A 72,089-nucleotide genomic window follows, 5' to 3' on the forward strand; every position below is an offset into this window, starting at 1 on the left:
TCAACCCTTGATACAGTTTGGATATCAACTTTGGCAGTTTGTCAGACTGCCTTAAAATAGCATCTGGCTTGTCCAGTGTTTGCTGGACAGAGAGAATAAAAATGTTGTATCTGCAAAAATTCACATCACTTCTGTCACAGACTGGTCTTCCCTGGCTGCCTGATTCTGCTGAGACCCCTGTCACCATGGCAAAGAATTACCTTGGTGTACATTTATACATTATATTATCCAATAATAGAATCAATGGTTCAATAAATGAAATTACCATTATTCCCAGATCCCAGACTGTAGCTTTAAGCTTAAACTGCTGTCCTGTAGCTACTGTAGGTCTACCCATCAATTAAAGATAGAACTTTGTATCATTCACTGAATATACTGCAAAATTCACCTGAGCTCCGTAGACTGGTATTCCCGGGCCGTCTGACCCTGCTGGGACCCCTGTCACCATCTGATCCTGCTAAGACATGATGAGCATAGTGTTGTGCACTAGAGGGCTGCATTCCCGCGGGATGCCTGCGTGACCCGAGATCATTGCAGCGCGGTCAGCATTTTCCATGCTGCAGGCGGGAGCGGGCGGTCAGACAGACGACTTTGGGATGAAAATATTTTGTTGTCCCACAGATTATTTTGAAATGGTCCTCTTTCTGCTTTGTATGCGTTAGCCTACCTATTGTATTAAAAGCACATTTTCCGTCTTATTCACACACACAGAATTCGCTGCTTCAACTTCAGTAGCTTACCTCTACTAGTTAGGCGTGAGAGTTCAAGTGCGCGTAATATGTGGGGTCTCATTGAAATAGAGCAGGCTGCCTAAATGGGCGGAGAATCACGTGGCAGTTAACTTGAATATGAAATTAAATATGATTAGACTGTAGTTTACTACAGTGTCTGTAAATAAATATTGATAATGAAAAGAAGTGGAGGGCGCTCAACCAACGTGAGTCGAAGTTCAATCAAAAAATGTAATCATGATTGAAAAGTATGGATTACCCATTTATTTGTCTCTGCCTGCAAATTGTCCTCCTAAAAAGGTAGGCTATATCCTATAGGACTATGCAAAACGTAGCAAGTGTCGCTGTTGTCATGACTCTCTCCTTGGTAAGGATCAAAGATGCTAAAGATGTCACGGTTTCGGCTGAGGCGGCTCCTCCTCCTTGTTCGGGCAGGTTTCGCAGGTCGTCGTCTCCTGAGTTCTAGCTGCCACCGCTCTATGTTTCGTGTTTGTTTGGTTTTGTCTGTTAGTCACACCTGTTTTGTGTTAGGTCTCATTTAGCACCCTATTTAGTTTCCTTGTTGTTAGGTTAGTGTTGTGTGTAATTGTTCGTGTCGTGGTTGCGCTACCCGTGTCGGTACGCTATTTTTCCTTAGCTTACTCCTTGTTGTGTTAGGAGAGTTTTACGCACCTGTGTGTGCGCTTGCATTTACGCCTGTGTGCGTCTTTTTGCCTCCGGGCTGTTTTGGATTATTTTGTGCTTTAGTAAAGTCTTGGTGGACTTACCCTCTGCTGCCTGCGCCTGATTCTACACCACACCTATACACAGCACCGTGACAGAATTACACACCATTTAATGGAATCAGCAGGAGCACCCGTCGACCCCATGGAGGAGCGTCTCCTTGGTCAAGAGCACCGGATCAACCGAATCGGGCACGCCTTGGAGGGCGTCATGGACACCCTTCGACGATGGGAGACCAGCGGGGTTCCCACAGCCCCACCTATCGCACCATCACCACCGGACAGCCAGCCCGTCCATCGACCGGAACCCAGTGGGATTCGGCTCTCGCTCCCGAGGGCGTACGACGGCACCGCTGCCGGGTGTCAGGGGTTCCTCTTACAAGTGGAGCTCTACATTGCCACCATACACCCGGCGCCCTCGGGATACGAGAGCGTTTCCGCCCTCATCTCCTGTCTCACCGGCAAGGCGTTGGAGTGGGCCAACGCCGAATGGAGGGGAATAGACGCCGCCACAGTCACCTATGCGGAGTTCTCCCGTCGCTTCCGTGCGGTCTTCGACCATCCACCAGAGGGGAGAGCGGCGGGGGAACGTCTATTCCACCTCCGACAGGGGATGAGGAGCGCTCAGGCGTTTGCGCTGGAGTTCCGGACTCTAGCGGCTGATGCGGGGTGGAATGAGAGGGCCCTCATAGACCACTTCAGATGTAGCCTTCGGGAGGACGTCCGCAGGGAGTTAGCCTGCAGGGACACTACACTAACATTTGACCAGCTGGTGGACATGGCCATTCGACTGGACAACCTGCTGGCGACCCGCGGACGTCCTAGGTGGGGGCCCCCCCATTCCACCCTCCAGCGCCTCCGAGCAGTGTCCGATGGAGCTTGGAGGTGCTGGCGCTAGAGGGAGAAGAGGTAGGAGCCCGAGGGGGGCAGTCTCCTGCACCAAGTGTGGGCGCGGAGGGCACACCGCTGCTAGGTGCTGGGGAGGGTCCCCTGGTGAGGGAGAGAGCAGGTCATACAGTGGGGAGTCCACCCAGGTGAGTAGGCGCCCTACTTACCCAGAGCTTTCTGTCGGACACATTACCTTACCTGTTTGTTTCCCACAGGTTGCACCTCGGTCCCAGCATAAGGCGCTAGTCGATTCAGGCGCAGCTGGGAATTTTGTAGACCGGAGATTCTGTGTTAAGTTAGGGATTCCCCTCCTTCCAGTCGAAAACCCCTTTCCCGTACATGCCCTAGATAGTCGTCCGTTAGGATCTGGGTTAATTGGGGAGGTCACAGCGCCACTTAGGATGTTGACGCAGGGGGGTCATGAGGAGACGATTCAACTCTATCTGATCGACTCTCCTGCGTATCCGGTGGTACTGGGGCTTCCCTGGTTGATGACCCATGATCCTACTATTTCGTGGCGAGAGAAGGCTCTTAAAGGGTGGTCTGCTCAGTGTGAGGGGTTATGTCTGGGTGTTTCCGTAAAGGCGACCTCGGTGGAGAGTCCGAACCAGATGCCAGCTCTGCACATTCCTCCTGAGTATGAGGATTTGGCGCTCGTGTTCAGTAAGACCAGAGCGGCACAGTTGCCACCTCATAGACAAGGGGATTGTGCGATAGACCTCCAGACAGGAGCAGCGCTTCCGCGGAGCCATGTGTATCCTTTGTCACAGGAGGAGAAAAAGGCAATGGAGACTTACATTGCCGAGTCTCTGAGACAGGGATACATACGGGCCTCCACTTCTCCCGCGTCCTCAAGCTTCTTTTTCGTGAAGAAAAAGGATGGAGGTTTGCGTCCGTGTATTGATTACCGCGGTCTCAATCAGGTGACAGTGAAGTACAGCTATCCACTTCCTCTGATTGGGACCATGACGGAGTCCTTACACGGGGCAAGGTTCTTCACAAAATTGGATCTCAGGAGCGCATATAACTTGGTGCGCATTAGGGAGGGCGATGAGTGGAAGACAGCATTTAGTACTACCTCCGGCCATTACGAGTATCTCGTCATGCCATATGGGTTAATGAATGCTCCATCAGTCTTCCAATCGTTTGTAGACGAACTTTTCCGGGACATGCAGGCGCAGGGAGTAGTGGTGTACATAGATGATATTCTTGTGTACAGTGCTACTCGGGCCGAGCATGTAGCCCTGGTGCGCAGGGTATTGAGGAGACTGTTGGAGCATGACCTGTATGTCAAAGCTGAGAAATGTCTGTTCTTCCAGGAGTCAGTTTCCTTTTTGGGTTACCAGTTGTCTGCGTCAGGGGTGAGAATGGAGGTGGACCGAGTGTCCGCCGTGCGCAATTGGCAAACCCCAACTACGGTTAAAGAGGTGCAGCGATTCTTGGGTTTTGCGAATTACTACCGGAGGTTTATCCGGGGTTTTGGACAGGTGGCAGCTCCCATAACGTCTCTTCTGAAGGGGGGTCCGGTGCGCTTGCAGTGGTCAGCTGAGGCGGACAGGGCCTTTGGGAGACTGAAGGACCTGTTTACCTCGGCTCCGGTGTTGGCGCACCCGGATCCCACTTTGCCCTTCCAAGTTGAGGTGGACGCGTCTGAGGCCGGTATCGGGGCAGTTCTTTCTCAACGATCCGGTACACCACCTAAGCTCCGCCCCTGTGCTTTTTATTCTAAGAAGCTCAGTCCGGCGGAGCGGAATTATGACGTAGGGGACAGGGAGCTGTTAGCCGTAGTACAGGCCCTAAAGGTGTGGAGGCATTGGCTTGAGGGGGCTCCGCACCCTTTCCTCATTCTGACCGACCATCGTAACCTGGAATACATTCGGGCAGCTAGGAGACTGAATCCTCGCCAGGCTCGATGGACTATGTTTCTCGCCCGGTTTGTGTTCAAGATCACTTACATCCCTGGGTCCCAGAACGGGAAGGCAGATGCTCTGTCCCGTCGGTATGACACGGAGGAGAGGTGCGTGGAGTCCATTCCCATACTACCGGAGTCTTGTCTGGTGGCACCGGTGGTGTGGGAGGTCGATGCGGAGATCGAGCGGGCGTTACGCACCGAGCCTAGTCCTCCACAGTGTCCGGTGGGTCGGGTGTACGTCCCGCTCGAGGTCCGGGATCGGCTGATTTATTGGGCTCACACGTCCCCCTCCTCTGGACATCCGGGTATTGGCCGGACAGTGCACTGCCTTAGTACGAAGTACTGGTGGCCAACGTTAGCCAGGGATGTGAGGGTTTATGTCTCCTCCTGCTCAGTGTGTGCCCAGTGTAAGGCGCCCAGACACTTGCCCAGGGGTAAATTACAGCCCCTGCCCGTTCCACAACGACCCTGGTCTCACCTCTCGGTGGATTTTGTTACCGATCTTCCCTCCTCACAGGGGAATACCACCATCCTGGTCGTTGTGGATCGGTTCTCGAAGGCCTGTCGTCTCCTTCCCATGCCGGGTCTTCCTACGGCCCTACAGACCGCTGAGGCTCTATTTACTCACGTCTTCCGGCATTACGGGGTGCCCGAGGATATAGTGTCCGATCGAGGCCCCCAGTTTACCTCCAGAGTCTGGAGAGCATTTATGGAACGTTTGGGGGTCTCGGTGAGCCTTACCTCGGGTTACCACCCGGAGAGTAATGGGCAGGTTGAACGAGTCAACCAGGATGTGGGTAGGTTTCTGAGGTCATATTGTCAGGGCCGGCCGGAGGAGTGGGCGAGATATGTGCCCTGGGCCGAGATGGCACAGAACTCTCTCCGCCACTCCTCCACCCAACTAACCCCTTTTCAGTGTGTATTAGGGTACCAGCCGGTTCTGGCACCATGGCATGAGAGCCAGATCGAGGCCCCCTGCTGTGGATGAGTGGGTGCGGCGCTCGGAGGAGACGTGGGACGCTGCACACGTCCATCTGCAGCGTGCCATACGTCGACAGAAGACGAGCGCCGACCTACACCGCAGTGAGGGGCCAGTGTACGCACCTGGAGATCGAGTCTGGCTCTCAACCAGAAACCTGCCCCTCCGCCTGCCCTGCCGGAAGCTGGGTCGGCGGTTTGTGGGGCCTTTTAAAGTCCTGAGGAGATTGAACGAGGTGAGTTACAGGTTAGAACTACCTATTGATTACAAGAATATTAACCCCTCGTTCCATGTGTCTCTCCTCAGGCCGGTGGTAGCTGGTCCACTCCAGGACTTTGAGATTGAGGAGACTCCTCCGCCCCCGTTGGACATCGAGGGGGCTCCGGCGTACACGGTTCGGACCATCCTGGATTCGAGACGCCGGATGGGGGGTCTCCAATATCTCGTGGAGTGGGAGGGGTACGGTCCGGAGGAGCGGTGCTGGGTGCCAAGGAGGGACATTCTGGATCCGTCCCTGATGACCGAATTCCATCGTGGTCATCCTACGCGCCCTGCTCCGCGTCCCCCTGGTCGTCCCCGAGGCCGGAGGCGGCGTGCGTCAAAGGGGGGTACTGTCACGGTTTCGGCCGAGGCGGCTCCTCCTCCTTGTTCGGGCAGGTTTCGCCGGTCGTCGTCTCCGGAGTTCTAGCTGCCACCGCTCTATGTTTCGTGTTTGTTTGGTTTTGTCTGTTAGTCACACCTGTTTTGTGTTAGGTCTCATTTAGCACCCTATTTAGTTTCCTTGTTGTTAGGTTAGTGTTGTGTGTAATTGTTCGTGTCGTGGTTGCGCTACCCGTGTCGGTACGCTATTTTTCCTTAGCTTACTCCTTGTTGTGTTAGGAGAGTTTTACGCACCTGTGTGTGCGCTTGCATTTACGCCTGTGTGCGTCTTTTTGCCTCCGGGCTGTTTTGGATTATTTTGTGCTTTAGTAAAGTCTTGGTGGACTTACCCTCTGCTGCCTGCGCCTGATTCTACACCACACCTATACACAGCACCGTGACAAAAGAATAATCATGTCATATTGTTTATTATTTTGTGATGTCATTAAGGATGGTATCAAGTAATAACTGTAGCTCGGAAAGTGTACATATTCTATCTATCAAGTTCACATCTAAATGTTGTATAAAATATATGATTAAGTATGAGAGTATTTTGGTGAAGATAGGAATGTGATATTAGTCTTCTAATGAGAGAATAGTTTTTCATATAAACTATGCACAGTGACATCAGAGATCGTGTCATCATGATGGAACGCCCCTTTTACCCAGAGGGCATAAAAAGCCTTGAAAAACAAATCAACCTTTAGACCAGCAAGCCCCACAGCTTAAAATGGTTGAAACTCTACAGACCAGCAGACGTGAAGCGTGAGCTAAACGTTGCAAATGGTTGAATTTCTACCAGACCAGGAAGCCCAGAAAACGTGAGACGTTAGTCCACATGTTTGAAATGGAGAAACTCTCAACCTTTCCACGTGGTGAAGAAAAAGACAATGCACTAGATCTTATCACTTCAGTCTGCAGCTGGCATGCATAGTCGTCTAGAGAACTTTCACTAAAGACACGAGAGGAGAGGACAATCCCTCTCAGACAACCACTGGTACATCTGAAGTATTCATTCTAACCAGCACTACAACCAGAAACTCTGAAACCAAGGACATTGGGATCTCTGGTGGGATAACCAGAGTCCTACATCATCAACTCAACTATCGAGGACAGCTACACGTAAATACATGTTGCATTTCTAATCCGAATTAGCGTAGTTTCCAAAGTAACCACGATAGTTTGAATCTCTGTCTCTCCCTTCCACTCTGACCCTCCTTCTACCCAAGCATTCATGCTATTGTTAGACCAGTCCACTAGGGACTAAGCCAATTTGTGTATTGCTGATTCATCAATAAGGTTAGGGTTCTTGCAGGTTCAAGGATTATGCAACGTTCAGAATGAGAATGATAAGAGGTAATTATTTGATAAGTGGCTGTTATCGAGATATTATATGTATATATATATATATATATATATATATATATATATATCTAAGAGTTTAATTTTGGAGATGGTAACTCGTAAACAATTTATTCCGTGGTGCCCCAAATTTCTAATGAGTTAATTGTTACATGATTAATTGAATCGAGTGAGAATTATACATAGTTAGGTGATTTGATAAATAACAGTCATACATTAAAATAAGTCACCTCACGACATTCTTGCTGCCTCCAGTTCAGTAGCCATACCTGCGAGATCATGTGCGTGTGTGGTCTCAATTAAATAGAGTAAGCTATAGCTTACGTATACATGGGCGGAGAAGCACGGGACAGTTATCTTTCCAAGGAAATGTACTTCCTAAATAGGCCTATGATTAAGCTATAGTTTACTACATTGCCTAGAAATAGGCCTAAATATTGATCACCCATATTTCTCTGTCTGAAAATCTTCCCACTCCTAAAAAGTTAACCTATAAAAATAGCTAAAGAGAAAGTGCAACTCTCCGACTCTGTTCTCTTCAAACTACATCTAGCATATTGACTGATATAGCCAAGTAATACAATGTAAGGGCCATGTGAGAATCTATGGTCATTTAACCTTTTTCTTCAGTTATTTTTGCGCATTTGATATTGTCTATAGGGCGCAAAATTGCTGGGACCATGGCTGGAAAGTGAGCTGTGTCACATATACCTAAAATAACATTGCGGGACTGCAGTTGGGTTTGGGACCAGTTCTTGCGGTAGCGGTGGGAGTCAGACAGAAAGCCAGCGGGTGTGAGCGGGATGAAGAAATCGGTCCCGCACAGACCTCTACTGTGCACCATGACAGTGAATCCTGTAACGTTAAGAGCTGTTTATTACTGTGTCAGTGTGAAAAGTAGGGAATTACCTAGGGAAACTGACAGATCAATAACATTACATTGACATACTGACTAAAGCAACTCACATTGCACTGAAAAAACGTCAATATTAATATTCAATCGTTTGGCCTATAGTTATCGTTTGAGTCAGGTCTAGTTTGATTGAGGCAAAAAATAAGCTAATGTAAGCCAACTTTTGGCCAGCTCTCTCTCTCTCTAACGGTACATCAACTGGCGAAAGCTTGCCAAGTTCATTTACTTCTGAAACGTGACAAAACATGTACATACAAACAACTGCTGTTAGATAGTAATAATAGCCATATCGTTATCTGGCAGATAACTAGAGGCTAGAGCTAACCTGGCTGTGGCAGCTACTAGCGTAGCTTATTCATTCACCTCAGTCGAGAGGGGATGAAACATTAGCTAACATTACATGTCAGTTACAATACTAACTTAGCACTGCAAATAAAACACTAGTTTAGTTTTTTTTCTGTTAAGTTAAACAGCAGTTACCTTGCCAGCTACATCAGTCAACTAAAGAGTAGCCAGTTTCTATTCCTTTTACAACTCGGTGAAGGAGCGCAACGCGTACATTGAACTATGCTCAACTCTCCCGTGCTGGTGCAGCTAGCCATCCAGAAGCTTTGCCTTCACACAGCCTGTCAGCCCGCTCTGTGGTGTCCGCGTGGTCCTAAACCCCAACGTCGCCTTGTTTTGTATCACATTCCAATGATAAAACTGGTGGGGGACAAAAAGCCAATTCCAGAACGTGGGGGGGACATGTCCCCAGTGAAAGTTGCGCCCCTGCCGAAACTAGTCGAGTAGGATGGAGTGGGAACCTTTGGAGATTAACATATTGATGCTCAACAAACTGCTCAGTAAACTAGGTGTGTTTGGTAGCTGCCGTTTCGTGGACATGTTAGGTCTGGACGAGGAGGACTTGTCGTCGGTACCGTTTCCATGCGGTACAGTCATGCTGCGGTTCCCACTTACGGTACAGCAATATCTAGGATGGAGGGGCCAGTGAACCGTGGAAACACACATGACAACTCCATCATGGATGCAGCGCGTGTCAGGAGTTTGTGGAGAGAGGATGGCTTTTTGTTGCACCTAGACGGCACACACAGTTTGCAGTTTTTTTAAGCACACACACACACACAGTAAAGCTTGTCCAAGCCTGGTGTCTGTGTGTGATGACGATGTCTTTGCTGCATTTTCGGTCTTTCTGTATTCTCAAAATTATTAAACATTTTGTTTCATGAACAAAACTTCAGTTAAAATTATTCAATTGTAATAAGTTATATAATAAATCATGAAATGTCATTAAAATATGTCTCACTCCCTAAACCACGCCGATTCTGTCGCAAAATGTTTAGTCTGTTGCAAAACAGAAACTGTATACTCCAAACGGAAAAGTGTATCGAGTTCCTATTGAACAAATTCAGGTAGGTCCCTCCCCGTTTCGTTCCGTTTGCTCTGTTCTTAAAACTGTAAACTGTTTCCGTTGCAAGACATAATGAATACACCCCTGGAGTACATTTACGTTTTAATAATTTAGCAGACGGTCTTATACCGAGCGACTTACAGTTAGTGCATTCATCTTAAGATAACTAGGTGACACGAGCACATATCCTGGCCGTACTAAGTATATTCTTCCTCAATAGAGAGGTTATCAGCACTGTCAGTGAATGGTAAGAAAGACAATGCAAGGTTGTTGTTTTTTGGGGAGGAAGAGATAAGAGATGTCTTATTTAAGATACTATTTGAAGAGGAAAGGGTTTAGATGTTTTCGGAAGATGGGCAGGGACTCTGCTGTCTTAGCATCAGGGGAAGCTGGTTCCACCATGCCAGGACAAAGAAGAGCTTTAACTGGGCTGAGCGGGAGCTGACCTCTAGTAGGGGTGGGACGGCCAAGAGACCAGAGGTGGCCGAACGGAGTGCTCGGGTTGAGATGTAGGGTTTGAGCATAGCCTGAAGGTAGGGAGGGGCAGTTCACCTTGCTGCTCTGTAGGCAGGCACCATGGTCTTGTAGTGGATGCGAGCTTCGACTGGAAGCCAGTGGTGTGTAGAAGCCAGTGGTGTGTACGGAGGAGCGGGGTGACATGGGAGAACTTGTGAAGGTTGTACACCAGATGGGCTGCAGCATTCTGGATAAATTGCAGGGGGTTGATGGCACAAGCGGGGAGCCCAGCCAACAGAGAGTTGCAGTAGTCCAGACGGGATAAGAAGAGTGCCTGGATTAGGACCTGCACCACTTCCTGAGTGAGGAAAGGTTGTACTCTATGGATGTTGCAGAATGATGAGTCCTCCGTAAGTTTAGTTTTCCTCCATTTTCGCTCAGCTGCTGTAGCTGGCTGGGAGGAAAGGGAATAGTGGGAGTCAAAGGAGGCAGAAAGGGAGGAGAGCGGGGTCGAAGAGGCAGAGACAGAGACAGGAGGGAGAAGGATTTAGCAGAAGGGAGAGATGATAGGATAGAAGAGGAGAGAGTAGTGGGAGAGAGCGAAGATTGCGACGGCGCATGACCATCTGAGTAGGGGCTGGAAGAGAGGGAGAAAAAAGTAAACAAAGTAGTGATTAGATACCTAGAGGGGGTTGCAGTTGAGCAGACACTCAGTTAAGTGGCTTGCTCAAAGGCACAATGACAGATTCTCACCTAGTCAGCCCGGGGATTCGAACCAGCGACCTTTCAGTTACTGGCCCAACGCTGTTAACCGCTAGGCTACCTGCCACCCTTTAGTAGGCTAACAGCCTCTAGTAAAGATGAGGTCAAGCATATTGCCTGCCTTGTGAGTGGGCGGGGACTTGGAAAGGGTGAGGTCAAGAGGCAAAGAGGGGAAAGAAAGAGGTGGAAAGAAATTAGTCGAATTTAAGCGTTGGGAGGTTGAAGTCACCCAGTATGATGAGTGGTGAGCTATTGTAGGGAAATTAGCTTGTTAACGTCTCAAGCTCATTGAGGAATTCTCCAAGGGCACCTGGTGGACGATAGATGACAACAACGTTAAGCTTGAGTGGAAAAGTGACAATATGGAATTCAAATGAGGAGATGGACAGGTGAGAGGGGGAAAAGATAATTACCATTAAGGAGAAATTAGTAGCCCTGTGCCACGACGACCAGATCCTCTCGGACAATGAGAGAACACAGTCAGATGACGAGAGCAGCTGGAGTAGCAGTGTTCTCTGGGGTAATCCATGTCTCCGTCATGGCCAGAAATTCTAGGTACTTTAGGGCAATAAAGGCTGAGATGAACTCAGCCTTGTTGACCGCCAATTGGCAGTTCCAAAGGCTGCTGGAGACTAGGAATTCCACATGGTTGTCCGGACAGGAAACACTAGATTACAAGGGTTGCAGCCACGGGGTGGGGAGCATCTGTAAAACCTACAGGGAGAGGAGCGAACAGGTTTAGAAATCACACACATACTTAACAAAGCTACAAAATAGCAAAATTAGATATGAAAATAACTAGGTAACATAGTGAGAGAGTGGTGTGAAGCCTTCCTCGAACGACTCTGCAGAATATCTTTGTTTTGGCAACAACTACGCTGCTTACAGCTGCCGCTGAAAAACTAGGGGAGACTGAAGTACTAACACTAATTGCTGATTGTCTGGCAGAGGTGAAAGACACACCTTTTAGCACTGATTGAGGATTGCCAAGCAGTGGTGAAGAAAAATACCCCTCCAACAGACATACCCACCAATTATCAGAATGCTATCACAAATTGACCTGAAACTAGTCCATGTCAATGTTTCAACACTTCACAGTCACAAGTACTGAGCATTCAGCAGTTCAAAGCAATGATTAAGTAGGCTACTAGGCAGAGGGGCAGGCGGGCAGCACTAGAATTGCCCTAGCCAGACTATACCAACAACAACACTTATTGAAAGACAAAAATATACTTAGGCTACTCTTGCAGAGAGGAGTAGTCTTCTCAGGCTAATTGATGAGCACTGAGTACATGTATTGGCACATTTTCCATTAAGAATCTCTGTCTAGTTTTTTTTTAAAGGTAGGTTGCTATGATTTATCAAACACACCAAGTTGATGACATTTTCTTAAATTATAATTTTTTATACATCAGAGAATAAATATACAAGAGATGTATAGAGCGCCTTGGATTGACCACTTGAACAAGCACAGACCTGTCATGTCATATGATAGGTGTTCTTCCAATTTGTGTTCAATATGAGTCAATGGACATGCCCATGGCCTGATGCATGCCATTTTTTGAGCATGTTTGACTAGTACCTTGGTTTTCTTGTTTTCTTGCTGAATAAACAGTTTAAGATAATACTTGATCATTGCGTGCTTCTTCCAAAAAATTTTTAACTTAAAATCAAGAGTGTCTTTTAATCAATCCATATACGGGGCGGCAGGTAGTCCAGCAGTAAGAGAGGAGAGCCAGCAACCAGAGGGTTGTCAGTTCGAATCCCGGGTCCAACAGGAAAAATCATTTGGGAAGTGAGCTGGCAGGTTGCTGGTATCAAATTCCAGATGCCTGCTGTTGTGTCCTTGAGCAAGGCACTTAACGGGTGCCTAGCATGGCAGCCCCCTGCACCTCTCCAAAACCTGTATGAGTATCTTTCTGAGGGGTTGGGTTAAAAATGGAAGCAACATTTTGGTTAGACCTTATGTGCAATTGACCAATAAAGTTATTTTAATCTCTCTTAATCTGACAGTACGTTTTAACTAGCACTTGTATTCCACCACGCCCTTGGGTTGGTGCTAACAAGCGTCAACAGCTAATCCAGTAGCTTCGATTGGTCAAGCGTGCCGTCGCAGAGTATTTGCAAAAAGTTTAGCTTTCCCCAACTTGGTCCTGCCCTGTTCACATCCCTCGCCCATGCTCGCGCTGCCCAATGGTCCCCCGCCCACTTCACTTCTCTTCCATTGGAAATTAATGGCCTACATCGCCCACGTCGTCTTCAGTTAAAGTAAATGCTGTCCGGTGAAAATCTCACTTTTAAAAGTTAATATTCTGTTAACACATACCCAAATAATGTTGTTGACTCATCCTATACTCGTATTTGTGGCCAAAGCATAAATTGGAGAAAAAACACTTCAAAAACACCACTTGAAACTTGTATCTCAAACAGACTGTTTCATAAATGCTTGCTATTTCCTCATAGAGGATGATGTCATCCACCTGAGGAGGATGTGCTGGCCAATCAGCAATCTACTCGCATTAATATTTTTAATGACCAGCATACGCCCACACCATTCTGTTGTTGGGGTACGCCTACACCATTCCAACACAGAAAAGCAGATTTTTAACATACTTAAAAGGACCCCCCCACCAGAGGATGTTGCTGCCACTATTTCTACGGAATTTCCTGTCCTAGAGAAGAAATGCACGTTTAGGTTCCACCTCCGAAGAATGACGAAGGCTACTTATACATATTGATGAATTGGGTGTAGGAATTTCCACATGGAGTTGATAAACATCAACAAATAGGACACTGACAGCTGTCAGTGTAGCTAGCTAGCTAGCTATCTTGCTAACCTTATTTAGCTAGCTAATGTTAAATAAATAATTTAGTCATTTAGCAGACACTCTTATCCAGAGCGACTAGGGTTAAGTGCCTTGCTCAAGGGCACAACGACAGTTTTTTCACCTAGTCGGCTCGGGGATTAGAACCAGCGACCTTTCAGTTACTGGCACAACGCTCTTAACCACTAAGCTACCTGCCACCCCATGTTATTTGTTGTTGCAATTTTTTTTTACTACACCGTATGCAAAAGATTAACCAACTTGCTCTATGGCTGGTTCTGGAGCTGGATTTGTCATAAGCATTGATTTAGGGAAAACTTTGCCACAGATGGAAACTACTGGCCTTACTTTGACTTTTCCATATATTATTATGTCCAAGGTTTTGGCATCTTCTATAAATTGCGATAAGACTCCTGAACAGCTAATCATGGCTACCCGGACTATTTGCACTGCCCCCCCACCCCCACCCCCCACCCCATTTTTTTACGCTGCTGCTACTCTGTTAATTATTTATGCATAGTCACTTTAACTCTAGCACATGTACATATTACTTCAACTACCTCAACTAGCCGGTGCCCCCGCACATTGACTCTGCACCGGTACCCCCCTGTATATATAGCCTCCCTACTGTTATTTTATTTTACTTCTGCTCTTTTCTGTTGTTGTTTTATTTTACTTTTTTATTAAAAATAAATGCACTGTTGGTTAAGGGCTGTAAGTTAGCATTTCACTGTAATGTCTGTACCTGTTGTATTCGGCGCATGTGGCCAATAAAATTTGATTTGATTTGATTTGAACATCTATTTTCTGTGATTTACATTCCAATTCTGGAGTTACAGCTGATAACCATGGCTATGAATGCTAGGAAGTCAACCTTGCTGAAGCACAAATTCGCATCACTCTGTATTGGCCAAGGCCTACTACTCATTAGAACTGGGCGATATGGACAAAAATCCATATTGCGATAAATTGCCTCAATTGATGCTATAACGATAAATAGAATCATACGTTTATAACATTAATGTGCACCACAGTTTTTTAAATTATTCTTTAAACTACTACTAGTTTCATGGTTGTAGCCATCAATTGTCCCATTAGAAATCACCCATATTAACAAATGTATTTCATTTAAAACTTCACATTTCTCTAGTATAGACTACTTATCGTAATGAACGATATCAGCAAAATGCCTGCGATAAGTGATCAGTATGATCGGTGTCGATAATTTTCTATTCACCCTTGACCCATCATCCTCTACTCTGTTCACTGCCTCAGCATATGCCACCTTCTGTTCTACTCTGACCCTGGCAACCTCAACCTGTCTCTCTCGCACCGGGCACTTCTGATCCCCAGCAACATGGGCATCCCCACAATTGACACACACAGTTTTGTCCACCGATACTACACATTCCTTTGTCCCATGCCCTCCTGCACACTTCTCACATCTTGGAATCTCCTTCCTACACACTGCTGAAACATGACCATAAGCTTGGCATCTAAAACACCTTAGTGGGTTCGGCACAAACGCTCTCACGGGATAACCGACATATCCTATCATGACTTTGTAAGGTAAAGACTGCTTCAAAAGTCAAAAGGACAGACAGTGTCTTCTCAGTTTCACCACGCTTGCCACCGGGTCTGCGTCGCACCAAATGGCGGGCGTCACAGACACAGGGAATCTTCCATTTCAGTTGCTCCACCTCAACACTTAACGCCACCCCAGTAATCACTCCTTTCAAAGGCGCCCTGCTATGAAGAGCAAAGCAAGTCACAGGTCTTGTCCCGAGGCGCGTGACAGCGGAAGAAACATAGAAAATCATCACAAGTTCACTTTGAACTACCTTTGGTATTTGGTATTTTATTAGGATCCTCATTAGCTGTTGCGAAAGCTGCAGTTACTCTTCCTGGGGTCCACACAGATCATGAAACATTACATAATACAGAACATTAATAGACAAGATCAGCTCAAGGACAGAACTACGTACATTTAAAAATGGCACACTTAGCCTACATATCAATACATACAAAGAAAATATATTGATTTAATAACATTCCCCAATTTATTTTCTACCCAGCCTGAGACTACATATGGGTCAGCCAAAAGGCAGGGATCCACTTTCTCCAAAAATGTCACTGCCACTGGGCCAGAATCATCCTTTGCATGACCATCGGGGTGAGGCTCGGACTTGGAGGTCTTCAATACACTTGCCACCACAGGTAATTCATCCTCATTCTCGTCAGGTTCAATTTCTGAGCCATCAGAGACAGCAAAGTACAGTTTGTAGCACTTGGCGCCATTCTTCCTCAACACGTATCTTCCCTCTGCACTCGAATCTTGTAGTTCCTCGTTGTCCATAACCACTTCTATCCGTTCACCACACTCATGCCGCGCCTTCATCCACTGTATTGTTTGCAGAACACACACACTGATGGCCTTTCTCCAATACCCAGCTTCTGTTCCTTAGCCCAATTTACTAGTCTGGCTATCTTTGGCCTCTCCATGCTCCCCGGGTTAAGCATTGCTGGCCTTCCGACGTCTTGAGGGAAAGATCGAAATGAACATCACTAGTCAGCATATACTAGCTAGCTGGGAAGGGCTCATCAGGACGACTGACTGAACCGAATCCATTCATCTCCTTCAAGCGAGGGGTGAAAATGTATTGATCGCGGGTTGCGGGTTATTAGGCTACTTCTAAATTGCACCATGGCCGCCATGGCATTTCTCTGAATGATCCGTGCCTCAAGTATTTCAACAGAATCAAGCCTTTAGATGTTAATGATCCTATATTATAATTGTCAAACATGACTGGCGTTAAGCCTATACAGTGCTATGAAAAAGTATTTGCCCTACCACCACCATGCTTGACCTTTGGTATGATGTTCTTACTGTGGAATGCAGTGTTTGGTTTTCGGCAGGCATAATGGGACCCATCTCGTCCAAAAAGTTGACTCAAGTTTGCCAAAAAGCACCTGGATGATCATCAAGACTCTTGGAAGAACGTTCTATGGACAGATTATTCAAAAGTATAACTTTTTGGACGACAAGGTTCCAGTAATGCCTGGCGAAAACCAAACTCTGCATTCCACAGTAAGAACATCATACCAAAGTTCAAGCATGGTGGTGGTGGTGTGATGGTTTGGGGATGCTTTGCTGCCTCAGGACCTGGATGACTTGCCTTAATAGAAGGAACCATGAATTCTGCTCTGTATCAGAGAATTCTACAGGAGAATGTCAGACCATCCGTCTGTGAGCTGAAGCTGAAGCGCAGCTGAGTCATGCAGCAAGACAATGATCCAAAACACACAATCAAGTCTACATGAAAATTGCTAAAAAGCAACGAATTGGAAGTTTTGGAATGGCCTAGTCAAAGTCCAGACCTAATCCCAATTGAGATGTTGTGGCAGGACTTGAAACGAGCAGTTCATGCTTGATAACCCACACGTCACTGAGTTAAAGCAGTTCTGCATGGAAGAGTGGGCCAAAATTCCTCCACGGCGACGTGAGAGACTGATCAACAACTACAGGAAGCATTTGGTTGGAGTCATTGCAGCTAAAGGTGGCACAACCAGTTATTGAGTGTAAGGGGGCAATTACTTTTTCACACAGGGGAATTGGGTGTTGCATAACTTTGTTTATGAAATAAATGAAATAAATATGTAATTATTGTGATATTTGTTCACTTATGTTCCCTTTATCTAATATTAGGTTTTGGTTGAAGATCTGATAACATTCAGTCTCACAAATATGCAAAAGTAAAGAAAATTAAAAAGGGGGCAAATACTTTTTCATAGCACTGTATTTATGCAATTAAAAGTCTAAAGTTTGGCTCAATTTTCTGGTGCCTTCCTCATGTCAGCATTGGTGTGGACATGAGAAGCTGTATCCAATATGCATATAACCTAAGCTAAGCTACACTTTTACATGTAGGCTAATTATTTATGTAGGCTACATTTATGCAAAATAGATATACATTTTTTCCAATGTCTGCTTTTTTTAGAGGCAATTGGAGCCAAGTGGAGTCGCAATAGCTCAGACACAAGACGTATGTGGCAGGGACTCCAGACAATCACAGGATTTACGATGGAGTTGAGTGGCGACTAGTATGGGCGGACTGGAGCTCCGGCGTTACATACTTGCGGGCTATTCTTTGGGTGCTGAAAACAGTAGTTTTTTATAAAAAACTTTATTTTATGTGACGTCGGCGCTCCAGTCCGCCCACACTAGTTGCCGCTCAACTCCATCGTAAATCGTGGAGTTGAGTTTAATTGGCTATCTCGAGCCCTATACATCACAGGAGGTTGGTGGCACCTCAATTGGGGAGAACAAGCTCGTGGTAATGGCTGGAGGGGATTAAGTGGAAAGGTATCAAATACATCATGATGCCATTCCATTCATGAAGTTAGAGGAGAGAGAGAGTAGTGGACAGCGGCGCAGAGGTGAGGACAGACAGGAACCGATTAACTCCATTACTGACCATCAAATTATAATAATAGTGATTTATTTATTGATTAATAGTAGAATAAAACTCCCTTGATGTACTGGACTCATGATGGATCTCCTCTCTATCTTTCCTTTCCATCTTGCTCCAGAGGGATGGATGAGTAGGACATCAGGCTGCAGTCACACATGAAATAAAAGACAGCAAACTGTTGGGGCTTTATACTTGAGTTGAAAATACAATTATTTTAGAGCAATATGACTTGTATTAACACTATTTCACAATGTTTAACATTGTGTTAACACCATTTTAATGGACGGCTACAAGGCCCTCCCCCGTCCTCCCTTTGGCAAATCAGATCACGCCTCCATTCTGCTCCTCCCTTCCTATAGGCAGAAATTTAAACAGAAAATACCCATGGTAAGGGCTGTTCAATGTTTGTCACGGTTTCGGCCGAGGCTGCTCCTCCTCCTTGTTCGGGCAGGTTTCGGCGGTCGTCGTCCCCGGAGTACTAGCTGCCACCGATCTATGTTTCATGTTCGTTTGGTTTTGTCTGGATGTCGTACACCTGTGTCTAGTTAGTCCTCATTAGTGTCCTATTTAGTTCTCGTTGTGTGTGTATGGTGTTGTGTGTGATTGCTCCTCTGTTTGGTGTTCTGAGCTACGTATTCTTCCCTCCGTGTTTGGAGAGGTTTTCGCACATGTTAGTGCGCCTTTTGTTTGACGCCTGTGTGCGCCTTTATTTCGCCTCCGGGCTTATTGTTCTCGTGTACTACGTGAATAACTCACTAAAGTCTTTTGGACTTAGCCTCTGCGTCCTGCGCTTGATTCCTGCACCACACCCACCTTCAGCACCCCTGACAATGTTGGTCTGACCAGTCGGAATCTATGCTTCAAGATTATTTTAATCACGCGGACTGCGATATGTTCCGGGTTGCCTCTGTAAATAACATTGACATATACACTGACTCGGTGACTGAGTTCATCAGGAAGTGCATAAAGGATGTTGTTCTCACTGTGACAATTAGAACTTATCCAAAGCAAAAAAGCTGTTCATCGACTACAGCTCAGCCTTCAACACTATAGTGCCCTTCAAGCTCATCACTAAGCTCGGGGCCCTGGGTCTGAACCCTGCCCTGTGAAACTGGGTCCTGGACTTCCTGACTGGTTGACCCTATGTAGTGAAGGTAGGGAACAACACCTGCGCTACTCTGATCCTCAACACGGGGGCCCAACAAGGGTGCGTGCTCAGCCCCCGCCTGTACTCCCTGTTCACACATGACTGTGTGACCACGCACGTCTCCAACTCAGTCATCAAGTTTGCAGACGACACAACAGTGGTAGGCCTGATTAACAACAATGACGAGACAGCCTACAGGGAGGAGGTGAAGGCCCTGGCAGAGTAGTGGCAAGAAAATAATCTCTTCCTCGAGTCAACAAAATGAAAGAGCTGATCGTGGACTTCAGGAGACAGCAGAGGGAGCATGCCGCCATCCACATCAACGGGGCCAGAGTGGAGAGGGTGAAAAGCTTCAAGTTCCTTGGCATGCACATCACTGACAACCTGAAATGCTCCGTCCACACAGACAGTGTGGTGAAGAAGGCACAACAGCGCCTCCTCAACCTCAGGAGGATGAAGAAATTCAACTAAGACCCTTACAAACTTCTACAATTGAGAGCATCCTGTCGGGCTATATCACCGCCTGGTACGGCAACTGCACCGTCTGCAACTGCACGGCTCTCCAGAGGGTAGTGCGGTCAGCTCAACGCATCACCGGTGTCAAAGGAAGACCAAGAAGATCCTCAATGACTTCAGCCACCCGAGCCATGGCCTGTTCACCCCGATACCATCTAGAAGGCATTGACAGTACAGGTGCATCAAAGCTGGGACCGAGAGACTGAAAAAATGCTTCTATCTCCATGCCATCAGATGGTTAAATAGTCAACATTAGCCAGCCTCCGCCCAGTACCCTGCCCTGAACGTTAGTCACTGACTGTTACTAGCAGGCTACCACCCGGTACTCAACCCTGCACCTTAGAGACTGCTGCTCTATGTACAGTGCAGCAAAATGTCTGCAGCATTGAAGGTCCCCAATAACACAGTGGCCTCCATCATTCTTAAATGGAAGAAGTTTGGAACCACCAAGACTCTTCCTAGAGCTGGCCACCCGGCCAATCTGAGCAATCGGGGAGAAGGGTCTTGGTCAGGGAGGTGACCAAGAACCCAATGGTCACTCTGACAGAGCTCCAGAGTTCCTCTGTGGAGATGGGAAAACCTTCCAGAAGGACAACCATCTCTGCAGCACTCCACCAATCAGGCCTTTATGGTAGAGTGACCAGACGGAAGCCACTCCTCAGTAAAAGGCACATGACAGCCCACTTGGAGCTTGCCAAAAGGCACCTAAAGGACTCTCAGACCATGAGAAACAAGATTCTCTGGTCTGATGAAACCAAGATTGAAGTCTTTGGCCTGAATGCGAAGCGTCACGTCTGTCACCTGGCCAATACCATCCTTACGGTGAAGCATTGTGGTGGCAGCATCATGCTGTGGGGATGTTTTTCAGCGGCAGGGACTGGGAGACTAGTCAGGATCAAGGGAAAGATGAAGGGAGCAAAGTACAAAGAGATCCTTGATGAAAACCTGCTTCAGAGCGCTCAGGACCTCAGACTGGCACGAAGGTTCAGCTTCCAACACGACAACGACCCTAAGCACACAGCCAAGACAACGCAGCAGTGGCTTCGGGACAAGTCTCTGAATGTCCGTGTCAAACGTGGTATTTCAGTTTTTTAAATAGAATTGCAAAAATGTCTAAAAACCTGTTTTTGCTTTGTCATTATGGGGCATTATGTGTAGATTGATGAGGGAAAAAACAAACAATTTAATAAATGTTGGAATAAGGCTGTAACGTAACAAAATGTGGAAAAAGTCAAGGGGTCTGAATACTTTCCGAATGCACTGTACATATACACTGAGTGTACAAAACATTAGGAACACCTGCTCTATCCATGACATAGACTGACCAAGTGAATCCAGAATATATGATCCCTTATTGATGTCACTTGTTAAATCCACCTCAATCAGTGTAGATGAAGGGGTGGAGACATTTTAAAGAAGGATTTTTAAGCCTTGAGAAAATTGTATGTGTGTCATTCAGAGGGTGAATGGGCAAGACAAAATATTTACATGTATTTGAACGGGGTATGGTAGTAGGTGCCAGGTGCAGGGGGCACCGGTTGTGTCAAGAACTTTGATTTTGATTTGATTTCACAATAATGTTTCCTGGAAACAGACGCAGACGCTCTTATCCAGAGCGACTTACAGTTAGTGAGTGCATACATTTTTCATACTTAATCATTCACTATCAATCACTTCTATAGTTCAGATTAAATCATTTGATATGATGAACCAATAACAAAGAGAGAAATGCAGAAAACAAGGTAAAAACAATTTTACCAGTTGTATTTACATTGTCATTATGAAGACACATATTGGGTAACTGCGAAAAAAAAAATTTTGGGCTAGTTTTCAGGCTTTGTGGGAGGGTTTTGATTGGTCAATGACAAAAAACAAATGGGTAGACCTGGCAACCCTGGGTACGACTCTCTTTTTGGTCTGCGTGGCAATATTACTGTTTTACAAAATTTCTGTGAAGTATAATATTTATAGCTACTGTATTGGAGTTTTTTTTCCAATTAAGTAATTTGCACAATTTAATTTTACTTTAATTTGCTCAGGAGCTAGAACATCGAAATACACTAGGCCATATAGCTAATTTAATTGAGAAATTAATTATAATTTGATGATAACAGGCTGATTATCAAAATGCATGATATTACTATATATATATATATATATATTTTTTTTTTTACATAATATGAACACAACAAGCATATTAACATTTTGTTGTGTACCCTGAGTGTGTTTATGCAATTAATTAATCTGCTAAATAAATGAAAACGCCCTTATACCTCGCCCCATACTGAGGTGCATGTTGTCCTCATGATGTCTACCCAGTTTCTAAATTAGAGACTTGCGGGGCACGCTTTTGTTGGAAAGGACCGAGATAAAAACACACACGACTCATCCTGGTCATCCATAACTGGTTTGCTGCTGCTGGTGTGGGGAACTTTTTTTACGTTTTGCTGCTCAACACGTGCTTTTGTCAGAACTGAATTTGCCTCTGGAAACGGGAAAATCGTGTATCCTAGTCTAAGATAGTGGATCTCTACGGTAATTAACTTTCTCTTCAATTGCAGTTCCATATTGATCTTGAACTGACGCTGCTTTTTTTAGGTTAGTACACTCAGTGTAGGCTAACACTGTATGTAGTGAGTAGTACACTAGCTATAGCTAGCTAAAATAGCTATCTATCATCACGGGTATCATACATTACTCAAATGATGACTTATTACTGTAACAACTCGATGGTTCATGCCCGTTGTGTAAGTGAAAGGGGCTTTCTGTTTAGATAAACTGTCTACTGAAAAGCTATCATATCACTCTTGCAAACAGTTGCCACAGAGTTTTCAGTTGCAGTGCATCATTGCAATCGCACCATGGTATGAAAGATAGTGGTCAGGCTGTGCTATTAGTAAACTGATTTTGAGTTGTTGGTGCCTCAGTCTTTATCTCTGCTGCTGCAGGTGTCATCCCCATACATGCAATCCAAAAAGCAGTCCTGACCATGTGTTTCAGTGACTCATGCCAGGACAAACATTTGCATAATGCTTTATTTGTAGATTTCACACTTTGTTTCTGACCTTACACCCAGAGATGCTCTTACTAGGTACTTTGACTGTAATAACCAGTGTGCTTTTCTTTCTGCTTTCAGGAGTTTGATATTTTTCCACATTTGACTGCATGTGCCTGAGAGTCTGACGCTGAATCTCTTCAATGGCTGCCTCGGGCTCCACCTCTGTGCCTGAGGGTTTCCACTACGAGACTAAGTACATTGTCCTCAACTACCTGGGCCTCCTGCCCCCCTCCCAGCTACAGGCCACTACTGGCGGAGGTAAGGGACAGGCTGCACCCCCTTATCACTCACACTAAATCAGGATGGAGAAGATACTGGGGATAGGAGGGAATGGCTGCTTCCCGTTCCCAATTCTCCACCACTAGCACACTACCCACCAAGGATTTAAAATTGGTGTAAGCATTGGCAGGAGGGAGTTTTGTTAAATCCATGCGAGAGAGTGTATGAATGCACACTTCGGGGGAAGGGTAAAGAATTGGGGTGCAGACACAGTCTATGCAGATTGCCACCCTTCTGCCTGCCAGTGCCTATCCCGCTTTTAATTGGCGCTCATTAGAAATATGTGATTGCTGTCTTAGTCTCTGGCTTGAAAACCTGCCCAGAAACGTTAGTACAGAGGCTGTTTTGTATTCTGCCTGGGTTGAGCTAGTGGACTGCTAGTATTTTCTTGTCCTAATTCTGGGAGTTCACACAAACATGGTGAGCATGCATATGTCAATCAAAGCTTCCTAGAGTCCTACCGTGCCTTTACAGAATGTATGGGCAGCTTGTGCTGGCACCACTTCCAAGCATGTTGGTATCTCTACCCTAGTTATGTGGAGACTGAACAGCATCTAGTAAGGTTGACAGTAGGGTTGGGCGATATTACGATGGTATCATCTATCGACGATGATTGACAGGTTAGCTTATTTGAACTTGACTGGCACCACGCAGTAAAGAATGGAGTCAGTATGAAAAATGTATGCACTCACTAACTGTAAGTCACTCTGGATAAGAGCGTCTGCTAAAATGACAAAAAAATAATGTAAAATGAGTCGGGCAGCAGATGGCAGGGCAGCACACAAGTGACATTCTGAGTAATCTGCCTATTCCTATTTGCTATAGCCTATTTCAATAAATAGCCTGAGTTTTATATAGGCCTACAGAACGCAAGAGAGCAATGTAGGCTAGACATTTTACATTTTAGTCATTTAGCAGACGCTCTTATCCAGAGCGACTTACAGTTAGTGAGTGCATACATTTTCATACTGGCCCCCCGTGGGAATCGAACCCACAACCCTGGCGTTGCAAGCGCCATGCTCTACCAACTGAGCTACACGGAGCGGAGAATTCCACCAAAGCAGTGCAAAAGGTCCAGTCAGAAAATATTATCTCGCTGTCTCTCTCTTGCTCTGTCGGTTGCATGGGCCTTATAGCCTAAACCTATTTATTTTTATAAGGGACACTCCTTAACTATATTCTGTCTAGCTGTTTAAAAAAACGTAGGCAATATTCCCTTCTCTCCATTCGATATGACTTTGGGCTAGGCTACGGTTTCATCGTTTTATGCATGCATGCTTTCTCTCCCAATCAAACAATGAATGCATTGTACAGAGTTCTATCTAAAAAAGTTTGTTTGAATAGCCTAAAAACGTAAGAGGGCCGTGGGACTAATAATGACAAAGAACAAACCATATCAATATAGAAACATCTAATGACCAGTTTAATCAAATTTAAGCTTATTAAGAAAGAAATTATCCGTGAGGGGTGGAAAAATCCCTCCATGCGAGGTTGAAAACCAAATGGCCAATTACCTATCGTCTTACTAGGCCTATCATAAAAACTTTAAGACAAATTAAAGCCTTTTTCCAAAATAGCCTAAGGTACTGTTGTCCTAAAGTTGCCACTTTCAAAAAAGAACAAGAATGAAAGTCGGAGTCTATAGGCCTAGACTAGTCTCAATCACAGCTTTATGAGAGACTATAAACAATAGCCTATTCAGAGAGGAGGATGAGGCAAAGCAATTATTATCCAGTTCTGAAGATGGTAGACTTTGCTTCTATCCAGCCCATGATTCTATAACCTAACGCACTACAGTAAGGCCTGTTCCTCATCAGTTGACTGTCACTTTGCTCCATCATGTGTGCGAGACACACACATACCTGTTCCATGCTGAATCTCCACCAGAAAAGACTATTAGAAAATAATTGCCAGCACTTAGCCTCTGACCAGGCTTTCAACAACATTATCTTTTGTCATGATTCGTCCACTTGTAGCATGCAATTTCACGCTATAGCCCAACAGTGGTTTTTGTATATTATAATTTTTATTCCCAACATGTTTTTAGGGGGTTGGCCAGTAGGGGGTGATACCATGGTATATCACAATGTTTTATGAGTACATAATCATGATAGGACAGAGATTGACATCGTCCAAACCTAGTTGACCGTCACTGGCATTAGGGTGGGAAATTGTTTGATATACTAGCCTGACCTGCTCTCCTAACTACGGAGGGCATGACAGCCCTGTAGGAGCAGTAGTCTGGGGTTCTCTGAGGTCTGACATGTGCCCCATGTGATTGCCATTGAAAAGTAATGAGTCTGACGGTTCCCTATGAAAGGCAAAGACCTCTTGGCTCTGACAGGAAGAGCAGGACTTTCGTATTTCCTGTCGCCTGTTTTGTCAGAGGGGGTGGGCGACGTAGAGACGAGTGCCTGATCCCTGCTTTCCGCTCGACCCACTCCTTGTTCTGACAGCCTGTCGTGGGCAATCACTGTAGGATTACTCACCCGCCACCGGGCAAGAGCAAAAAGAGGCGCAGGCCGGACTGACGGACTGCTGAACCAGCACCTAGCCTGGCTGGGAAAACCAACACGGCGCCTCACTGTGTCTCCCTGAGTGAGTTAATGTGTGAGCAGCCAGGAGAGAGTATAAGGGTTAATGAGATGATTGATGTGTGTGAATGAGGGGTGTGCATCTGGGCCTGTAAGCACGCAATGAGAGCAGAGCGTGTATTGCTAGAGAGTGGAGAAGAAGAAAGGGAGGGAGGAGCGAGCAGCTTGAAAAGAGAGCGTGTGTGGGAGTATGTACAAACTCTGTTGTCAATCCATCCATGACAGCTCTGTTTGGTGAACGGTGCATATTGAAAATCCACACCTGAGAAGGGCCTATACTCAGGCAAGATGGAGTGCATTGCTGCTACTTTGCATTGTAAGGGTGACTGTCAAATAGTGATGAGCATTGAACAATGGCTTAACTTTGCTCTGTGTAGATTGGTGTCCCTAGTCTCCATACAGTTCAGTTTATTTTTTGTTACCTTTTAACCTCCCTGTAAACCATTACATAGGCCTACAGTATGTGTACATTTGTGGCCAGCAGTTATTACATCATACAGTCAGTAACATCAGAGGTTTTGCACAGACATTTACATTACATTTATGTCATTTAGCAGACGCTCTTATCCAGAGCGACTTACAAATTGGTGCATTCACCTTATAGCCAGTGGGATAACCACTTTACAATATATATATATTTTTTTCTTTGGGGTGGGGTAAGGGGGGGTAGAAGGATTACTTTATCCTATCCCAGGTATTCCTTAAAGAGGTGGGGTTTCAAGTGTCTCCGGAAGGTGGTGAGTGACTCCGCTGTCCTGGGGTCGTGAGGGAGCTTGTTCCACCATTGGGGTGCCAGAGCAGCGAACAGTTTTGACTGGGCTGAGCGGGAACTGTGCTTCCGCAGAGGTAGGGGGGCCAGCAGGCCAGAGGTGGATGAACGCAATGCCCTCGTTTGGGTGTAGTGACTGATGAGAGCCTGAAGGTACGGAGGTGCCGTTCCCCTCACAGCTCCGTAGGCAAGCACCATGGTCTTGTAGCAGATGCGAGCTTCAACTGGAAGCCAGTGGAGTGTGCGGAGGAGCGGGGTGACGTGAGAGAACTTGGGAAGGTTGAACACCAGACGGGTTGCGGCATTCTGGATGAGTTGTAGGGGTTTAATGGCACAGGCAGGGAGCCCAGCCAACAGCGAGTTGCAGTAATCCAGACGGGAGATGACAAGTGCCTGGATTAGGACCTGTGCCGCTTCCTGTGTAAGGATGTTGTAGAGCATGAACCTACAGGATCGGGTCACTGCCTTGATGTTAGCGGAGCACTGATAACTAATGTTTGCACAGTGCAACTGTTGTTTTTTATTTTTATTTTATTTTTTATTTTATGTCATTTAGCAGACGCTCTTATCCAGAGCGACTTACAGGAGCAATTAGGGTTAAGTGCCTTGCTCAAGGGCACATCGACAGATTTTTCACCTAGTCGGCTCGGGGATTAGAACCAGCGACCTTTCGGTTACTGGCACTACGCTCTTAACCACTAAGCTACCTGCCGCCTATATATATAGCTTAATAACACAAGATGGATATTGGTCTCCACTAGGCTACGACATACAAGTGTGAAGTGTATCCTAAGGTTGCGAATGTGTCAAAATTTGGTTCAGTTGTGGTCTAGCGGTTAGTGCCGTTGCCTTCAGCGTGCACACACAGGCCTACCGTGTCGACATGGGTTCGATTACGGCCCACGCCCTTCTGGCACAAATAACTCAATCCCCTGATTGACTTGATTTAGTTACACATTACAAATATACAGTTAGTCAAGTTTGGACACACCTTGTTACGGATACTGTGGTGTTTTGTGTACTCACTAAGTTGCTGGTTACTCTGTTTGGTAACTTTGTTAGAGACTTGATAGAAAACGCCAATCTCGTGTGTGCCACGTTAACATGTTGAAGACATACCACACCAGACCCGTCACTCAGATAGACAGTCCAGAGAAACTGGCCGAGTCGGCTGTCCCTATTGCTGCTACGGCTGTAGTGGGAGGTCATGTTAATGATGGGGGTCGGATAATGTGTTGGCAGATGCTTTGTCTCGTGTTTAAAGATCTAGGTTTTTTTTGTTATCCCGTCAGGATGCTGTTGATCTTTGAATTTTGGGTGTTGTGATGGTACGTGTGTCGCAAACCATTGTGGTTTGCTCTTTTAAGGGTGGGAGTGTTACGGATACTGTGGTGTTTTGTGTACTCACTAAGTTGCTGGTTACTCTGTTTGGTAACTTCGTGTGTTTCTGGGAAAAGGGGAATCTAAGCAAGTTGCCCTTGGGCGTACATTACCCGTAGGAAGAAAACTGTCTAAAAACACTAGTTAGACCTGAGCGGACCACCCACTGTACTTTTGTATGATTAGCAGTAGCTTAGCGGTTCTTGAGGCAGGCAAGATCAGTTTAGGGGTGTTTTACACTATTGTTTCATTTCTTGGGTCCTGCTCAGCCCTTTTTCCCAAACCTTTACCGTGTGTTCAAAAATAAACCTTTTATGTTTGACGGTAGTTTATGGTTGTCGTGTAGTTTTTGTTCTCACTGTTCCATGTCACGCTTATAATTTGCATGAATTATGTTACGGGTCTCATGTCCATCCACCCTAGACGTTTAAAGCCACGGGGTTCGTAACACACCTACTCATTCAAGGGTTTTTCTTTATTTTTACTATTATTTACATTGTAGAATAATAGTGAAGACAGCAAACAAGTGCTCAGCATACAGTGAGGGGAAAAAAGTATTTGATCCCCTGCTGATTTTGTACGTTTGCCCACTGACAAAGAAATGATCAGTCTATAATTTTAATGGTAGGTTTATTTGCACAGTGAGAGACAGAATAACAACAAAACAATCCAGAAATACGCATGTTATAAATTGATTTGCATTTTAATGAGGGAAATAAGTATTTGACCCCCCCCCACCCCCCCACACCTCTCAATCAGAAAGATTTCTGGCTCCCAGGTGTCTTTTATACAGGTAACGAGCTGAGATTAGGAGCACACTCTTAAAGGGAGTGCTCCTAATCACAGTTTGTTACCTGTATAAAAGACACCTGTCTACAGAAGCAATCAATCAGATTCCAAACTCTCCACCATGGCCAAGACCAAAGAGCTCTCCAAGGATGTCAGGGACAAGATTGTAGACCTACACAAGGCTGGAATGGGCTACAAGACCATCGCCAAGCAGCTTGGTGAGAAGGTGACAACTGTTTGTGCGATTATTCGCAAATGGAAGAAACACAAAATAACTGTCAATCTGCCTTGGCCTGGGGCTCCATGCAAGATCTCACCTCGTGGAGTTGCAATGATCATGAGAACGGTGAGGAATCAGCCCAGAACTACACGGGAGGATCTTGTCAATGATCTCAAGGCAGCTGGGACCATAGGCACCAAGAAAGCAATTGGTAACACACTACGCCGTGAAGGACATCCTGCAGCACCCGCAAGGTCCCCCTGCTCAAGAAAGCACATGCATGCCCGTCTGAAGTTTGCCAATGAACATCTGAATGATTCAGAGGAGAACTGGGTGAAAGTGTTGTGGTCAGATGAGACCAAAATCGAGCTCTTTGGCATCAACTCAACTCACCGTGTTTGGAGGAAGAGGAAGGCTGCCTATGACCCCAAGAACACCATCCCCACCATCAAATATGGAGGTGGAAACATTATGTTTTGGGGGTGTTTTTCTGCTAAGGGGACAGGACAACTTCACTGCATCAAAGGGACGATGGACGGGGCCATGTACCGTCAAATCTTGGGTGAGAACCTCCTTCCCTCAGCCAGGGCATTGAAAATGGGTCGTGGATGGGTATTCCAGCATGACAATGACCCAAAACACAAGGCCAAGGCAACAAAGGAGTGGCTCAAGAAGAAGCACATTAAGGTCCTGGAGTGGCCTAGCCAGTCTCCAGATTTTTCTATGGGATTAAGGTCTGTGGAGGGAGCTGAAGGTTCGAGTTGCCAAACGTCAGCCTCGAAACCTTAATGACTTGGAGAAGATCTGCAAAGAGGAGTGGGACAAAATCCCTCCTGAGATGTTTGCAAACCCGGTGGCCAACTACAAGAAACGTCTGACCTCGTGATTGCCAACAAAGGTTTTGCCACCAAGTACTAAGTCATGTTTTGCAGAGGTGTCAAATACTTATTTCCCTCATTAAAATGCAAATCAATTTATAACATTTTTGACATGTGTTTTTCTGGATTTCTTTGTTATTCTGTCTCTCACTGTTCAAATAAACCTACCATTAAAATTATAGACTGATCATGTCTTTGTCAGTGGGCAAACGTACAAAATCAGCAGGGGATCAAATACTTTTTTACCTCACTGTATGTGGGAACTCCTTCAAGACTGTTGGAAAAGCATTCCAGGTGAAGCTGGTTGAGAAAATCCCAAGCGTGTGCAAAGCTGTCATCAAGGCAAAGGGTGGCTACTTTGAAGAATCTCAAATATAAAATATGTTTTGATTTATTTAACACTTTTTCTGGTTACTACATGATTCCATGTATGTTATTTCATAGTTTTGATGTCTTCACTATTCTTCTACAATGTAGAAAATAGTAAAAAATAAAGAAAAACCCTTGAATGAGTAGGCATGTCCAAACTTTTGACTGGTACTGTGTGTGTGTATATACACACACACACAATCCAGGGATATTTTACCGCTGATCTTGATAAGGAATGACTAGACACTTTTGGAAAACATAAATAGGAAACAAATAAAATAATAACAGTAGGCTACACCAACATTAGTTTCCATTCATACAAAGTGTTGGGTAAATTGCCACAGTATGTTTGCCGTGGTAAACAAGGAAATACTTTTATATTGTACAGACTGCTTGTCAAATAAATCATGCTTAGTCTGTTAGAAACGGACTGTTCCGATGACAAAACCAACCACAGGGCGAACATATTTTGAAAGACTGGTTGCAAGCAAGACTAAAGCAGAGAGGAAGAGGCGACGCGAGAGGGCTCACTCGCCAAAATCTGTCCAGAATAAACCCAATGCGTTTCTATGTGCTTAATATGCAGACCTGAGCTTGTCGCCTGCCTTCCTTTCTTTGGGACAACGATTCCCATTGTTGGGGCGAAGACATGAGCGTCTCGTCATTATATACAGATCTCTGACTAAGGTAACACTGACATCATCTTTTAGGGAGCGGTAATGAGGTGACCAATAATGGTTGCAATTGAGATGAGCTGTGCGGGTGAATTTAGCTAATTGATGGTTTAATGAGACAGCTGGCAACGATCTAGTGCCTTCAATGGTTGCAATAGGCCCCTTGTTAGTTTGATTATATTCCAATAGGCTACATTTTGAAGGCTACCCGTGTGAAAACCGATAATAGGCTACTGTTTGTTTCCCTGGCTGAGTTAATGAGCTGATTTAGGCCATCAGTTGATTGATAATGGTATTTTTTTATTTAAAAAAATGTTTCATGGTGCACAAGACACCTGTCTGATTCACGCCTGTCTCAGTGGACTAATCCATTGCGGAGGCCACATGGATGGCACAGTCCATCACTCTTAAGACGTGATTCAAAAGCTGGCTGTTTTTAGATGAAATGAGAGAACCTAGTTGATCTCAATATCACCCTCACTTTCAATAACAAACAACTTGAGGATATGCACAAAGAGAATAAAAGCTAAAGGGCACTGTTGACAAACTGTAAATCAAAGTAAACGATGTTGTCCGTGACAAGAGCCCTTAATGAGACAGTGCTGAATCTAATATTCTCTGGCATAGAAGAGGTCAAATCTAGAAACCCTGAGGCATCTGTGAGTGAGTTCATATCTACTAAACTGAATTTCACTAGACCATGTACAAATAATGACATTTTCTAGAGTACAAAGAATGTGAGGTACATCCCATTATTGCCTGCTCCCCATAATAGATTGTTTTGAGCACTTCCAGCAGAAAATCATGGTTCAAAGAAAAAGAAGAGGGCTCGAAGGCACAAACCTATGGCATGAACGACCAGTTCCCGAAAGAAATCTGTGACTGAAGGAAAATACTTTTCCCAACGTAAAAAAAACAACAGAGAAATGAGTAGACGCGTCCTCTATGGTGGTTAATAAACTTTACATCGATGGGCAGCTATATACATTGCATTCAGAAAGTATTCAGACCCCTTGACCTTTTTCCACATTTATCCAACATACAGTGCTTTCGGAATATATATTCAGACCCCTTGACTTTTAAATGTTTTTGTTACGTTACAGCCTTATTCTAAAATTGATTAAATAGTTTTTTCCCCCTCATCAATCTACACACAACCCCATAATGACAAAGCAAAAACAGGTTTTTATACATTTTGGCAAATGTATAAAAAATATCACATTTACATAAGTATTCAGACCCTTTACTCAGTACTTTGTTGAAGCGCCTTTGGGAGAGATTACAGCCTTGAGCCTTCTTGGGTATGACATTACAAGCTTGGCACACCTGTATTTGGAGTGTCTCCCATTTTTCTCTGCAGATCCGCTCTTTCAGGTTGGATGGGGAGCGTCGTTGCACAGCTATTTCCAGGTCTCTCCAGAGATGTTCGATCGGGTTCAAGTCCGTTCTCTGGCTGGGCCACTCAAGGACATTCAGAGACTTGTCCCGAAGCCACGCCTGCTTTGTCTTGACTGTGTGCTTAGGGTCGTTGTCCTGTTGGAAGGTGAACCTTCGCCGCAGTCTGAGGTCTTGAGCACTCTAGAGCAGGTTTTCATCAAGGATCTCTCTGTACTTTGCGCTGTTCATTTTTGTCTCGATCCTGACTAGTCTCCCAGTCCCTGCCGCTGAAAAACATCCCCACAGCATGATGCTGCCTCCACCATGCTTCACTGACATGATGCTTGGCATTCAGGCCAAAGAGTTCAATCTTGGTTTCATCAGACCAGAGAATCTTGTTTCTCATGGTCTGAGTCCTTAAGGTGCCTTTTGGCAAACACCAAGCAGGCTGTCATGTGCCTTTTCCTGAGGAGTGGCTTCCGTCTGGCCACTCTACCATAAAGGTCTGATTGGTGGAGTGCTGCAGAGATGGTTGTCCTTCTGGAAGTTTCTCCCATCTCCATAGAAGAACTCTGGAGCTCTGTCGGTGACCATCGGGTTCTTGGTCACCTCCCTGACCAAGGCCCTTCTCCGATTGCTCAGTTTGGCCGGACGGCCAGCTCTAGGAAGAGTCTTGGTGGTTCCAAACTTCTTCCATTTAAGAATGATGGAGGCCACTGTGTTCTTGGGGACCTTCAATGCTGCAGAAATGTTTTTGCACCCTTCCCCAGATCTGTGCCTCGACCCAATACTGTCTCGGAGCTCTATGGACCATTCCTTCGACCTCATGGCTTGGTTTGTGCTCTGACATGCACTGTCAAGTGTGGGACCTTTTTATATAGACAGGTGTGCCTTTCCAAATCATGTCCAATCAATTGAATTTACCACAGGTGGACTCCAAATCAAGTTGTAGAAACATCTCATTAATGATCAATGGAAACAGGATGCACCTGAGCTCAATTTAGAGTCTCATAGCAAAGGGTCTGAATACTTATGTAATAAGGTATTATTATTTATTTTTTTACTTGTAATACATTTGCAAAAATGTCTAACCCTGTTTTCGCTTTGTCATTATGGGGTATTGTGTGTAGATTGAGGATTTTGTCAAATTAAATCAATTTATGATTAAGGCTGTAACGTAACAAAATGTGGAAAAAGTCAAGGGGTCTGAATACTTCCCGACTGCAGTATACATACATGCATACATACATGGCTGTGTGCTCTATTTTATACACCTGTCAGCAACGGGTGTGGCTGAAATTGCCGAACCACTAATTTGAAGGGGTGTCCACATACTTTTGTGTGTATGTATGTGTATATATTTTTTTATTTCAGATTTACGTGAGTGGAAGTTTCACCATGGCACGGACTGTGGCGATACGTTGGCACACAATAATTATTACAATATGGCAATATACCTGAGACATGAATCGAGTTGAAGGGAAGGCATATACAGGCTGTCACCAATTTATTGTTGTGCAATTTGCCCAAATGTATAATGGAAACCTCTAACCACTCGACAGATATTAGCGTTTTAATTTTATAATTTAAGGTATTTACCCCCTTTTTTTTTTCTCTACCCAATTTCGTGATATCCAATTGCGATCTTGTCTCATCGCTGCAACTCCCCAACGGGTTCGGGAGAGGCGAAGGTCGAGTCATGCGTCCTCCGAAACATGACCCACCAAACCGCGCTCCTTAACAGCCAGCCGCACCAATGTGTCGGAGGAAAGAAGTCAGCCTGCAGGTGCCCGGCCCGCCACAATGAGTCGCTAGAGCGCGATGAGCCAAGTAAACCCAACCCGGACGACGCTGGGCCAATTGTGCGCCGCCCTATGGGTCTCCCGGGATCGAACCCGGGTCTGTAGTGACGCCTCAAGCACTGCGATGCAGTGCCTTAGACCGCTGCGCCACTAGGGAGGCCGAAATTGTTTTTTCTTTTAGGTGTGATGTCCAGCTGTTTTTCTTTACACAAGACCATTCAATGGAAACGCACCGTAGCAGGCAATTGTTGCATCTATTTTCTATTCTAACGTTCTAAATGTCGACAAAAAATCTCTGGAAAAGTTAATGGAAACCTAGATAATGATGTAATTGATTCCAAATATGTCATGTGTGACTGTTAGTGTCATGTGATGTTGTGTTTCCTTCCAGGAGATGACCAGTATGCTGTGGACAGAGAGATGGAGAGAGAGAGGAACAGAGTGATGAAGGGACAGATAGAGGAAGAGCTGAGGCAACTGGAAGATGAGATCTCAGCCTGTAAGAGGAAGCCACACACACCAGATATTGTATGCCCTCACAACACAGACATGTCTGAGCATGCTAATAGTTGGGTATTTCAGCCCTCATCACACTGTTCTTGTACAACTGGGTCTGGGACTGTCAAAGAAATGAATGAGTGTGTGTGTGTTTACAGCCTTCTCCAGTACAGGCTTCGACTGCCACATGTCTCCAGTGTTCAGCCCTGCCAACCCAGAGAGCTCCATCGAAGACTGCCTTGCTGCTATGGGCGACCGGGTGGCCAGAGACCTGGACACACACCTGGCCTCCACTGTACACACACTCCTCAGTGCGTGAGTATCTGTTCTGCAGTGTACACCAATTACTTTATCTATGAATGGACAAAGCCATCGATCACGTGACACCATTCATTCCTATGTGAAGACTTGATAGCGCATTTGAAGCCAAGGAAGTTGGTTCAGATGGCATCTCATGTAGGTGATTTATGTAGACATGCGCAGTTGGAGCTATTCCAGGAAGTGACGCTGCAGGCTAGCTCAGTGCTACTCCTCTCGTTGAGTATCTCAAGCTAGAGGCTGAACAGGGTACTGCAGGCTGCCATTAGCTACTAAATTATCATAACTTATTCTGTGTGAGATTTTAAAATAAGCGGTTCAAGGACATGCATCTGGTGTAATGGAAGCAATTATTGGTACCAGGATTGCCTTCTGTCTTTTTTATTTATGTGAAGATTGCCATTTTCCCATTCACTATAAAGGGGATCCTGTTTTCTGCAAACAATGCCTGCAGTACCATGGTCGGCCTTGAACTTTGTGGCTTCAATGAGAGGGGGCAGTCGTTCTCTCCTGGTGTACACCCAGCCTAACATTCTCTCACTGTGTGTGTGTGTGCGCGCAGCATGTGCAGCAAGTTGTCGTGTTCACTGTTCACCCTTTAAGAGAACAGATTAGTAAACTCTGTGTATTGCTGTTTTCCCTACATTGTTGAAACCTATTGGTTTGGTAGTTTACCATTTTGGTTGGGAAAAGGCATGCGTTTCAGTGCCTTCAAGAGTCCTTGAATACAGTCAGCACAGCAGTGCCTGGGTAGGCTCATCAGCCAGAGCATGTGAGCGGAGTGGAGCGGGAGCAAGTGTGGAGCGCAAGCGGGCAGATTTTGGACAGAACCCAGAGCGGCATTTTTAAAAGGACGGAGCGTCGCCCTATGTCCCGCTCCAATTTCGCTCGCTCACACCACGAGTCTGAAGCATGCTCAAGCCTGACCCAGAATCCATCTGTTTAATTTAATTTGTCGTCCATGAATTTGTATTTTATAGAGCGAGAGGAGCAGCAGCAGCAACAAGAGAAAAGAGTTGAGGAATTCAAAAGTGTATTCACTGCACGCAAAGGCCCAACCATAACAAGGGAGAGAAAAAGAGAGCTGGATGTAGCATTAAAAAAAATGATTTACATGAACCGCTGATTAAAGGAGAACGCGAAGGGATGCAACACTTCGCCGGCGCAGCTCAACCGGGCTAACCTCCTCCCTGGCACTGAAGAGGAGGCGGAGGGTGAAGTGACCGCGGATGCCAGAAGCAGCGCAGAACATGAAGAGGAGGATGAGGGACCACTAATGTAGAAACTATGATAAATCGGTACTTTACTGTGTCAAATTTACATCTGACATGCTCCATTCACATGCTTCAGCTGGTGATCAAAGACACCGTTAACGAGCACGACCACATTAATAGGCTGTTAGTGAAAGCCGGGCACCTGGTGAAATGTGTACGCAAGAGCACCCTGAACACAGAGGAAACCGACCAATTAGGTGTCGGCCCCACAAATGCCTGCGCCACTCGATGGAGCAGCCAGCTGCGGATGATTCAGTCGTTCATCCGGTTGTTCCAAAAAGACCCGTTATGGCAAAACAAACTCAAGTCTGTTGCTAACATCACCCTGACTCAAGTATGGCAGCTGACGCACCTTGTCAGTGTGCTGACACCACTGGCAGACCTCACAGACAAAATGCAGAAGGAGCTGGGGAACCTGGGGATGATCCTCCCTGCTGTCACAGAAATCAAATCCCTGCTCACCGATGACACTCACGCTGCACTTCCAATGGGCATCGCTGCTTTTGCAGAAACATTGGCAAACAACGTGTCAATTCACTATGGAATATACTATACTGATAAACATCTCATTTTAGCATCAGTGTTAGATCCCCGTTTCAAGACAGAATGGTGCTAGCTGTGCCACTAGAGATCCTGGTTCGAATCCAGGCTCTGTCGTTGCCGGCCGCGACCGGGAGACCCATGGGGCGGCGCACAATTTGGCCCAGCGTCGTCCAGGGTAGGGAGGGAATGGCCGGCAGGGATGTAGCTCAGTTGGTAGAGCATGGCGTTTGCAACGCCAGGGTTGTGGGTTCGATTCCCACGGGGGCCAGTATGAAAAATAAAAAAGTAATGTATGCACTCACTAACTGTAAGTAGCTCTGGATAAGAGCGTCTGCTAAATGACTAAAAATGTAAAAAAAATTATCAGAGAAGTCTATGCAACAAACTCGGGGAGATAAGGGTAGGCTGTGGTTTAAGCTAAAAAGTGAAATACATGCAGATTTATTTTTTCCTTTTTTGGAGCGAGCGGGGGGGTGATTTGAGTGGTGCGCGATGCAAACTGCGTTGAGCGATAATGAGCGGACTGGCCTGATGTGGCTTTGAGCGGGGGGAGCGGAGGGGTGAACAGCTCCGTGAGCGAGGAGCTGAGATTCTCACCACACCACTCCGCTCATATGCTCTACTGTAGGCCTGAACTCAAAGTCAAGGTTGAATTGATGGTGCCTTTCATACTGCCTTAGGGAAAGTGTTCCTGTCTAGCAATTTCAGAACAGCACATGGACCTTTTTTATAAAAGGTTGTATTACATGACTACTTCAAAGTATATTTTTAATCTGCGCTTTTAATGATGAAATGGATTCCAAGAAACACTCCTATAGGTTTAATCAATGACACCCAACCAACATATAGGCTACCATTTAATTTTCTAAAGTTACAGAAATGCAAGGACATTACTCATATCACTTAGGCTAGGAATGTGTGTCTAATGTATCTCAACCATATTTATAAACCAGCTCTCTGTGATGCATACATTTCTCAAGTTACTTTCAAGGTCACTGGTGAATGATCACTGTGTGTTCGTTTGGCAGCCCTTTGGACTACGAACGTTTCAGAGAAGCAGCACAAGATGTCTCCTGCCACACGCAGAGTGGCTGGACCAAGGTGAGGGATCTCTCTACTGTTCACCTGCCGTTACTGACTGACAACCTATTAGGACTAGTTAAGAAACAACCCATAAGCTCTTTCCCTAGCTCTTAGGCCTATGGTGTCTGCAGATCCGAAGGAATCTGATTAGGGCTGTGACTGTCATGGAATTTTGGAATGACGGTTATTTGTCAGCCAATTGACTGCGGTCACCATTTTTATAATCGTTTGAATAGCAAACAAGATACACAGAGGCAACCGGAAGACTGGTTTGCTCCAACACCTTGCAGTAACAAGGAGCAACAAAGTTTCATCACTTTGTAAGAGTCCATGTTACCACAGAAATGGACTCAACTGTATGTCCCGCCTTCAGTCAGCTGTTTAGTCCACAACACAAAATTCTAAAACTGGCTAGTTTAGCCTCCTCTCTCCTTATATCGGCTGTTAGCTGTAAGCCAGACTACTTTGCTGCTTTTGGGTATAGTTTGTCGACTTGAATATGAAGTTGATTAAAAACGTTGGATTTTTTTTTAACGGTTATGATGATTATTTCATTTTCATGACTGTCTTCATCCATAATGGTCGGTTACATTATTATACAATTACCGTGCCACCCCTAAATCTGATAAGTGTGGTGGAAGCTCCCCTTAGGCTTTTTGAAAGGCCTGGTGGAACCATCACCATTTTGCTTTTACCCCCATCCTGGTTCCTTTTGGGTAGGGTCTTGAACTGGGCCTAACACACTGCCCTCGCTGTCCCCAGGTGCTGGTGCCTTTGGTGCTGCTGCAGGCACTACAGGGGGAAGGACAGATCCTGGCTACTCTGCTTCCTCTGGGGGTCAATTTCCTGGAGGAGGCTGAGGCAGACTACATCATCCGGCAGGGAGGATGGGTGAGTGGACACTGGACAAGGGGAGAGGTGGTACAGATGGGGTGGATGGGACAGGGGGCTGGCCAATAATGAACCACTTATTAATTTCTCATACAAAATTCAAGCAGATTAATGTTTCAGCCTTGACCTGTTGGCTGCTGTTTCTTTTCACAACACAGTATAGCCAGAGGAGGGCGCCAGAGATCCACTGTACATGGTTGGCTGTAAGGGCATTCAGTCATTGTTGAGAGGCTGGCTATAAGGGCATTTTTAAAGAAGGAACGAGAAAGGGAGAGAGGGAGACACTCTTCTTAGTTTACCTTTCACTTACTTAGGTAATGCAGCTAATTTAGCCTACTCAACAACTTGACTCATACAGAGAGGAATGCTATTTATGTTAGCTAGCAGGCTAAGGCTATCCAACACTGCAACTCTTCCAAGTCAAGGTAAGTGTTCGGCAGTGGTGGAAAAAGTGTCATACTTGAGTAAAAGTAAAGATACCTTAATAGAAAATTACTCAAGTAAAAGTGAAAGTCACCCAGTAAAATACTACTTGAGAAAGTATAAAATTATTTGGTTTTAAATATACTTAAGTATATTTTAGCAATTACATTTACTTTTGATACTTAAGTATCAAAAGTACAGTACCAGTCAAAAGTTTGGACACTCATTCAAGGGTTTTTCTTTATTTTTACTATTTTCTACATTATAGAATAATAGTGAAGACATCGAAACTATGAAATAACACATGGAATGATGTAGTAACCAAAAAAGTGTTAAACAAATCAAAGTATATTTTAGATACTTCATAGTAGCCACCCTTTGCCTTGATGATAGCTTGGCATTCTCTCAACCAGCTTCATGAGGTAGTCACCTTTCTACAATGTAAAAAATAAAGAAACTCTGGAATGAGTAGGTGTGTCCAAACGTTTGACTGGTACTGTAAAAGTGTAAATCATTTCACATTCCTTATATTAAGCAAACCAGACGGCACGATTTTCTTGTTTTAATTTACGGATAGCCAGGGACACACTCCAACACTCAGGCATAATTTATAAACAAAGCATTTGTGTTAAGTGACTCTGCCAGACAAGAGGCAGTAGGGATGACCAGGAATGTTCTCTTGATGTGTGTGAATTGGACCATTTTCCTGTCCTGCTAAGCATTCAAAATGTAACAAGTACTTTTGGGAAAATGTATGGAGTAAAAAGTACACTTATTTTCATTAAGAATGTAGTGAAAGTTGTCAAATATAAATAATAAAGTACAGATACCCCAAAAAATACTTAAGTAAAAATACTTTTAAAGTACTACTTAAGTACTTTACGCCACTGGCTTTCGGTTTTATTAATGTATTGCCACCGAGGCCTGCTGGTGTATCTGTTAAACTGCTTGCTGTGCACTGTACTGCGTGATCGTACACTTGGATTGTGGGTTTACTAACGTGTTAGTTCTACTTTTGTTGACTATAACATTAATATGGTGACAACAATGTAGGCTGTGTAGTGGTTAGCGGTTATGGTAGGAAGGTTTGGCTTGGAGAGGTTTTTCACCTGGTCAGAGACAGCTGTTGTGTTGTGCACTGAAGTCCACCGGCAAAGGGAAAAGGTGAGAGGAGGAGAGCGCGTAGAAGGAATTATACAGCAAGCAAAGTGAAGATGCTGTATGTGGCTGCTATGAAAGTGAACTGTGTGGTCAGGGGTGTATTCATTCCTCTGATTCTGTTGCAAAACGGAAACGAACGAAACGGGGAGGGACCAAAGTGAATTTCTCCAATAGAAACAGAACGGAACATTTTGCAACTGTTGGGACTAATGATTACACCCAATGTCGGCTAGATGCAGGCAGGAGTTTGCAAGTCGGTATTGAAAGTGTCACTGTCTGTCATCTTGATTACTCCAATTTGTCTCAACCTCTGCACCTACGTTATAAACGTTCATTTGTAGGCTAGGTTGTAGCTACCTCATGATGGGTATAGGGAAAATGTGTGTATCATGTAGTGGCCTAAACCTATCGATTGTTACATTGAGCTGGGTGAATGGAATATGAATGAGTCATCCAATGTGCTCTAATGGAAATGATGCCATGCTAATTTAAATAAATCGTCCTCCCTTATCTTAAACGCCACCTACCGCCACTGAACTGGACATGTAGAACAAGTCGTTCTGCTGTCAGTACAGATACTGTGCAGTGTATTCATTACCGTAACAAGCCCTAGGGAAAAGAAAAACACACAGAAATTGCTTGATCAGGCATGACTGTAAAGTGCTAAAAGGGACACATGGGTTGAGTACAACTGAATGAAAAGCAGAGCCAGGCCCATGACCTAACCATGTGAATCTCACCAAGACTGTGCTTGACTTGTGGAGAGAATAATCATTGTTGTGGGGCAGTAAAGGGATAACATACCATGACCATCTCTGATACATCATCCCTGACTCACTTCTGCTCGTATCACATTATGACTGGATCCAATCCATTGTTTATGTGCTCAGTCCCTTGGCCACACTAACAAGGCCACATTCCCACTGTTATGTCAGGGATGGACCATAGGCTAGGGCTGGGACAGCAGGGGGAGGGAGAGAGTGAAATAGAGAGGGCGGGGTGGGTATGACACGCCAGTGAGAACTCCTGTGAAGTTCAAGCTCCATTACTGTGACAGCGGTGTGTGGGTTCACTTCCCCCTTCTTTCTCTCCACTCCTCCCTTTCTCTCTCTCTCTCTTTTTGGACTCTTTCTGGGCTTCTGACCTTGCTCAGGGAAGCACTTACTGTATAGTTGCTGGGTTACAGTCAGGTAGGTCAATTATCTTGTTTTTTGGTGGTGCGTGTGTTGGTGCGCGTTTGTATAGGTGACTGTGTGAGAACATTGATCGTAGTTTAGTAAGAGACTGTCGGTCGCTGTTTGGGGGGATTGAAGAACTCTGGACCGCAGGGAAGGGCTTGCGTCTCTGAATCTGGTTTTAGCCGTGTGGTGAAGTGTATGGATATCTGAGTTGACAGTTTGAACACAGTGGCTAGAACACAATAATCCCCAAGGTCCTCTATGACTGAGCACTTGGAGGGAAGATTCTGTGCATTTTTCTGTTCTATCTATTGTGCACCATTTACAACCAAGTGGAAATCCCGAACTGCCTCATGGGTTTATCGCTTATTGAGCGATTTTGATTGGTTGTAGTTATCACTGTAAATCTGATGGGAGGCAGATTGATTTAGATGACGGGTACGTCGTGCCATCCTCGTGATAGTGGTCCCTCCTGCTGTGTTTGGTGGCTCTGACGATGACCATGCCTTTTTGTTTAATTACATTAGGAAACAAAAAGGATTATGACCCCAATGTCGTGTTCACTTCATTGGACAACAAGACCAGCATCTCTTAAATCCGACCCGGCCATAGGAATGGGGGGAAGATGAGTAAGCAAGGGAAATGCAATACACTAGGGAGACATTTTGAATAAGGACCGCTTCTGACACAAAATAGACTAGCATGGGTATGACTGCATTTGAACCTGTTCACTATGAATGGTTTGGGTCTGTGACATACTGTAACTGTGTGAGAGCCTAATACCCTATGTAGCTAGTCTAAGAGTGAGGGGTGTGTCTGTATTAAACATGGCTGGTGGAAAGGTCATTATCTGAACTTTGTCCTTGAGAACACCCCTACACACCCTCTCCCTCATCTCTCTCTATTTCTAGCCCTGTCCTTCAGACAGCACTGACTGCTGTCCTTCAGCACGACAGTGAAAACTGCTGCGTGTGTTCTGACGGGGCCCTTCAGACATGATGTATTACAGACGTTGTCATGGGTGATACAACTCCTGTCGCTAGGAAGTGACCGGACAAAGGGTGTCTCTGACACCTTGTCTAAGGTTGTCTGGGAGAGGAAGGCTAACATTTTTAGAAAATGAATGCAGTAATATTAGTTTCATTTTGGTGTGTCCCTCAGAAACTGCTCGTGACAAGTGTGCTTATGTTGCTCTCTCAAATTGCGCTTGACACCTCAGTTGCTGCGCACAATAGTAAAGTTACTTGCTAAAAGGCCACAAACTGGGCAGCTTAGTCAGGCAAATGCCCATATACTTTAAAATATAATGAATTTCGGTTGCCTCAAACACAGGCACAAATCATATTTGGGGGGGGGGGGGGTGCTGAGCGTGTTCTGGTCTGTCTGGGACGCGTCAGGCTGCACAGCCCTTGGCCATGTTACGTAAGAGAAATGTCTCTGCTGCTGGGGTGGAATGCTGAGTGCATCTCTTTGTCTTGTGGCGACGGGCTCTGCTGCAGAGCAGAGGAAATAATCCTCAGAAAAATCACCAGAGGCCAGATTGGCCTACTTATAGTTATAGCCTCCCAGAGCAGTGCCACCTTTGTCAACTGCTAACAGCAGAACCCAGGTCAGATCCCCACTGGAGGATGGTCAGTCCTACTCGCTTCACAGCGTTGGTCAGGGCATCACTGCTAATGGCTGAACCCAGGTCAGTGTCTACTGCTGCTGCCTAATGCAACCTGCGTCACAAACACTGACACAGCGAGAGCAACACAACCTTTGGTGCTGGACATCTGGTCTCAAGGTCCTCTGTCGGATGCTCCGAGGCCAAGCACAGTCCCGCCATCTGGCTGTTACCAGGTTCTCTTGTTGAAGCCCTTCTCGGAGATTAGGAAAAACAGGTCATTTTAGTGACGTGTTAATTTGTAGAAGACATTCATCCATGTGGCTGTTCCCATCAGGCCAGCTGCTTCACATTAACCCTCCTGAATGGCTTTGATCCTGGATAAACCTGGGGTTACAGTGCCTTGTGAATAGTTATGCACGCTCAAGTTCTGTTTTTTTGGTCTTGTTTGTTTCACCAAAAATATTTTGCATCTTCAAAGTGGTAGGCATGTAAATCAAATGATACAAACCCCCCCAAAATAATTTTAATTCCAGGTTGTAAGGCAACAAAATAGGAAAAATACCAAGGGGGGTGAATACTTTCGCAAGCCACTGTATAGGCCTACACCCAGCTGCAGCCAATCTAACACAAGAAAGGCCATTCCTCTTGGGGGCAGCTGGATCCTTTTTATAATTTTTTATGAAAGCTACTTCCTAAAAGTGTACATGATGTCTTACTCCTTTGACACGGTAGGTTAGAATAGCTTCATTGCTCTTTAGTGGTAGTGGATTAATTGGATGAGGGAGGAGTGATGGGATTAGGGGCATTAATAAAGGTGGAATCCTGACTGGGGGATGTAATTATGTCAATGACAACTCTCTTGGGCAGCTATATTGAATGATCAGTTGATTAGTGAATGGCCATTTATGTTACTGTGTCCAATGGTCCCTCCTAGCAGTCAATCCACTTTGACGGCACTTCATAGCAGCACACGACACTAATTGAGAGGAATTGTTAGGATGGGTTCCTCGGGCTGAAACAGACTCACTACTATGGCATTATAGGTTAAATGTAAATGTAAGATTCCGTTTCTCAGAAACAACTGAGGAGACAGAGGAAGGTTAGACAGCTCTGGGCTGGCTGGCTGGTTCAGCATGGAGCCTGATGTCAGCATGAATCCCTCAATGTCTGACTACCAGGAACTCTGCATATGTAACATAACATTAACAGAAGTCTTTACAGTATCAGGTTATCTGCAAAACACCCATACCAGTGTCCATGGACTTAATGGCAAATCTGTACATACCATTGTAGGCTAAGCATTAAAGGTCCAATGCAGTTGTTTTTTTAAATCTCTATATCAAATTTCTGGGTAACAATTAAGTACCTTACTAGCTAAGTTTCCATCCAATTGGTGACAGATATTTATGCAAATAGTCTAAAATCTGCATAAAAATGTGCCTTTTCCCACCAGAGATGTTTCCATCAAATTGACTTGTTGCAGATTAAAGGCTGTGCGTGATGAGGTAGTGCACATAAAAATAACTTTTGCGGTTAAATTGTACAGAATAAAAAAAGTACAGATTTAAATGGGTTTCCATCGCATTTTCAGCTCTACTGATGGTTTTCTCACCCAAAATGTTGCGTTACGTAGCGAGTTTGCCCACTCTGGTGCTGTATCCACGCGCTGTTGGCTAGAGCTTGCGTATAGCCTACATGATGAGATTATTATGGACAAAAGAGAGATTTATTTGTCAAACAGAAGCCAATCATCGTTGATCACGTCACCAGAATAAGACCCTCGATATTTATTGGTAAGGAGCATCAACATCACCTTGCACTTTCACCACCCTGTCAAGTTCATCATGACTTATTTAATCTGTAGCCTAATAAACTGCATGCTTTCCCGATGGACGAGTCGTAGTAGGAGGACCACACATGTCAACGCGTGATTCCAAGTTTACGTCGATATAATATTTGTGCATAAGTGTTTCTACCATTTCTCTCGCATAATTCATTTTACTGACACAAAAAGGTCCCACCTTGTCTAGCGTGTTTTGTTGACATTTGGAGAGCTTACCGAAACATTTTCTGTTTCCATCAGGCCTGTCATTACATTTTTATTCAACATGTACTTTACTCGCATAAAAAGGTGGGTGGGGAAACCTGGTTATTGTGATTTTGTTTTCAGTTAAAATGGTCAAAAATTAATAAAAATAGCTTCTTTAATAAAGGGCAATTTCTCAAGCAAGAATTTTGTTAGGACTGTCTGGGATTTGTCGGAGTAGGGAGGGGAAAAACTAGCTGCTATTGGCAGATTTAGAACTATTTTTCTTATTGGTCTATAAACTAATTTACCGCCTAGTGATATCACCAGGCAGGCCAAAACTCCATCACACTGACATTTCAGGCAGTCTTTTCAAACGGGTATTGCACTAAAAGGGCATAACCATTTTCACAGCATTATTCAAACCTGTGTGGGCATGTACAAAACATTAGGAACACCTTCTCTTTCCATGACAGACTGATCAGGTGAATCCAGGTGAAAGCCAGGGGTGCAATTGCATTTTTGTCCCCCACAGTTTTATCATTGGAATGTGATACAAAACGAGGCAACAGTGTGCTTTAGGACCATGCGGATGCCTCCGAGCGGTTGGGTAGGCTGTTTGGAGTGTTTATCTGACTGGATAAAAAATTAATTATGAGTCTGTCAAGAGCTGCAACGCTGCAGGGTTTTTCACACTCAACAGTTTCCCGTGTGTATCAAGAATGGTCCACCACCCAAAGGATATCCAGCCAACTTGACAGAACTGTGGGAAGCATTGGCGTCAACATGGGCCAGCATCCCTGTGGATGCTTTTGACACCTTGTAGAGTCCATGCTCTGGTGATTTGAGGCTGTTCTGAGGGCAAAAGGGGGTGCAAGTCAATATTAGGAAGGTGTTCCTCATGTTTTGTATACTCTGTGTGTGTGTATATAAAACACAGGAAAATCACGTGTTTGACTGCACTGGGCCTTTTTAACATTGGATAAGAGGACAAAAACCAATGATCCTTTCACAATATCTTATGGAGCAAAGAAAAACAAGTGAAACAAAGTCAGCCAGTCTGTAACATGACTTGAGTTCCCAGTTCTAATATTTGTGTTGGCGAAGAGCTGTGGCATGTTTAGGTGGCAGGCAGCAAGTCCCATGTGACTGAGACCCTGCTGGGAGAAGAGGGGGGGATGTGTGTTTACACAAACTACCAGCTCTGATTCAAGTGATGCAGGCTTCCAAGTCTTGACTAGAAGGATCTCATACAGTATATTAGATGAGGCTGTACATGTGATACTAGTGTGGGGATGAAATATTGCCCTTCACTGGTGATCAAAAATAACATCGGAGCCTAGTATAGCTGCAGGTAGTCTAGCGGTTAAGAGTGTTGGGCCAGTAACTGAAAGATCTCTGGTTCGAATCCCCGAGCTGACTAGGTGAAAGATCTCTGTGCCCTTGAGCAAGGCACTTAACCCCAATTGCTCCTGTAAGTCTCTCTGGAGAAGAGCGTCTGTGAAATGACAAAAATGTAAATGTAATGCCTATGTAATCTCTAATCACTCACAACCTCACTGTACCTTGACTGTGTTAAGGCTGTGGTAACTGTTCATAGGTGCAGTGGAGCCTAGTGTCATCCCTGAGATTAGGTTTAACAGTGTGTGTGGCGGTATCACTCCCCTCATTGTTTGTACAGGGGTTTTAACACAGCATTGTTGAGTGGTACATAGTGCCTTCAGAAAGTATTCACACCCCTTGATGTATTGTACACCTATTGGTAGATTGGTAAAAAATAAAACGGCAGACTTTTTGAATATTCCTTTGAACATGGTGAAGTTATTAATTACACTTTGTATGGGTTATCAATACACCCAGTCACTACAAAGATACAGGTGTCCTTCCTAGCTCAGTTGACAGAGAGGAAGGAAACAGCTCAGGGATTTCACCATGAGGCCAATTATGATTTTTATATGGCTGTGATCGAAAACTGAGGATGGCTCAACAACATTGTAGTTACTCCACAATAATAACCTAAACGACGGAGTGAAAAGAAGGAAGCCTGTACAGAATAACAAATATTCCAAAACATGTGTCCTGTTTGCAATAAGGCAGAACTAAAGTAATACTGCAAAAAAATTGGCAAATTAACTTTTTGTCCTGAATACAAAGCATTATGTTGGGGGCAAATCCAGCACAACACGTCACTGAGTACCACGCTTCATATTTTCCAGCATGGTGGTGGCATCATGTTATGGGTATGCTTGTCATCGGCAAGCATACACATAACATATAATAAAAGGAATAGAGCTAAGCACAGTCCTAGAGGAAAACCTGGTTGTATGCTTTCCAACACACTGGGCGACAAATCCACCTTTTCAGCAGGACAATAACCTAAAACGCAAAACCAGTGGAGTTACTTACCAAGACGACATTGAATGTTCCTGAGTGGCCTAGTTACAGTTTTGACTTAAATCGGCTTGAAAAGGATAATGTGCAAATATTGTACAATCCAGGTGTGTAAAGCTATTAGAGACTTACCCAGAAAGACTCACAGCTGTAACCGCTGCCAAAAGTGATTCTAACATGTATTGACTCAGGGGGTTGAATACTTATCTAATCAAAATATATTAGTGTTTGATTTTCCATTTAATAAACACATTTTTAAAAGTATTTTGTGTAGATTGTTGACAAAAAATGACAATTAAATCAATTTTAATCGCACTTTGTAACACAACAAAAATGTGAAATAAGTCAAGGAGTGTGAATACTTTCTGAAGGCACTGTAGTTTGGGAAGAGCTGTTCCTGTGTGGGGCTGCCTGACTTCCTCTCAGAGGAACAGTGTACAGTTTGTCTTTCTGTGTGTGTGTGTCCCGCAGCAAGGGTGGAGAGCTTTGTAACACGCCTGACAACAGCTCACAATACCTCAAAAGTCTGCTGTACAACAGCGACTGTTTTTTTTTCCAACTTGGTGCGTGTGAAGTTATTGGAAGGTGCTGAAGAATATAGGTGTTTTCACACAGGGAGTGAAGCTATAAGGACTACAGGTGAGGATATCTCAGGTTTGGTGTTCATTTTCATATGAAGTAGCCTAAATATCTAGATTTTATTTCACTTTGATTATCTGCTTATGCTCTGTCCTAGTGAGTTAAAGAACCACAGATTTTCGCTTTTAGTAATCTCAAGTTTTCAATGTTTTTAGCTGCTAGCTACTGAATAATTGGTGGTCTACTTAGCCTGCTGATGGAGATGTCTTTTATTAGTGCTTTACCATATGTTCTTTTGAGAACATCATAAAAATAATAAATAGTTATATGGCTTTAGTAACTGGGTGAGGGTCTACTGCTGATTATTTCATTTTGACGTAATTTGCCTAAAGACCCAATGCTTGTTACGCCCAGATGGAGACCTATTAATGTGGCCCTAACACATGGCTGCCCTTCTTTATCCAACCACTGAAACCTCTGCCCAGAGAGGAGGGTTTTTAGAAAAATGATGTAAACCACTCTCCCACACACAAATCTGCTTACACCCAGAGAGTGAATGCTAGGAAGGGTTGGCATTAGTTTTAATCCCCTGCCTGGCCTCCCGGGATGCAGCCTGGCCTCTGAGAGAATGTCCTTGTAAGGAGAATAACCTTCATTCAGGCCATAGGCCCATAGCTCAAACAACTGTATTTTACATAGATACAGTATAGGCCCCATTTTAGTTAGGAAAATGTTCTGTGAGTTCGATGCAAATAAGTAGTCATTTGCAAGCCTGTTTGAATGGAAGATAAGTGTATCAGAGCAGTTATTTAGCCTGCCTGAATGAACCGTAACAGTTTTAACCTTATCTTTTCATGGGGGAGATGTGGATTAGGCTGAGTCAGTTAGTGCTGTCAGATCCATCCTGTCAGGTCCACGGCACCCTGCTACCCCTACTGTGCTCTGGGAATTCAGTCTGAGCTCTGAGGCAGCCATTTTCACACCGTCTGACACGCGATGCAGCCACCTTAAGTGCTTATGTTAAAGCTTCCTACACAAAGATGTCCCTTTTTTATGAAATGTGCCTGAATAGCCTCCTACTAACATACCTACCGAGGCACATATTGACATCTAAAAAAAAAACAGTGCATTCGGAAAGTATTCAGACCCCTTGACGTTTTCCACAATTTGATACGTTACAGCCTTATTCTAAAATGGATGAAATAGTTGTTTTCCCCTCATCTACAATCTATACACTACCCAATAATGAAAAAGCAAAAAAAAGGTTTTTAGAAATCATTGGCAAAAAAAACTGAAATAGCACATTTACATAAGTATTCAGACCCTTTACTCAGCACTTTGACGTACCTTTGGCAGCGATTACAGCCTCAAGTCTTCTTGGGTATAACGCTAAAAGCTTGGCACACCTGTATTTGGGGAGTTTCTCCCATTCTTCTCTGCAGATCCTCTCAAGCTCTGTCAGGTTGGATGGGGAGCGTTGCTGCACAGCTATTTTCAGGTCTCTCCAGAGATGTTCGATCAGGTTTAGGTCCGGGCTCTGGCTGGGCCACTCAAAGACATTCAGAGACTTGTCCCGAAGCCACTCCTGCGTTGTCTTGGCTGTGTGCTTAGGGCCGTTGTCCTGTTGGAAGGTGAACCTTCGCCCCAATCTGAGGTCCTGAGTGCTCTGGAGCAGGTTTTCATCAAGGATCTCTCTGTACTTTGCTCTGTTCATCTTTCCCTTGATCCCGACTAGTCTCCCAGTCCCTGCCGCTGAAAAACCTCCCCAATAATGCTGCCACCACCATGCTTCACTGTTTCCTCCAGAGGTGATGCTTGGCATACAGGCCAAAGAGTTCAATCCTGGTTTCATCAGACCATATAATCTTTTTTTCTCATGGTCTGAGAGTCATTTAGGTGCTTTTTGGCGAACTCCCAAGCGGTCTGTCATGTGCCTTTTTTGCGGAAGAGTGGCTTCTGTCTATCCACTACCATAAAGCCCTGATTGCTGGAGTGCTGCAGAGATGGTTCTCCCATCTCCACAAAGGAACGCTGGAGCTCTGTCAGTGACCATCGGGTTCTTGGTCACCTCCCTGACCAAGGCCCTTCTCCCCGGATTGCTCAGTTTGGCCGGGCGGCCAGCTCTAGGAGTCTTGGTGGTTCCAAACTTCTTCCATTTACGAATGATGGAGGCCACTGTGTTCTTGGGGACCTTCAATGCTACAGAAATGTTTTGGTATGCTTCCTCAGATCTGTGCCTCGACACAATCCTGTCTCGGAGCTCTACGGACAATTCCTTCAACCTCATGGCTTGGTTTTTGCTCTGACGTGCACTGTCAATTGTGGGACCTTATATAGACAGGTGTGTGCCTTTCCAAATCATGTCCGATCAATTGCATTTACCACAGGTGGACTCCAAGTTGTAGAAACATATCAAGGATAATCAATGGAAACAGGTGGACCTGAGCTCAATTTCGAGTCTCATAGCAAAGGGTCTGAATACTTATGTAAATAAGGTATTTCAGTTTTAATTTATAAATTTGCAAACATTTCTAAACACCTGTTCGCTTTGTCATTTATGTACAGATTGATGATAAAAATAAATAATTGTATCCATTTTAGAATAAGGCTGTAACAAAAAGTCAAGGGGTCTGAATACTTTCCGAATGCACTGTATAGGCCTAAATGGAAGTATTGGAGCAGTGGCCCGCGGGTGGTTTTATTTGGCCCCAAGTTTTCTGAGCAAAATAAATACTGTAAAAACACCAGGAAATCAGCTCCAAGTGATTTTAATTTGGGAAATCTGTTCCCAAGTATTTCCACGCATGATAGAAGAGACACGTGATCATTTAGCAGACGCTCTTATCCAGAGCGACTTACAGTTAGTGAGTGCATACATTTTCATACTGCCCCCCCGTGGGAAACGAACCCACAACCCTGGCGTTGCAAGCGCCATGCTCTACCAACTGAGCTACAAGCAAGGTTTGAAATGATATTTGAGTGAAATATTATATCTGTTTGGGCTCCTTGCGGTCAATTTGCAGTTTACAAATGATTTGTAGTTATGTTCCGGCCCCCCGACCATCCGCTCAAGAAGAAATCGGCCCGCGGCTGAATCTAGTTGAGGATCCCTACTCTACAGCCATAAGGACTGATAGATTAGATTCCATCAGGCTTCTGACCCAGTTGTTAGTTCCCATCCACACACCACTAGGTGGGATGAAAGCCATAGCATCACAAGCATTGTAGAGAACAATATACAAATAACAAGAGACCAAAGAAAAGTCAATAAATACCAACATTTATATTACACTATAGACAAGTTACATTTTGACATACTGTAGACACTGCTTTGATCATTTGCTATTTATACCACAAGAAGAGATTATGCATACAAACAAAAACCTGTGTCACAATAGCTTGGTTGGGAGTATATATCATTACCACCTGTGTTTTTGATTGTTTTCAAGCTTGTTCCCATTGCCCTATATTCAGTCACCTAAGAGCAGCTACGGACCTGCAGCTCTCTGAGGAGACCTTTTTAGAAGTCTCTGTCACCTCTATCAGAATTATTTGAAGTCCCAGTGAATAGTAGATGCACCTGTTCTAAAGAGGTTTTACTCTAGGCGATCCCTCCCACGGGCTATGGCCCTTCATCAAGACCAGGGTAGGGGCATACAGGAACTCTACACAAACAAACTACAGAAGTCTGCATTAGATTGTGATATCCTCAGTGGTTTCCTTAGAATGATCAGCAGGAAGTTAAGTCAAGACAAAAGGTCTGTGATAACGCAGATGACGTACTGTACTAGCCTCAGATGGGCTGATGTTGGGCTTTTTCAGGTGGTGACTGCACACTTGACCAAACCACATCAAAGTCTTTGTATTGCAACTCCTGTCGAAAATATAAGTGCAAGATGTGACATTTACTTTGACATTACTGAGGTGTGCGTCACACATTTCTACTGTGATATTGCGTGAAAATTCACAAGAATTGGGAGGATCCACACCTTTCTTAGAAGTGGGCCAGTAGTGCCAGAGGTTTTGCCCATTTTTGAAATGTCAGTCTTGTTTATTTATCCACAATGTCATAAGATTATTATATCCCACCCATCAGCACTTTATTAAATGGGAAAATGCAATGCTTGTTATTTTGTGGTTCCATACTGACCACTGAACTTTCTCTCCCTCTCAGGGTACAGTGTTTAGCCTGGAGGAGGAGCAGGGCTTGACCATAGCCGAGGACAGCAACGACATCTACATCCTGGCTGGAGAGCAGCTTCCCACATCGCAGCTGGGCACCGGAGACAACAGTGGGCCGGACAGCTGGCAGACAGAGAGCTTACGTGTGTCTCTGGCAGGCCACGAGTCCTGGGCACAGGTTGGCATGATGGACCACCCCGAAGACATCAAGAGCCTGGAAAGCAACGAGGGCACCCTTGCAGAGGAGCGCAGCGAGAACAACTCTTCCAACTCTGACATCGTGCACGTAGAGCGAGAGGACGCAGAGGAGGGTGAGGGTGGGGCAGAGGAGCCTGAGCTGCAGGAGATCATGCTGAGCGTGCTGGGCACGGAGAGTGAGCTGGCCGAGCTGAGGGCGATGTTTAGGGATGACACCCCGCCTCCTGTCCCAGCAGCCCCAGAGCCCGTGGTGGTAAATCTGGAGGAGTCGGTCGTCATCGAGACCCCTGCTCCCCTGTCGGCGGTCCCATCAGAGCCAGAACCGCGTGCCCCATCCACTGACCCAGTGTCAGAGCCCGAACCCCCTGCACCAGCCCCTGTGGTTGAGCCTGAGCCTGTCCCTGTTGTGGAGGCAGCACCCCCATCCCCCGCCAAGGTGCCCCCTACTCCCCCACCAGCAGAGCCAGCCCCAGAACCAGAGCCAGCCCCAATGCTAGTCACAGCAGCACTACCCCAGCCAGAGCCCATTCCAGAGGAGCCCCAGCCTGAACCTCAGTCAGAGGCTGTGATGGAGCTGGCAGCAGCGCCCGTCCTGGAGGCACCCCAAGCCCCTGTGGAGGCCCCTGTGGCCCCAGCCGAGGAGGCCCCAGTGCAAACGGAACCAGAGGCCGAGTTGGAGCTTCCAGTGCTGCTTTACAGTGGAGCTGCCCTGGTGGCCCTAGCTGCTGTAGTGGCTTTGGGAGTGCTGACCCACCGGAAGAGGTAGCCTAGCGGTGCTCCTGACCTGGGCCCCAGACCTCACTTCCTCCCTGGTCCCTGCCTGGCTCACTGCTGGTAATCTGGGCTGCTGTGCTGCCACTGCCAGGTGTACACACCATGGCAAAAATAACTTATTTTCTCTCTCTGTTTTGTTTTCCCCCGTTCTCATCTCATCTGACGTTTGATATGTTTGTCTTCAGTTGTACATTGCTGCCTCCAACCCATCACCTCAAACTGGAAAGGACATATTATACATTGTCTTGGTTTCTCTATTGTGCGTGGTTCTGTCCTGTGCCATCTGGATGCACGTCACAGATACAAGCAGGGTGTATGTTACCCTCTGGGCTGGTGCTTGGGGTACTTCTTTGTCCTCAGAGCCTAGTGGGCGTAGCTCAAGTCAGAATTGCCAGGAAAGCGAAAAGGGCACCTATTCCAATAGATTTTTTTATCTAGAATGATTAGGAAAAAAGTATGTTCTGACTACCTTATGTCCTCTGAAAAGCAGGTTGAGGTTTAGAATAGATGAACATGGTTATGTAGAATCCTTTTTTGATGGCAGTTAACAGATTATGATTAGACTGAATTTGTTTTTAGAATTATGTATGTGATATTGGGATATAAGATTCACTACTGGAGACCCTGATGTGTCTGTAAAATAACTATCTGCAGAATTGAGCCCCATAAAGGGACTATATTGTTCATATAGCACTTGATTGAGATTATTAATATCACACTAAAATGTGAAGTAGATATATTTATGATCTACTCCCCCACTATATTAAAGGCTGATTGCCAGTGACTTACTACATCAGCTGATGATAAATTTATTATTTTGTCATTTTGGGGCAGATTTAGGAAAATGAGGGATTCCGCTTTAAGATGTGAATGGGATGCCTTGACGCAAGGGTATATATTTTCACATGAATATAATATATTATCACTGTACCTCATTTCAGTAATTTAGTTAACAGACTCCTGTGACAAAATATATGTTATCTCTTTATATAGTGTTGTAATTTATGGTCATTATAATTGCAATGAAATAGATTTTTAATAGTGTCCTAAAAAGAGGACGAGCTGAGGATAAAGATTACCGCAGCTCACAGCCAGAGTGGGATACACAATTGAATTTTATAACTTGCCATCTCTTAGGTTTTGAGGGGATTGTGATGATGGGTGAATGTTATTCACCATTCCAGGCATGAAGATGCATCCTTGAAAATAGATGTTTAGAATCTCTGGTATAGAACTGTCATTGGTCATTCAATTGTGTGCTAGTGTGAGTGAAAACATCAACCACTCCTAAAGCCAGTTTAACCATGATGGCACCATGGTCAATGCTGTTCCAGGCACTGTGTTCTGTCGACAGGGAATGGAGGGTTGGGAATGACTGCACCAAGACATACTTTCTGTCTCTGTCTGGTGAATTTCATATTCATATGTTCAACTCAAATTGTGTCCAAGAGGGATAAGAAGGTTTAAGATTGACAACATCTTTCATGTTTAATATTTCAGTCTACTTGATTTAATCTGAGACTATATCAGAAAGAGAAATTGAGTTGTCTTGAATCAATTTATGCTCTTATTCCCAACTCCCCCAGTCTGTTAGTAAATAATAACATGCCTTTCTTCTGCTACTTGGTCCGCTGTTTGTCCCATCTGCTGGCCCAAACTGCCCACCCAGCACTGCCTTGCCATTCTGCTGTAACCCCATAGCATGCCTACCTTTCTACAGTAGAGACTTCTAAACAAAGATGAACAGCTGTCTGCTGGCTTCTTCCCACTACTAGCAAACCTTCTTATGCTCTTGAAAAGGTCAGCTCCCTCCATTTCTCAAGTCCGAGTGGAGGTCTATCCAGAACTTGAAGAGTAGGAACAACACACGCCAACCCTGCCACAGACAATCAACAGAGCTAACAAAATTACCACTAAGGGAAACCTCATATCTTCCTCTGTTCGTTGTGTACAATGTGAATCCAAAAATAAAATCTGCACTGTAGGCCTCGAGTCAAGAGTTTAAAAAATAAAAGGTGTATTTTTGTGTTATTTTATTTTTTATAACTTTGCACACTTTGGGAGCATGAAATGTGAACACTTGATCTTAATGATCAAGTAGTGATGGCCCTTGGACTACAGTTAACTGGTTGTCCAGCTTTGTTCTGTTCACTGGTTAGTGAATTCCCACTGCTTGGTTAATATCAGTGCTGTAAAGACTCACATAACTCTCACTACTACACGTCCCGCACTGTTGCTTAGCCAAGTGTAAATACAACCATGTGTGATTTTGGGGTGGTAAACAACAGAAAAATGTGTGGATGAGACAAATGAAAGAATGGTGGTTGATCAGTGAAGGCTCCTCAGGGGAGAACCATCCTCAGTGAATTTCAGAAAAATTGTGAAATGTTAAAGTAATCCTTTTTAGATAAAACTATGCTAAATATATTAATGTCACCAAAGAATTGATTAAAACACTGTTTTGCAATGAAGGCCTACAGTAGCCTTAACAGCACTCTGTAGGGTAGCGCCATGGTGTAACCGGAGGACGGCTAGTTTCCATCCTCTGGGTACATTGACTTCAATACAAAACCTAGGAGGCTCATGGTTTTCACCCCTTTCCATAGACATACACAATAATTATGACAACTTCCGAAGGATGTCCTCCAACCTATCAGAGCTCTTGCAGCATGAACTGACATGTCCACCCAATCAAAGGATCAGAGAATGAATCTAGTACTGAAAGCATAAGCTACAGCTAGCTAGCACTGCAGTGCATAAAATGTGCGTATTTGACTCAAAGAGAGAGACAACAGTTTTGAACAAATTCATTTCTTTAAAAATGAAGGAGAAGCAAGAGGGAGGGAGGGAGAGCTAGCTATAATTTGTTGTATTTTTTTTCACTTAGCTAGCAAACGGAGCTAGTTAGTTTAGCCTACTCAAACACCCGGCTCAAACAGAGAGGGATGCTATGTTAGCTAGCTGGCTATGGCTATCCAACACTGGAACTCTTCCAAGTCAAGGTAAGCTTTTGGTTTTATTAATTTATTGCCACCGGGGCCCGCGGGTGTAACTGCTTGCTGACTACACTGTACTGCATGATTTTAGCGGGTTTACTAACGCGTCAGTGTAGCTATGTTGACTATGACGTTAGCTAATATGGTGACAACTATGTAGGCTGTGTGTAGTGGTTATGATATGAAGGTTTGGCATGGAAAGGTATTTCTCGCCCGGTCACAGACAGCTGATGTGTTGTGCGCTGATGTCCACAAGGGAAGGGAAAAGGAGAGGAGGAGAATACGTAGATGCGAGAAGGAATTATACAACGAGCAAAATGATCATGCTGTTTGTATGTGGCTGCTATAGAGTGAACTGTGTTTGGATGTGATGGGGGTGTATTCATTCCACCGATTCCATTGAAAAACGTTTCTTAAACGGAAGCAAACTGAATGAAACTGGGATAAACATACCTGAATTTGTCCAAAATAAATTATTGTTTGGGCTAATGATTACACCCTAGATCAGCTAGATGCAGGCAAGAGTGTGCAAGGCGGTATTGAATGTGTCACTGTCACCTTGAGTAGTCAAATTTTTCTCTCGACCTGTGCACCTACGTTCTAGACTTTCATTCATTTGCAGGTTGTAGCAACCTCATGATGGGAATAGGGAAAATGTGAGTATCATGTAGTAGCCTAAACCTATTGATGTTACATTGAGCTGGGTGAATGGAATATAAATGACAGGCCATGCTCATACAAATCTTAAACGTCACCGACCGCCACCGTTGTTGACCATAAATGTTTGGACAGTTACTTTAAATACAATTGTACAAGGATGCTTTCATGTAGGTCAGTTACGTACAGGTATGCTAATGAATCTGAAACAAATGTACAAAGTGAACCAGTGAGTATTTGGAAAGTACAGTATGGATGTATACTGAACAAAAATATAAACGCAACATGTAAAGTGTTGGTCCCATGTTTCAAGAGCAGAAATAAAACATCCCAGACATTTTCCATATGCAAAAAAAGCTTATTTCTCTTATGTGGTGCAGCATTTTTTTGTATCCCTGTTGTGAGCATTTCTCCTTTGTCAAGATAATCCATCCACCTGACAGCTGTGGCATATCAAGAAGCTGATTAAACAGCATGATCGTTACACAGGTGCACCTTGTGCTGGGAACAAAATGTGCAGTTTTGTCACACAAGACAATGCCACAGATGTCTCAAGTTTTGAGGGAGCATGCAATTGGAATGCCGACTGCAGGAATGTCCACCAGAGCTGTTGCCAGATAATTTAATGTTCATTTCTCTACCATAAGCCACCTCCAACGTCGTTTTAGAGAATTTGGCAGTATGTCCAACCGGCCTCACAACTGCAGACCACGTGTAACCACACCAGCCCAGGACCTCCACATCCAGCTTATTCACCTGCGGGATCGTCTGAGACCAGCCACCCCGACAGCTGATGAAACTGAGGAGTATTTCTGTCTGTAATAAAGCACTTTTGTGGGGAAAAACTCATTCTGATTGTGCCCCTGCCCAGTCATGTGAAATCCATAGATAAGGCCTAATTTATTTATTTAAATTGACTGATTTCTATATATGAACTGTAACTCGTTGAAATTGTTGCATGTTGTGTTTATTTTTTTGTTCAGTATAAAAGCCCCAACTTGGAGGTTTGTACAGAGTTTCCTTTGTACAGTTTGAGACCAGAATAAATAAATACTTAAAACTGCTACTTTGGTTTGTTCACATGAACAAGTTAATAAAAGGGTTAGTATTAAATTATCTCACTTACAAGGATATTTTATTACCCAAAAGTGATTTTTCCATTTATATCCATGTGTCAAATACAGTGAGGGGAAAAAAGTATTTGATCCCCTGCTGATTTTGTACGTTTGCCCACTGACAAAGAAATGATCAGTCTATAATTTTAATGGTAGGTTTATTACAACAGTGAGAGACAGAATAACAACAAAACAATCCTGAAAAACGCATGTCAAAAATGTTATAAGTTGATTTGCATTTTAATTAGGAAAATAAGTATTTGACCCCTCTGCAAAACATGACTTAGTACTTGGTGGCAAAACCCTTGTTGGCAATCACAGAGGTCAGATGTTTCTTGTAGTTGGCCACCAGGTTTGCACACATCTCAGGAGGGATTGTGTCCAAATCCTCTTTGCAGATCTTCTCCAAGTCATTAAGGTTTCGAGCCTGACGTTTGGCAACTCGAACCTTGAGCTCCCTCCACAGATTTTCTATGGGATTAAGGTCTGGAGACTGGCTAGGCCACTCCAGGACCTTAATGTGCTTCTTCTTGAGCCACTCCTTTGTTGTCTTGACCGTGTGTTTTGGGTCATTGTCATGCTGGAATACCCATCCACGACCCATTTTCAATGCCCTGGCTGAGGGAAGGAGGTTCTCACCCACAATTTGACGTTACATGGCTCCGTCCATCGTCCCTTTGATGCGGTGAAGTTGTCCTGTCCCCTTAGCAGAAAAACACCCCCAAAGCATAATGTTTCCACCTCCATGTTTGACGGTGGGGATGGTGTTCTTGGGGTCATAGGCAGCATTCCTCCTCCTCCAAACACGGCGAGTTGAGTTGATGCCAAAGAGCTCAATTTTGGTCTCATCTGACCATAACACTTTCACCCAGTTCTCCTCTGAATCATTCAGATGTTCATTGGCAAACTTCAGACGGGCCTGTATATGTGCTTTCTTGAGCAGGGGGACCTTGCGGGCGCTGCAGGATTTCAGTCCTTCACGGCATAGTGTGTTACCAATTGTTTTCTTGGTGACTATGGTCCCAGCTGCCTTGAGATCATTGACAAGATCCTCCCGTGTAGTTCTGGGATGATTGCTCACCGCTCTCATGATCATTGCAACTCCACGAGGTGAGATCTTGCATGGAGCCCCAGGCCGAGGGAGATTGACAGTTCTTTTGTGTTTCTTCCATTTGCGAATAATCGCACCAACTGTTGTCACCTTCTCACCAAGCTGCTTGGCGATGGTCTTGTAGCCCATTCCAGCCTTGTGTAGGTCTACAATCTTGCCCCTGACATCCTTGGAGAGCTCTTTGGTATTGGCCATGGTGGAGAGTTTGGAATCTGATTGATTGATTGCTTCTGTGGACATGTGTCTTTTATACAGGTAACCAACTGAGATTAGGAGCACTCCCTTTAAGAGTGTGCTCCTAATCTCAGCTCGTTACCTGTATAAAAGACACCTGGGAACAAGAAATCTTTCTGATTGAGATGGGGTCAAATACTTATTTCCCTCATTAAAATGCAAATTAATTTATAACATTTTTGACATGCGTTTTTCTGGATTTTGTTGTTGTTATTCTGTCTCTCACTGTTAAAATAAACCTACCATTAAAATTATAGACTGATCATTTCTTTGTCAGTGGGCAAAAGTACAAAATCAGCAGGGGATCAAATACTTTTTTTCCCTCACTGTACAGTTGAAGTTGGAAGTTTACATACACCTTAGCCAAATACATTTAAACTCAGTTTTTCACAATTCCTGACATTTAATCCTAGTACAAATTCCCTGTCTTAGGTCAGTTCGGATCACCACTTTATTTTAAGAATGTGAAATGTCAGAATAATAGTAGAGAGAATGATTTAGGTGGTCCTCTGTAGCTCAGCTGTAGCTCAGCTGGTAGAGCACGGCGCTTGTAACGCCAAGGTAGTGGGTTCGATCCCCGGGACCACCCATACACAAAAAAAATGTATGCACGCATGACTGTAAGTCGCTTTGGATAAAAGCGTCTGCTAAATGGCATATTATTATTTATTTCAGCTTTTATTTCTTGCATCACATTCCAAGTGGGTCAGAAGTTTACATACAGTCTACTAGTATTTGGTAGCATTGCCTTTAAATTGTTTAACTTGGGTCAAATGTTTCGGGTAGCCTTCCACAACCTTCCCACAATAAGTTGGGTGAATGTTGGCCCATTCCTCCTGACAGAGCTGGTGTAACGGAGTCAGGTTTGTAGGCCTCCTTGCTCGCACATGCTTTTTCAGTTCTGCCCACAAATTTTCTATAGGATTGAGGTCAGGGCTTTGTGATGGCCACTCCAATACCTTGACTTTGTTGTCCTTAAGCCATTTTGCCACAACTTTGGAAGTATGCTTGGGGTCATTGTCCATTTGGAAGACCCATTTGCGACCAAGCTTTAACTTCCTGACTGATGTCTTGAGATGTTGCTTCAATATATCCACATAATATTCCTTCCTCATGATGCCATCTATTTTGTGAAGTGCACCAGTCCCTCCTGCAGCAAAGCACCCCCACAGCATGATGCTGCCACCCCCATACTTCACGGTTGGGATGGTGTTCTTTGGCTTGCAAGCAACCCCCTTTTTCCTCCAAACATAACGATGGTCACTATGTCCAAACAGTTCCATTTTTTGTTTCATCAGACCAGAGGACATTTCTCCAAAAAGTACGATCTTTGTCTCCATGTGCAGTTGCAAACCGTAGTCTGGATTTTTTATTGCGGTTTTGGAGCAGTGGATTCTTCCTTGCTGAGCAGCCTTTCAGGTTATGTCGATATAGGACTCGTTTTACTGTGGATATAGATACGTTTGTACCCTTATCCTCCAGCATCTTCACAAGGTCCTTTGCTGTTGTCTGGGATTGATTTGCACTTTTCGCACCAAAGTACGTTCATCTCTAGGAGACAGAACGCGTCTCCTTCCTGAGCGGTATGACGGCTGCGTGGTCCCATGGTGTTTATACTTGCGTACTATTGTTTGTACAGATGAACGTGGTACCTTCAGGCGTTTGGAAATTGCTCCTAAGGATGAACCAGACTATTTTTCTGAGGTCTTGGCTGATTTCTTTTGATTTTCCCATGATGTCAAGCAAAGAGGCACTGTGTTTGAAGGTAGGCCTTGAAATACATCCACAGGTACACCTCTAATTGACTCAAATTATGTCAATTAGCTTATAAGAAGCTTCTAAAGCCATGACATCGTTTTCTGGAATTTTCCTAACTGTTTAAAGGCACAGTCAACTTAGTGTATGTAAACTTCTTACCCACTGGAATTGTGATACAGTGAATTATAAGTGAAATAATCTGTAAACAATTGTTGGAAAAATTACTTGTGTCATACACAAAGTAGATGTCCTAACCGACTTGCCAAAACTATAGTTTGTTAACAAGAAATTTGTGGAGTGGTTGAAAAACAAGTTTTAATGACTCCAACCTAAGTGTATGTAAACTTCTGACTTCAACTGTACATAACATTATGTTGGTAACAAGAATTTTGTATAATAATTTAAATTGAAAAACTACTCTTCCCGGCTATTTTGCAACCTGTATGGAGCAGCTGTCAACTTTATGGTACCTTCAATGGAACTGGTATATTTTGTTTCTGACAATTTTTTTAACCAATAATAGTTTTTAAGGAAGGGTGGACAGACAAGTTCCCTACCTTCTTCCCCTTCCACTTTCCTCCTCCATTTTTGCAGTAATGCTGCAATCAGTTGGTTATCATTCTGAATTGAGTAGACGTTTCCATATATTTTTGTTAGCTGCACGTGTGACATAATTCCACCATTCCTATTCACAATATCATAAAAAAATTTTTTTAACATGATTATTTTTTTATCCAGAAAGTTTTTTTTTTTTTTTTTAATCAATTAGTATATTTGGGTTTAACCATAATATTTGTGGTCATATTTGTTCTGTCTTTTCTGGGGGATGAAACTGAAATTGCAACCAACTTTGCATGGCTTGTTTTAGAAAGGGCTATATTTTGAAGATGGTTTCATTTTCAATTAACCGAAAGTGAGAGGTTATAATCTGGATAAAGGGCAAGAGGCCATTTTTGAACATGGCTAATGTACTGGTGAACCCAGGGGTTAAAGCAACAACAACAAAATCCCATGACTGAAACTTAAATCGATCTCAGATTGATTGTCAGGGGCCAAGTTAACCTCCCCTTTCATGTAAGAAAGTCATGACCATCATGCTTTTAGGGAAAGAGGGTAATTTTGGTCAAACTGCAAGATTCCAGTCCCCTTGCTTAGGGGGTCCGGATCCTCCCCAGGACAAAATGTATGTCGAAGGACTGAGAAGCTCCATTCTGGTGACTTTTTAAAAGGTAATTCTACTCCAAATGTAATGAAAATAAAATGATGCTGACACCATCTAAAATATTATTTCCACCTCCAGAAATGAGCCCAATAACATATTGGTAAAAAGTGTAACTTATTTTTTTACATATTGGACCATGCATATAGCCTATGCATGGTCTATCAGATGTGCTATTAGCAATACGCATTATCACCTGTAGCCCAACATAAGCAGCATAGTGGCTATAACATTTACATAGGCTGAAGCATGGGGTTTGCCCATCTGCATTTACCCCATTGGACACAACAGACTAAGACACCATTGTCCCTTTAAGAGATCTGTTACGCAGCTGCGCCTAAACCATGCTTGAAACTCCAGCTGCAACTGCATTTGTAAAACAATGGCACTTGTGCAACTGAAGGAGCAATAAGCAATTTTCCACCACCATGTTAGAGTCCCAGTTTTTTCGGCCTTCTCGCCATTAAATCGAGTTAAGAAGGAAATTGACGCCTTTGCAGCCTGAATGGAGAATGTTTTATGTACATACTTTCCGATGAAGCTTGCATCGATGCATGCTTCAAAATATGTACAAATGGAGTACGCATTCAAGAAGTGCCCTCCGTGCTGTTTCACATAATTTCAATTGGAATCCTTCCCCCGACCCTCCCGTGCTCGGAGCACGGTAGTATGCATTTGAGAAACACCCAATATTTCTAGCTATGGTAGTAACCTTGCCTACGGAGCTGTGAGGGGAACGGCACCTCCGTACCTTCAGGCTCTGATCAGTCCCTACACCCAAACGAGGGCACTGCGTTCATCCACCTCTGGCCTGCTGGCTCCCCTACCTCTGCGGAAGCATAGTTCCTGCTCAGCCCAGTCAAAACTGTTCGCTGCTCTGGCACCCCAATGGTGGAACAAGCTCCCTCACGACGCCAGGACAGCCGAGTCACTCATCACCTTCCGGAGACATTTGAAACCCCACCTCTTTAAGGAATACCTGGGATAGGATAAAGTAATCCTTCTAGAAATACAGCATTCCTATAGCCTACATCTTTTGATTACCGACGCACGGTTCTGACTGTCTGCCTAGTGGCGGACATGCCTGGCTGTGCCCCTCCCATCTCTCTCTCCCTCCCTCCCTCGCTTTTTCTTTGCTGTGAAAGATGCGAGAGTTTGTTCTCGAAGTTGACTACGGAAATCAGTTCCCTCCGTTGCAAAAATATTGAATCTTAAGAGTCGATTCCAAGCATAATCGAAGCTTGACACCCATAAATCGGAGTCGACGGGCAAGGAGTCGAGGAATCGATTATTTTGGAGTCGACTCCCCACCACTGTCTGTAGATGGACATGATTGACAACCACTGCTGTAACGGGTCACATATGAACGTTTTTTTTGGTACAGGTCAACTTGTTAGGCTTTACATTCACATATCAAATCTGAATCGCTGTATAGGCCTATAATATTATGTTTTTTTAAGATACATTTGTTGACATTGTGATCCCTATTTGCCTAACCAGTGTATTATTTGGTTAGAACTGTAGCTAATCGCTAGATATTAGAGCTAGCTAGCATAAAATACGAACCTATACTCTACATAGTTCTATCTCCGGTGTAATCCGCAGCCGACCAGTCTCCTTCTTGTACTCCATCTCCTCAGCAGCCGCCGTTAAAATCGAATTTAAAATATAACGTAATGACTGTATTTTGGACATGTTTCAGTCGACTGAGAGTTGGGTATTCAGTACTGCATTCCTCCAAGAGAAAATAATGGCTGCCATAAACAAAACAAGATCGCCTTTGCCCGGTCGCAGTTTCACGACACCGAATAGGTTACATGACAGACAATGAACTAAACGGACCAGACCCAGCTGGTATTGCATTGGAGTCTTTGTGAGAGCCACCCCGTTAAGCAGACCGGAACTGACAGTTTTTTTTTCAATGGTCAACGGCCTGAGTGAACTCAGAGAAACTTTTGAGGAGATGGGGAAACTCCATTGGAATCGTATTAACGCCCATTGTGTACGTTGGCCATGGGTCGATAATGTGCCGCGCGGTGCATTCTGGGACAAGAAGCGCGTGAATTGGAGTCCAAAAACCAAACATTAGCATGAATTTTGTAAAAAAAAAAGTATTATCTCGAGATGTGAGATAAATAACTTGTTCTCTATAATATTGTAGCGACCCGCACAGACAGCTGTGTGTTATGTGTTAGGCTAGTAGATGGTTGTGTTGTACCTACCAGTACCCAGTGTTCGCGGGGTCCGACATGTCAATCAACCTGCTATCTGCCAATCACGGGAATGCCTGGAATGTTCTGATGCCGGGCATCCTGGCGGTTGGCGGAGTGGCGTGGAGGGGGGTTGGGCAGGGGGATGGAGCATTGGAAGTTAAGACCAGGTTTAGCCTTTGTTCTCCCTCTTTACGTCTGGTCTTCACAAGAGAAGGTCATGATTGGCTTGTGGGTTATCTTTCATTTATTTGGCGTGGGCTACGGCCAAACAGTAGCCTGTGTAAAGTTGGTTTAATAAACCGTCCATTCGTAAACTCAATCCTCTGTCTGAACAGTTGTTCTTTTATGATCTAGTCAGGTCATTACATTGGTGTCAGAAGTAAAAACGTTGATAAAAGATAGCCAGCTAGCTAGCTGACTTCTGTGGCTAGCTACCGTAGGTGAGAACGGGGGTTGAAGATGCTTCGAGGGAATCCGAAAGTGAAGGTGGAGGTAGGGGACGATTATGGCCAAGGAGGTGCGTGTGCATGGACGTCGGGGGTTCTGGCTGAGGAGATCGCCAGGGCATCGGAGCCCAGAGGCCGCTTGAGGGAGGACGTTAGAGTGATGGCGGCTGAAGCGGGCATGAGTGCTTCGTCGACTGTGTTTCGCGCGGATTCTGGTGGGCGGACCGAAGGGGTGACGTCGACGCGGCGGGACGAGGAATCTGGGGCTCAGGATGTAAACAAACATGGCGGCGCCCAGTTCCCGGCTGCGTCCGTATCCGTTAAGACCCCGAAGTATTCCGGTAAGGCGGATTGGGAAGCTTTTCATGCTCAGTTTGAACTGTTAGCTCATTTTAGGGGGTGGTCGGATGAAGATAGGGCACTGCAGTTGGCTTTATGCCTCACGGATGAAGCTCTGGCCTGTTTGATATTGATTAGCCCCGAGGACAGATGTGATTATGGTGCTTTAGTGGGAGCACTGAGGAGGCGCTATGGACAGTGTGTACAGCCCGGGCTACTGCGCTCCGAACTGAGTAATAGACGCAGGCAGCCTGGAGAGCCTCTACGGGTGCTAGCTAATGACATTGAGAGCCTCTCTCGGCGGGCATATGCTCACATGCCCCCCTCCGTGCAGAGCGAGCTAGCACGGGACCAGTTCATACAGGCGCTCTCTCCTACGGAGCTGCGCATACAGACCCAGCTGGCTCATCCTGAGTCATTGCAGGTAGCCTTGGAGATGGCTTTGGAGAGGGAGCTGGTGTGGGCTGGGGCTTTGGTGGGGGTGCAGGGAGACAGACCCTCTGTGCGAGCTGGGGGGCAGAGCAGCCCGGAGCCGGAAAAGCCTGCATGGGTGGCTGAAATGACAGAACTCATTCGTGCTGTGTCGCTACAGGCGGCACGAAACACACGCCCTGGTCCCAGGGTCTGCTGGGGTTGTGGCCAGCCAGGCCATCTGCGCCGAGATTGCCCCATGTCCCCCAGAGCTCAGGGAAATGGCTCGGGGTCCGCATAGACCGGGTAGTGCGGACCCCTGGCTTTCTATCCCAACCACCATCTTCTTCAGGAGGAGCCCACCGGCACAGACGGGGAAGCAAGGCTCCACTTCCCCCAGAAGCAGACGAGGGCAAGCGGATGGAGCCTGTTGTTGTGGTGGGCCGGACCTGTGTTGGGGACTTTTGTCATGTCCCTGTCACTGTGGAGGGGGTGCCCTGCTCCGCCCTGGTGGACACTGGGTCCACAGTAACCCTGGTGAGGCCAGATATTGTGCCAGGTTGGACTCAGTGTGAGCCTACAACTGTGCAGCTCCGCACAGTCACAGGTGAGCTGGCACCCATGAAAGGGAAGGGAATAATGACTCTGACAGTAGGGGGCAGGACTGTGCGTCATCCTGTGTGGGTGGCGGCTGTGCAGGACCCTTGTATCCTGGGGTTGGACTTTCTTAGGAGCACAGGCTGCCAGTTAGACCTAAATAGGGGCACACTGAGCTTCCAGGGAGGGCCGGAGGTCACCATGGCCCCTAATGTCACATTCACTCAACCCAACAAACCCTTTACTCCAACAGTTAAAGCAGCAGAGACTCATGGCTGCCCCCCCTCCCCCACATCTGGGTGTGACTTTTCCCCAGCTCCCCTGTCACCTACGGCGTTGTGTTACATTCCCCCAGCTACCTCCACGACACAGCCCTCTGTGAGCCCGGGCCGCGCCCCCCCAGCCCAGCTACCCCAGATGGGAGGGGAGAGGACACTGTCTGCAGTGAGGGAGATATGGGGGAGGAACTGTGTTGGTCTTGACCCCGAGCAGCAGGAACGGTTGAGGCAGTTGCTGTTTGAATTCAGAGACAGCTTTGCGCTGAGTGAGGAAGAGGTGGGTCAGACTCATCTGGTGCAGCATGAGATCGACACAGGTGATGCTCGACCTATCAAGATGCGTCCCCGCCGTATCCCGCTGGCACGCCAGGAGGCGGCAGACAAGGCTGTGTTGGAGATGCAGCGGGCAGACTTCATTGAGCCCTCAGACAGCCCCTGGGCGGCGCCAGTCGTCATGGTTCCGAAGAAGGGGGGCAAGCTGAGGTTCTGTGCGGACTACAGGCAGCTGAATGAGGTAACCAGGAAGGACTCATACCCCATACCACGTATCGATGAGTCGTTGGACCTGGTTAGGGGGTCCTCCTGGTTCTCCTCACTAGACCACCGCAGTGGCTACTGGCAGGTGCCCCTCTCCCCAGAGGCCAGAGCCAAAACTGCGTTCTCCACTAACAGAGGACACTGGCAGTTCAAGGTCCTGTGCTTTGGCCTGTGCAACGCTCCAGCTACTTTTGAGCGTTTGATGGACAGGGTGCTGGATGGCATCCCCCGACAGCAGTGTCTGGTATACCTCGATGACATCCTGGCCCATGGCAGCTCCTTCCAGTCAGCCCTGGGGGCGCTACGGTGTGTGCTGGAGAGGGTGGCTGCCGCAGGTCTGAAGCTCCACCCCGAGAAGTGCCACTTCATGAGGAGAGAGGTGTCCTTCTTGGGCCACCGAGTGGGGAAGGAGGGGATCAGCACCATGGAGGACAAGGTAGCGGCTGTCAGAGACTGGCCCACCCCCACCGACCAGCGTCAGCTGAAGAGCTTCCTGGGCCTGGCCTCGTACTACAGGAGGTTTGTACGGGGCTTCTCAAGCGTTGCTGCTCCACTGAACCGCCTGCTGCCGAAGGACAAGGCTTTCACTTGGACAGTGGAGTGTGAGGAGGCGTTCAACACCCTCAAACGTGCACTGATCGAGGCCCCCGTGCTCGCCCCCCCTGACCTCACATTGCCCTTTATCCTGGACACAGACGCGAGCAATGTGGGCATGGGTGGGGTGCTGGCCCAGGTGGGGCCAGAGGGGGAGAGAGCGGTGGCGTACTTCAGCAAAACATTTGACAAACATGAGCGCCGCTACTGTGTCACCCGGCGGGAGCTCTTGGCTGTTGTGGCTTCCGTCAAACACTTCAAGTACTACCTGGGTGGTCTGCCCTTTACTGTAAGGACTGACCACTCTGCTCTCCAGTGGCTCATGTATTTCAGAGAGCCAGAGGGGCAGGTGGCACGCTGGTTGGAGGAGCTTCAGCCGTATGACTTCACGGTGGTGCACAGGGCAGGGGCACGCCACTCCAACGCCGACGCCATGTCCCGTCGGCCCTGTACTGCAGACGGCTGCCGCCACTGTGAACGGAGAGAGGGACGGGAGAGAGAGCTGTGTGCAGAGGAGGGGGTCTGTGCCACAGTGTGTCGGGCGAGCGGGCCTGTCTGCTGTGAGCTGCAGACTGTCGACGTGGCTGAATGGGGGCAGCAGCAGGGACGGGACACAGACCTACAGCCAGTGCTACAGTGGGTAGAGGCGCAGGTGAGGCCACCATGGGAAGAGGTGACAGCGCTCTCACTCGCGACCAAAGGGTTGTGGTCAAAGTTTGAGCGACTGCGGCTGGCTGATGGCGTGTTACAGCGGGCATGGAAGGAGTCAGCTACGGGGGAGGAGAGGTGGCAGGTGGTGGTCCCAAAAGCATTGCGGGAGGCTGTGCTCCAGAGTACTCATAGGGGGGTGGGGACTGGACACTTTGGGGTCACAAAAACACTGCGCCGCCTCCGTCAGGGCTTTTACTGGGGGCAGCACAAGAGGGATGTGGAAGACTTTTGCCGCCGCTGTGACAACTGCACAGCGAGAAAGGGCCCCCCAGGCCGCTCTCATGCTCAGCTCCAACAGTTCCCAGTGGGGGCTCCCATGGAGAGGGTGGGAGTGGATGTAGTTGGGCCGTTCCCCACCACAGACAGTGGAAACCGCTGGGTGCTCACGGCCATGGACTATTTCACAAAATGGCCCGAGGCCTATGCTCTGCCTGACCAGGAGGCAGAGACCATCGTCGACGCCCTGACAGCGGGGATGTTCAGCAGGTTTGGAGCTGCAGAGTCCATCCACAGCGACCAAGGCAGAAACTTTGAGTCCCGTGTGTTCGCCACCATGTGTGAGAGGCTGGGTATGCACAAGACCCGCACTACTCCTCTCCATCCTCAAAGTGATGGCCTTGTGGAGCGCTTCAACAAAACGCTTGGACAGCAGCTGGCCATCGTCTCTTCCAAACACCAGCGTGACTGGGACAAGCACCTGCCTATGGTCCTCATGGCATGCCGCTCCGCTGTCCAAGACTCCACCTCCTGCACGCCTGCCCTCCTCATGCTGGGGAGAGAGATCCGTACCCCTGCGGAGATGGCGTTTGGTCGGCCCCTGGATAGCCCTCATGTTTCCCCGGGGCCGGAGTATGCCCGGAGACTCCAGGACCACCTGGAGACAGCCCACACCTTCGCCAGAGAGCAGCTGCTGAATGCAGGTGTGAGGCAGAAGAGGAACTATGACGTGCACACCCGGGGAAGGCACTTTGTGGCTGGGGAGCTGGTCTGGGTCTACAGCCCGCTAAGGAAAAAAGGCAGATGCCCCAAGTTGGACAGTCACTGGGTGGGACCCTGCAGTGTCCTGGAGAGGGTAGGGGAGGTTGTTTACCGGGTGCAGCTTCCTCCCAGGGGGAGAAAGGTGACACTGCACCGGGACAGGTTAGCCCCATATAGAGGGGCCTCTTCTCCCCAAACCCCAGGAACCCCCACAATTCCCCTCTCTGGCAATGACATTCTCCAGGCACCCACCCCCAGGTGCCGCAGACAAGGCTCCAGACAGCCCACTCCCCCTGTGTCACCGCGTGGTTCCCCAGAGCCACGGACTGTATTACCCATTCCCGCTTCCTTGTCCCCCATGTCCTTGCCTTCATCCCCTGGTTCCCAGAGGGGCACTCTGCGGCCATCACAGCCACGCAGGCAAAGGAGACCTCCGGGTCGCTTCAGAGACTTTGTTTGTTCCCTCAGGGACGAGGGACTTTGTGGTGGGGGGGCTGTGTAGCGACCCGCACAGACAGCTGTGTGTTATGTGTTAGGCTAGTAGATGGTTGTGTTGTACCTACCAGTACCCAGTGTTCGCGGGGTCCGACATGTCAATCAACCTGCTATCTGCCAATCACGGGAATGCCTGGAATGTTCTGATGCCGGGCATCCTGGCGGTTGGCGGAGTGGCGTGGAGGGGGGTTGGGCAGGGGGATGGAGCATTGGAAGTTAAGACCAGGTTTAGCCTTTGTTCTCCCTCTTTACGTCTGGTCTTCACAAGAGAAGGTCACGATTGGCTTGTGGGTTATCTTTCATTTATTTGGCGTGGCTACGGCCAAACAGTAGCCTGTGTAAAGTTGGTTTAATAAACCGTCCATTCGTAAACTCAATCCTCTGTCTGGACAGTTGTTCTTTTATGATCTAGTCAGGTCATTACAATATCGTATAACTTTGGAATCGTGACATTACGTACTTTCGAGGAAAATAGCAGATTTGTAATTTCACATTGACATTTTAGTCATTTAGCAGACGCTCTTATGCAGTGATTTACAGTTAGTGCATTCATTTAAAGATAGCTAGGCGGGACAACCACATATTTTGTATTTGAATTTATTATGGATCCCCATTAGCTGCTGCCAAGGCAATGCAGCAGCTACTCTTCCTGGGGTCCAGCTAAATTAAGGCAGTTAGATATCTCAGTCATAGTAAGTACATTTTCCCTCAATAAAGTATCAGCTAAGTCCGAGCTAGTAAGGGCAGAAAAAGACAAGTGAGAGTGTTAGTTCTCGAAAGGCATTTTTCATTATTGGAAGAGGAAGGGTTTCAGATGTTTTCGGAAGATGGGCAGGGAATCATAAACTGACTTTGAGAAGGGATTGCGTGACGCTACATGACATCGTGAACGGAATTGGTCGACAGTCTGCTGGGCGGGCGTTAAACGTTCCTCCATTCATGTCCCAAGGGATTCGAATCTCCTCCTTTCTGTAATATATCTGGTGAACTATCTTCATCTATCGTCATATTTCCACCGCCTTTGGTTTGACTGCCGCCTTTTCTTCTTCGTGTGTTTGTATCAGCGGGTGGCAAGCCCATAAACACATCACATCGCCCCTAGGTGGATGGGGTTTTACTACAAGGTACAGACCAGCAATAATGGTATTTAATAAATAACTACAACGTGGGGAAAGAGTTATAACAATGCAACACAGGCGACTCGTGCTTGGGACTGAAGTGACAACGTGCACTAAACCAAAGTAATGCACTACATAGGGAATAGGGTGCCATTTGGGACACAGCATGTGTTCTGTTTTCAAAGGTAGTATTCCATAAGTAATCAGAGAAATGCTTGTTTTGTTCTGTTTTGTTCTACCCATTTCTTTCTACCAAAGATCTATATATTGGGTCATAATATTGACAAACATTACATAATTGATGATGTTGAGATTAAACACACACACATACACACACACTGACAAACACAGCTGTGCCCTGTGTCTATGTTCCCTATTGGCCTGATTGGTGAGTGAACGTCAGAGAGAGAGAGAGACGGGGAGAGAAGATGCGAGGGGAGAAGAGAGAGAAGAGAGGCGGAAAGAGAGAGGATGAGGGGAGGAGACCACATTGAGAATGGAAGGGAGAAAAGAGAGGAGAAATAGAGCAGGAGGGAGAGAGAGGATGGGGGAAGAGAGGGAGAAGAGAGAGAGAAAGGAAGGGAAAAAGGAAAGGAAAACAGTGCACCTTTTTGAAGGAAGCAGAATTGACTGTTGTCAAATTTGGTAATGAAATGAGGGGGGTTGAGAGGACGATAAAATGGAATGAAGAGGGAGAGATGTATGAGGTAGTGTAATTATGAAAACCCCCCTTCCCTCTTTCTCTCCCTCCCTCTTTCTCTCTCTCCTTTCACTGAGCGTGTGCATACACACACGCATACAATTGCATTCTCTGAAAGAGCCTCAGTCAAAAGTAGCAATAATAATTAGAGCACATTACCCTGTAAAATGCAGCAGAGATGTTGGCTTGTAATGCAGAAGTTACGTTAAAAGCTCTATTATGGCTCCAGAAGCCTAGTTCTGGGTTGACTTCTACTATACTACACAGTAAACTGCACTTCCTTGTGTAGTGTTCCTACACTTCCATCTAGTGGCCGCTTGGCACTATTATCACAGCTGGATAGGGGGTTAGATATAAGTGTGTTTGGACTGATATGGTAAATTGAGAAGTAGTTCTGGATGCGGAAGCAGGTTGAGAATTGTATTCGAAAATGTTAAAGGGTCAGTCTGCGATTGGTACATCAATGTTTTGGACTTTTTAAATGAGACCCATTGTCGTGCCATTCATCCGCCGCCATCACCTCATGTTTC

The 72,089-nt window shown here is 45.6% G+C and overlaps 1 protein-coding gene across 1 annotated transcript; it reads left to right on the forward strand.

Moving 5' to 3' along the window:
- The first annotated feature begins 22,131 nt into the window (after positions 1 to 22,131).
- On the forward strand, positions 22,132 to 55,076 carry LOC311136926 (bcl-2-like protein 13). Its single transcript, XM_084171243.1, has 7 exons — positions 22,132 to 22,270; positions 22,872 to 23,051; positions 34,316 to 34,423; positions 34,581 to 34,737; positions 37,586 to 37,658; positions 38,403 to 38,531; positions 52,073 to 55,076. Exons 2-7 carry the CDS (start codon positions 22,934 to 22,936, stop codon positions 53,042 to 53,044), a joined length of 1,557 nt encoding a protein of 518 aa, XP_084027369.1. The 5' UTR covers positions 22,132 to 22,270; positions 22,872 to 22,933; the 3' UTR covers positions 53,045 to 55,076.
- The last annotated feature ends 17,013 nt before the right edge of the window (positions 55,077 to 72,089 follow it).

Source organism: Coregonus lavaretus (assembly GCF_964263955.1).
Source record: "Coregonus lavaretus genome assembly, chromosome: 11".
In the NCBI taxonomy this organism is placed as follows: domain Eukaryota; kingdom Metazoa; phylum Chordata; class Actinopteri; order Salmoniformes; family Salmonidae; genus Coregonus; species Coregonus lavaretus.

Bases quoted from the DNA above. Each gene is read 5' to 3' on its own strand.
- LOC311136926 (XM_084171243.1), top strand. From the start codon at position 22,934: ATGGCTGCCTCGGGCTCCACCTCTGTGCCTGAGGGTTTCCACTACGAG. The intron at 23,052-34,315 runs GTAAGGGACAGG...GTTTCCTTCCAG, and splicing joins ACAGGCCACTACTGGCGGAG to GAGATGACCAGTATGCTGTG. The intron at 34,738-37,585 runs GTGAGTATCTGT...TTCGTTTGGCAG, and splicing joins GTACACACACTCCTCAGTGC to CCCTTTGGACTACGAACGTT.